A 53,907-nucleotide genomic window follows, 5' to 3' on the forward strand; every position below is an offset into this window, starting at 1 on the left:
GTCATGCACAGTACTCGGCCCTGCACAAATCAAGTTATTTATAACTCGATTCTTCAGACACCGAGTATTATTAAAACCTCGTACAACTCCTAGTAGAACGCATAGTGATTCTGAAATGGAGTTTAATACAACTCGGCTCTGAGGAGACCGAGTATTATTTACTTCACCTAACTGGTCGTTAGGACAGTTGATTATACTCGCCATTGATAAAGGCGAGTTCTATTGTGTTACTCGATATTTTGATAATCGAGTACTTTAGATATTACACTTTATATTAAATGACAGCTTCCTCTCTTTCTGGTTGGGGGTATTGGCAGGGGAAAACATTCAGACAGGGAGAAGAGAAGCCTCCTTCGCTTCTAGAGGTAACATGCCCACCTTTTTTTGTTGTTGTCATTAAATAAATTACTACTGTACAGACCAAATGCTGATTATGCAACTGTTTGTCAGATCTTTGAATAAGAAACGTCAACATTGCTGCAGTCCACTGGCACCTGTTGGTAAAGCAACATGGTACATATTTATCTAATACCTCAGTTTTGAAACTTGGTAAGTTCTAACCCTAGCACAACTAATACGGTTTTAACAGACAGTGTTGTTGTACGAACTCTTTTAGGGTGGCGGATACTATGTTGTTTCCGTTGGTCGTGCTCATGGCATATATGACAATTGGGCAGAGGCAAGTAGACAAGTTCATAGATTCGCGAATGCCGAACACAAGTCATACAAAGATCAACGGGAAGCAGAATCTGCATACATAGAGTTCATGCAACGTAATGGTAGGAACGTGCAGTATGGTGCTTCCCAATCATAGACATCTCCTACCATGTCGCCATCAAGCCCAGGGGGGCGTCTCAAAACGAAGGAACCAGCTATTGCGATGGAGACGTTAGGAATAGATTGTTGAGCTATCAGTTAAACGTTGCCATTAAGGAGCGTGACCACGCAAGGAGGATTGCAACCTTGAGTACTAACATGCTAAGTGAAGTGGTAGCCCATGTTATGGGGGATGAGGAAGTTCATGATTCGACACGACAAGGAAGCACAAAATGAAGGTGAAACTATGGCTCTTGCTTATGGCATTTATGAATCTAGTAATACTAATGACATGTGTTTTTATGACCCCTATGCCTCAAGTTTGCAGTACAGATGGGCTAAAGTGTTGTTGAATAGCTTTTTTGTTTCCTTTTTAAACGTTAATTTGGAATCTGTCTTAGCCTGTTGGCCTGTAATTTCTTGTATTGTTGTTAAGATTGGCTAGGTTGTTTTGGTAACTGTACTTGGCTTTGGATAGCCAATAAGTATTTTCTCTATATATTTTTTGCGTAGGTAAAAAAAAAAAAAACACTTGTGATGAAGAAGTTGCGAATATAACGAGCAATAGGTTGGTTGTCGTAACGCTAATGTAATATACCCCGTGTCAGCAGCAATATATTTTGCAGCATGACATTGAGCCATCTTGGAACATAGAGTCCAGATATGCACACCACCTAGCAATGAAACATGTATGGGCATTTGCCAAACTGTTTCATTACGTAATATGCAGTTATAAGACCTTAACATATAGAAATGTACATTTCCAAATAAATTTAAAGATACTTGGGAAGAAATAGACCATTTCATTCCTTACTTCGACAAAATTGATCATTTGACTTAGCGTCTACTCCAAGTATGTTGTATTTAGTAGCTTTAATCCCTCTTTAAGTGCCTAATGAAGGAACTCAATTAATTTTCTTTCTTGTTGAAAATAGTATAACAAAGTAATGAAAAAGGAATGTACTATTTGCTAAGTTGCTAATAAAATTATATAAGAAATTCTAAAATCTAAAACGAAAAGGAAAAAGGGGGAAAAAATTACTCAAAAAATAAGGTATATATATAGCCATGAATATCAATCCACCTGAATTGTGATTCTCACTTATTTGAATGCAAAAACATTGCTCCAATATCAGAAGACCTTATTCGTGCAAATCTTCTACAAAATACACAAAACCAATAGAGAAAATCAACATGCCACAATTTGTTGATAGAATTATATAAGAAATTGTAAAATCTAAAAGAAAAATAAAAAAATAAAAGGAAGTAAACAAAAAAACTTAACATTTAAAAAGAACATGAGAGGGAGAGAGGGATGCGTTGCATATAAATGGGATAAACCAACAATTGTAAGAAATCCTTGCCATTAAATTTCCACCTACACACCACCAAATTGAAACAAATAAATAAATCACAACCTATGAAAACCACAACACATAAAACGAAAATGTCAATAACAGAATACAGAACAACAGATTAGAGTACCCACCTTTTTTTGTTTTTTTTTTTCAGCGATGGCCTTCTTTGCAAGTTTCTCTACCAATTTTTTATTTTTTTTGGTTTGATACCAAACATCTGGGGTTCTTAACGTAGCAAATAATATATATATATATATATATATATATTTTTTTTTTAATTTGAATTTGCAGATGAGGCATGAGGATAAGGATAGACAGAGTCAAATAATATTGTGACTGGTACACTCTAATTGTTTCATGATAATGGGGAGTTAAATTTTATTTTCTCTTTTTTATATGAGGAGAGTTTAAACTTGTACGTAGGTAAAAGAGTGGATGAATTTTTTGAAGTTTCTTTTATTTTTTTTATTTTTATGGATTTTTTTTTGTTATTTTTTGTTATTATTATTTTTTTTTTTTTGTAATTGTTCAAAAGATAATTGTTGTGATAATTGGATTGAGATAAGAATTGTGCTACCATTGACTCTCTTTTTTTTAAATAAAGGTAATTGATTTTTTTTTTCAATAACGGCAAATGTGTGTGTTCTTTTGGGTTTTTTTTTATTTTTATTTTTTATAAGTGAATAAAGTAATTCGAATACCATCAGGAGAATAATCCTATTTTGTAAGCAATGTTTTAGTGCAAGTTAGACATGTATTTTGACCTGACTATCCTTCATTCAATAGTCACTACTTAAATATAGATGTTAAGGACATTTTTGAACTAAAAAATGGAAAATCCAAACAAGGGAAACCCCTTAAATAATAGCATACATAATCTTAAAAAACCTCGGGTTGAGTATAAAATGATAAAAACTCAACTAAATACTAAATTTTATAATATTTTATTTTTTGAGATTGCCCCTAACGTTCAGGGAAAGAGCTAAACAAGTAATGAAAATTATGAAATACCCTTAATTTAATAAACTTATCTTTATCTGTAATTCATAAGAAATGGTTTAAACTCTTAAATTGATAAAAATTGAAAACAAACAATCTAATGAGAAAAGTGAAATTGTATAAAAAAAACTTATGTACCACGTTTATATTTTGAAAAAACAATAAATAAATAAAAACTATCTCGGCCGGTTCACTATTTTTTCAAATTCAAAACATAATAATAATAAAAAAAAAATACACTTAACACGTTTGAATTCCACTCCCACATTGTCATATATTATTCCTCTCTCTTTTTTTTTTTTTTTTTTTCTTTTTTTTTTTTGTCATTTGATAGTGCAATATAGATAAAAATAACCTATTAACAACTTGTTTGATTATGACCCGAACAACCTGTTTAAGTAATTCCAGTGTACTTAACTCGAATAACCTGTTATGTTGCCCATATATCTACATTCAGAATTCAACCATAAATCAAGTAAAAAAAATCAAAATAACAACAAAAGCAAATACTTTGGCAATTCCTCCAAAATTAAACTAGTAGTCCAAAATGTTCCACACTCCATACTATAAAATTCAATACCATGTCAAAGTTCCATAATAAATAACCGAGTAATAAATTAGATGTCATTTTCAGTTCCATATCAAAAACTAAAACACAACGGATTAAGGTAATAAAAAACCAAAATGATTACATGGCATATCAAATTATCCTTCATGGCAAAATCCAAGTGCCATATCAAAAAGTAGAAGACATCACTGATTAAGAGACTGGATTAGAAAAGGGTTCCATTGAAGAGCTGTCTTCCTTGTGCTCATCGTTATTGATATCCTTGCGCATTTTATCTTCACTGAGCTCTTCCAATTGTGATTGTGCAAGGTCTACATCAAATAAATTTAATGAAACATTAAAAACTTATCTTGCATTATAAATCAGAAATTCAAAATTTGTGGGTAATCAAGCAATTGAAGCAATGAATCAATTAAACAAATAAGTCATTTGCATAGTAGTAAGAACAAAAATTACTGGTAACTTTTTTGTAGTGTCTACTGTGTACCAAGTTTGCCAACAAAATCTATAAATGATTCTATTTTGAATATGCATGAATATAATTTGTATTACATCGGTCAACCATACCATCATGCATAATTTTTTAGAATTTATTCCGTTTAAATTCTCACCAAGATTGTGCACATTCTATATGTTCTAGTTTGATAACTCAAATCCTCTGTCCATATAGCAACTTTAATGCCATTTCAACTTTTCTCTACACCTTTTCATGATTAATATTTAAAATAAACATTTTTTTATTTTATGGGAAATCCAAAACCTTTTTGACATATATATTATTTTCTTTTTAAAAAATCATAAACTTATAACTCATTCAGCCAACATATAAATAAAAAATGCATTACCTATATCTATATCTGCCCCTGTAGAAACAAGAATGCTCAATGGCACTTCAAATTTCTTTCGACATAACTCCAAATGGCGCTTCAAATTATACCCAGCATATGCTCCGACAGCAATATATTCCTTTCCACACTGCTTACAATGAAGGTTGTTCTTCATCTTTTGTCGGAAGCATCTGAAAGTAACGCCAACATCTCATGACTTTCCATCTAGACCAATTTAAAGAAAAATTATTGATAAGAAATTTAGTAATTCTAAGAAAAATTAAGGAATGACAAATGAATTTAAAATCAACAAAAGGAACAAACAAATCTACTATTTGTACTAAACAGTCAACATTAAAGTGAGTATGGATCTGAAATTATTTTATCTTAAGATGTCAGAAACAGGAAAAACTTGAGAGGAACTTAGGAGTAGTTAAAAGTCTTATAAGTGTAAGCCCAAGCTCAATCGAAAATGAGCACTCTAATTAATAAGTCATTTGTTATTTTAGTAACAATGTTTCTTTTATGATAATTTATTTAAATATTTACAAGTGACAAAAATTGCATCTAATTAAACTTCCATCTTTTATCAAACAAAAAAAAAAAATTAAAATCAACATCATAGTGATTAACAACACAAACGAACGGATCTACAATTATTTTGTTTGAAGATGACAGATACAAAGAAATTTGAAAAGAAATCATAGCGCAAGACCCAATTATTTTAAAATCAACATAAAAAATAAACGAAAAAGTCTGCTATAACTACTAAACAATCGACATGATGATAATGATTAACACAGTAAACGAAATCTACAATTTAATGAATCAATTTCATTACTAACTAAACAAAACAAAAATTATGATGGACATATATACCTTGCTGGACTAGATTCGGTGGTTGAAAGCTGAAGAAAAATAACAGAGGGCAGCCACAGCTTTGAGGAGAAGATAAATTAGAGGGGTCGCCTAGGGATTTGAGGGGAAGAGCGAGTACAAGGTTGAGAGACATGTTTAGGCTAGGGTTTTGATTTTATAGTGTAGAATCAATCTATAGTGTAGTGTACATGAAAGAGGGGTAGTTGGAGTTTTGAGGAGAAGAAGAAGAAGAGACACAGAGAGAGTAATAGTTGACGATGGAAACTAAGAGACAGTCTTAAGATTGAGAATTTCAGAGAGGCATGAGGCTAGGTTCTGTTTTGAGGGGAAGATGTATCATTAGTAATACTCACAATCTCTAAAGCTGAGTTTTATAAATGCTGACCGATCACATACCAATCGCACACCAATCGTTTTGTACAAAGAAGTTTGGGTTGACTCATGCAATTTTTGCGATGGGTCGAACCCAGGACCGACTGATCGAATATTCTTCATCTATTCTTGACTATTCTGATATTGAGTTTTAAATTAGTACTCGCTTACATTGAGACCGAGTACTACTTGGTCGTGGTTGTGAGAAGCAACACACAGTACTCGGTTATCCTATAATCGAGTAACAATACTCGCTACCTAGATAGCCGAGTTCAATCTAGTAATAGTCGAAATCACTAAAGCCGAGTTCTATAAAAGCTGACCGATCACATACCAATCGTACACCAATCGTTTTGTACAGAGAAGTTTGGGTCCTTATGCAGTTTTTGCGATGGGTCGAACCTAGGACCGACTGATCGAAATATTCTTCATCTATACTCGACTATTCTGATACCGAGTTTTAAATTAGTACTCGCTTACACTAAGACCGAGTAGTACTTGGTCATGGTTGTGAGAAGCAACAGACAGTACTCGATTATCCTATAATCGAGTAACAATATAGGACCGATCCAACATCAATCGAATACCAATCGTCGTTTACAGAGAAGTTTTCCTGTACTCTTTTTTGATTTTTCGCCCATCAATACTCGACTACTGTGGTGTCGAGTTTTATAATTGAACAACTGAAGCAATTTCTGGTAATTTATTCACAGCCCTTTAGAGAACATTAATGCGAGTGTTGATAGACCAAATGCAATCCACCAACTTTCTGCCGTATTTCTACAATTTTCGTTTTTTCTTATTTTCTTAATTGAATATCTTTATTCAATAGTCACTTTATTTTATTCATTGAATATTAAATTTACAACTACAAAGGAAATGGAGGGGATTCCATTTGAATTCCTATCTAAATTCATAGTAATAGAGCCGCTTAGATATTACATATATAACTAATTAATATCTAATATTACATATACATGTGTTTCTTGGATAATGTAAATCAACCATTCATATCTTAATTTAATCAGATTATAGAATCATTCTTCGAAACATTCACAATAGTTGTCTTATACTAATTAGAGTACATACATCTAGTTTGGCCCCCCCTAACCAATCCTTTTTTTTTTTTTTTTAATGTAATTTAGTTTTTTGTAAATCTTCATTTTTTCTTTTTGTACTAGCCCACGCAGGTACGATCAATCTACATGGACAAATTCGTTAGTTCGAATCGTTGCATCGAAATAGAAGTATTTGATTGATCTAAGTTCAAGTAATTTATTATTTATTAAAATTATCCTTTGGTCAACCGTTTAATTGGATGAAATCAACTTGAATGGGAATTTTTCTATATAACAATAGCATCTTTTGTAGGAGATAGCACACCATAATACTATAAGTATTACAATCCTAATTATTATTCAGATTATGATTACTAATATGTAATAATATTGAATATTGGAATTAAATGAACAAAACAATATAAAGATAGTATTCATTAGGGGGGGGGGGGGATAAATAGACCGAACTAGAATTTTAGGAAAAATATCTTCTCGATCTCTTTCCTTTTTTTTACTTCCCCTTTTGTTTGTTGCAATTCCCCAAGACCACTAATATCTTTTTTTTTAGTATTACTTCTATACTTTATATAGTTTATATTTATATGATTTATCTATTTATTTTTATATATTATGCTCATTAAGCAGATTATCTCGATACGCACATATATTGCGTAAGGCTTAAACTAAAAAAATAAATCACGCAAACTAGTCAATGATGACCCTCCATGGATTCGCCTATATAAGCCACAACTAAAGTTGCAAAAATAAGAGCTTGAATACTGCTTGTAAATAATCCAAGTTGACAGTTTTTAGACCCCTTAAACAATTGATTAAACCTAGGTAATTATCCAAGTTGTTACTTAGTCCAATTAAACAAGTCTAGGTTATCACAATAATAAAGATCAAATCATGCAAAGCAGCGGAAAATAAATAACACAAGATATGATCACCCAGGAAACCAAACCAGTAAAAACCTGGGGAGGATTTGACCTAGCTATCCTCAAGATAAACTTGAATCCACTATCTTGAAAGAATCGAAGTTCATACAAAAGGACTAACAAGCACCCCCGCTTGACTTCCTAATGCTACCAACTAGTAGAACTTACTGACACGACCACATGCAAGCTCCGAATCCACGGACTCCTTCTTTCTTGGATTCCCACCAACTACAAGCACTCCCGCTTGTGTATTCTTTAAACTTTAATGGCAGCAACTGAATTGATCATCAAGGTGTAGAAAATATCTCCTCCTTTAAAACCCTAAGTTTGTGTAAAGGAAAGCTCCTCTAGATCTCACAAGAGATTTACACAAACCGTAATATGAGCAACACTAAAACGTGGCTAGGGTTTGCCTTTTATACTTAGGACAAATAAGAAACCCTAAAAACGTTTTAAAACAAATAGGGCTGAGTTGGACGAATCTGCAAAAAAGCAATCTGCCCGAGCTTTGATCGGTCAAGCCTAAGCTTCGATCGATCGAGCCAGGCCGAAAGCCACAGTGCTTCCTACTTTAAACTCGATTCCAACTTTACATTGACATACAACTTTAAGCTAGCTTTAAACACTTCTAAACACATTGTTTTGATCATGGTTTGCCAACAATTCAAATTAGAGTTCTAAATACATAAAATCCTAAACTTTAGAACCTAACACAAGTAACATGAAGGGTATAGGAACTACTGAAGGTACTAAAGAAACAAGAACAAGAACTACTAATTCATCAGCTAAAGTTGCATTCATCTTGAACAAATCTTTAGCTAAATTTACACTAGAGTATTTTGCTTATAAAAGAGAGCCACATAAAAGGAAAATTTCAACAAATCTAATGTATAAATTAAACTTCTTTAGTTGTGGGATTTCCATCCATCATCACTATATTGCATTTGTCTAAAGCTGCCTTTGTTCAAATATGCAGATACATAGATACAAAAATCTAGAAATGAACTTTTCCATTGCACATGAAAATATCCACCCTTTGCAATTATAATTGGTACCTAACTTGAAGCTTACTCAAATATTCATATAGGACCTAAGATGCTTAAGTAGCTTCATTAGTTACAAAATATGTTTAAAAAGATTCAACATATCCAAAAAATCAGCTGTTACATATATGCCCTCCAAAAATCTGCTGTCATATATGCTCTCCAAATTGTCATCTATGCTCTCCAAAAATCTGTCAGTCTTTTATGTCCAAAAAATGTTGTCAAAGTTTTGTCCGCTAGCTGTTACATCAACAATAAGACGTCGTCCAACTACTGTGCAAAAAACAAAGAAAACAACCAATATGGTGGTTTCCTAACTTTATCAATATTAGGATCTACTGAAGCCTGCAAAATATGCCACCAAATATGAATCAATAAATGAAAAACAAAAACCAAAAACTAAATGAAAATATAAGTTTAAATTATAGAAAAATTCTTAACGTCTACGCACACCTGACTCATGCCATATATCCCAACATGATCTTGTCCAAGCAAAAATCCACAATCACAAGATTCCTACACTATTTCCTTGGGTATGGAAGAAATCCCTGTCCATTATAGAATTCTTGGGTATGGGGACATAGCTGATGGCCAATCATGGTATTTTTATTAATAAATTTCTTTACTTTATAGGTGCTCATTCGTATGGGTTTTGGTTCAATTCATTGAGGGTTTAGTGTTTAGGTAGATTGTGGAAGGATTCAGTTTATGTTTCCGCTTACTCGTACGCAATCCTACATCAAGTCTTTTCCTCTTCCCTAAAGCAAGGAAGTTATTTATGGTCTGACTCAAGAACAATTTCTATACACAAAATGGTTCACCTGCATGCATCTCATCCTCACTCAAAATGCTCTTGTCCCCTAAAATCATTCAAATGACGTTCCCCTCATGAATCTAAAACCACAGACAATACCATTTCGGATTGACCCAATCAACAAAAAGAAATGGCTTCTCTTTGTACTAGGTATGCTGGTCCAGCAACATATGCATGGTCTGAAATTTAACAAGTTGCTGTCTCTAACATGCTATGTCCAAGCTGAAACATAACAATTGTGTTGTGTTTGTGTCCAAATATCATAGATCTAATTTGATGTGCAGGGCTGATTTTAATAATAATAATGTGATGTGCAGGGCACCTTTTTTCCATCACTTTCTTGCAAATCAAACAAAGCTTAAAGCAAGGAAGGAAATTTATAAACAGAAACAGAATTAAGCAAATTCAATTTCCAAGCCATGCTAGACTTATGTATATCTAGACAGAGGAGATTCATAATTCAGTTGCTTAAAAGTAACATCTTCCTTTTATAGCCAAGATAAATCCCAACTGTCTAATAATGAGGACATTTATTTTCTCTCTCTTTTTTTTTTTTTTTTTTTGGTTGTGAATTGTAATTATCGAAAAATGAACCTCAAAAACTAAAATAAATGAAAAAGTCCAGATATTGGGCAAGGTTTTACCCCCATATTCTCCACATCATCAACGGCTCAATGATCTTTTCATTTCCTCACAACTGCCTACGCTGATCTCGTCTTACCTGAAATTCAAAGGGATCACACATTACTTGAATGCACACATTCCCTATGCTTAATTTAATTATCAGAAAATGTTTGATCTGAGTATGATCATCACTGAAAGCACACAACATCATATGCAAATCCTGTGACATTCTATTAAGGTAAATGATAAATGGTTTACATAGCATGGAGGTAGTAGCCTAAATAAGAAAATCTAATGCAAACTGAGCACATGATTGTTAATCTGAACATTCTAATGAACATATAGCAGTTAAGAAAGATGCCTTCCTAGCTGTGCAAATAATTACTTTATCATTGTGAAGATAGAAGACTAGGACATATAATGACATAGGAATAATTCCTTTACGAGTTTTATATATCTTTTATAATTATACGCAGTCTATGGATTTCAAAAATGTTTCCATAAATCATGTTATTTATCGTCACTGGTCCCACAACCAAGGGGATGTATGTCAGTGCAGAGTGATCTTCGTAACCCATGTATCGGCGCTATATTCTTACTTTGTATTTGTTCGATCTGTGCAGCCGATTTGTTAGGGTTAGGAAGTGAAGGGTCCTGGGTGGGCTCAGCTTAAACTACAGGTGGGGTCGGTCGGCCAGGTGTGGGTACAAATATACAGCCACTGTCGTGGGCAGAGCCGCCAAACAATGGGGGAGACAGCCGAGTGGGTGGTGGGGATCGAGGGCTAGCTTGGGCACATGATGTGTGTTCTACACTATTGTCATGGCCAGGGGGGTGGGATGGCTGGGCAGCAGCGTCAGACGTGCATCGTGATGACCCGATACCATCCATGTACATGCCCCAGTCGCCCTCCAACGCCTCATCATCTGTACAAAAACAGTTGTATTTATTAAGATGACAACAAGGGATTGAGTCAGAAAATGTCTTACTATTTGCAGCCTAGATATGATTCAATGGCATTTGACCCTTTACAAGGGATTTAATTTGGGGAATGAAACCCCTCATTTACACACTCACATGCACAAAATGTCGTCCGAATTGCAGCCTAATGGTTGCTTTCTTTTCGGTCCGGTGTTCTTACTCTTTATTCTGATTGAATGCTTTTCCATTTGCAATGGAAGTATCATATTTTGCCCCAAGCAAGAAAAAAATGTCTACTATTTGCTATCTTTTTTTTTTTTATATATATATACAATAATTATTTCAACTTTAACAATAACATTTAAGAAAATTCTTGATGTTTTAGTATGGAGAAAATTTTCTGACCGAGAGTGGAGAAAGATTACTTGCACTATCAATTAATGCATTATTCATAAAAATCTCTCTCTCACTTTTTTTGTTTTTTTGTTTTTTTTTTTTCTTTATTTCAACACTTTGTATTCATTCAACTAAAAATGGAAGACAAGAAAGTCCAAAAACAAAGGTAGAGCAGAGTTGAAAACACATAGCAACTACAAAGCTGATACAATAACAATAAAACATTGTTTTTAACACAAGATTCAAAATGTAAAGTGTAAGCAAGGGCCAAATGAATACAGTGTAAACCCTATTGTAAAGTGTAAACCCTACATGACAAGGGCCAAATGCGTAAGCAATCGCTTGACCCGCACCTAGTGCATGTTGTTCATAGAATCCAATAACTATTGTCAAGTGTAAACCCTTCCCAATAAAACTAATACTTAGGCCACCTAGACTACCCCATATAAACCTTGTTTTGTTGGTAAAATCTAATAAAACTTTGTTTTTAATTCATTATTGGCATATTAAATTAACTATAATAATAAAATTTATAAAACAAAACCTTTGAATTACAAAGTCCAGCTTTGTTTACTTGTTTATACTCTATCATTGTTATTATTACTATTTTTTAAACTCTAATTTTATGAACCTCATAGTGTGATCACAACTTTGAATTTCCTCATATAATGCTAATTTTATGTTCATGGTCGTGTAGCAATATTTTAAAAAGGAATTACATTGGCATCCATAGTGGTTTGTGCTTTATACGATGAAAAAATGAATAGACTTACTTTTTTTTTTTCATACATAAGCAAAATATATTAGCATTGATGTGTATATGTTAAAAGTGGATAATAGTATTGTGATTGTAGTTTATAAGGAATGAATGAAACAAGTTTGCATGTCTTACATTTCAATACATATATATTTCGCTTGGAAGAAAAAAGTGCTTATTCCCATTGGTTAATATTTAAAGTGCTTAGTCTTAATATTTAAATTTTGGCAGAACATTGTAACTAACTAATTATACCATAATTATGAGAAGGAAGTGAAAATTAACCCTAAAAACTAGTTACCAAACAATATATACTTCGCTACTATAATATGTCCTCTAAATAAATTACAACTGAAAGTAATAGAAGTTAAAGTCAGTAAGAATTGAAGGTATTAGAGTTGGAAGTTACCCAAGTCATCGTCATCCTCGTGACCACCTCCACGACCTCCACTATATCCATAACCTCCACTGCATCCACGCCCTCCAGACCCACGACCTCCCCTACCACGGCCTGTGGCCTATGTGCTCGCCTCAGTCGCCGTGGCACGTGCATTCTCCAATGCCGCTCGGCTCATCTCTCCGACAAGATCCAACGTCCTCTTCAGGTGGTTGTACACTTGGGAGTTTGGTTCGCATTGCAATAGTAATTCCACATTAGACTCAACCTGCGAAATAAAGGAGTCCCGTTAAAACTTCTTTGGTTAGTTTTGTGTTGTGCAACACTAGGCCTTTAAGGGCAAATCGAGTTCTAATTTTTGACTATATCTCATGTTGAGCTTATTCATATATATATATATATGAACATTGAAATGGTACACCAGTACATATTGCTTGTGACAGATGCATATCTAGTGGGAAGAAATGAAATGTTCTCTAAAATGAATATCAAAATATTGATCCAATGGCTCCATCAAACTTAAATTTTCATAATGCATGCAGCAACACACATATATTGTCAATCCATAAAAGAAGCATCGAATTGTTGCCTTACCAGCATTTCCCAATACGCTAAGTCACATGTAATGTACCGTCTGGTCATCCTTCGGTACGACTCCATGTAAGCAGCAAGGTATGTTTTGTCCCCATCCAATGCCGATGCGTCGGCAATATGTTCCTCTCTATGGGCCCATCGGTCAATGTAGACAACATGCTCTTGCACCCAATCCTTATCTAGTTTACCTTGGAGGAAGATTTTGTGGAGATGAACGGACGTCTCCACAATATCCGGTGGCACTTGCTTCATCCCGAACTGACGAAAGACACGTTCGGGATGATGATCCTCTCCTATCCAAAAATAGATCAATGGCACAGTGGCCCTCCATATATGTTGGCCAGCAATGCAATATGGGGGCAACAACTCTAGGACATCCCTGTACGGCTCCTAGACAACCTGCAGAAATGGTCAACAAAAAAACATGTCAAATATGTACTTATTTGTGTCAATCCTCAATGTGAGCACACATGTATAAGACCATTGAAGAACCACTTCACTAAAAATCCTAAGACATTCTTGACCTATTTCCCCCTCTTATTAGATTTGACATGGTAAGATGCACTCGAACACTACTGGTTGCACTAGCTGAAACTAAGGAAGAAAATTTAAGCAGACATAACTAAATCTATGTTGAATCAAATTAGTGTAAAATTACTAATGAAGGTACTTTATAGTGACCGCCCACCTTTTTCTGAAATTCGTAGCTAATTCCTTGTATATCTATGGTCTAATCGACCAAAGTTACATTATTAACTATACACATGCAGTAGTTGACAACCCTAGAAAGTGAAAACCAAAAATATGGAGAATTATATCCTTGTGACATGAAGCGGTAGAATGCCTGGTGTGCCCGTATACTCAACAATGATGCACGATACGCAGCTATTACATGTGTCGCATGCTCTGTTGTGCTCTTCGGCCCCTTCCATCTAGTAAACATATAATTTCAGACAATGCTCATTAGTTAATATCAAATAACAATGATGCTACGAAAATAAATGCGTACCAAAAATGAAGCCATTAATTAGCTTTCGTATTTTCGGTGATATGAAAATACTTATTAGAAATAAGTAAGGAAATACATAAAACCTTTGCAAGGCTTAAAATTTAAATGGATCTGTAGTTACAATTGATGAAGTGTTGCAAACAAATATTTTCTAGTTGGCAGGTACAATTCTCTCCTCATTTTATGCCTTTAGAACTGAAGAGATTAATTTCCATATGATAGGGGGGAAAAAGTGAATTACAATGTTGTCATAAACATGAAAATGATATTGGAGCTATCTGGCCTGGTGTACCATGGTCTACTGCACTACATGTGAGTCAATCGCACACAAAGGACATTAAGAGCATTGTAGTTTAGACGTTTTCTCCGAAGGTTATTTCATTGGTTTCATCCCCACTTGTTACTATTAAAAAAAGAAATAAAAACGAAGTCTAGACTGTGAATTTTTGAGCATATGAATATGCCTTCGGAAAATATATGCATATTGAATGTGTTGATGGCTACAACCCCATCCCCTATCTCAAATTCTACACTTACATCGCATACATAGACAACTGATCTTCCCACCCTAATGCTCTCAGTTTCTAGCCTTTTTTAGTTCCTCAAATTCCTTTCTAAGCTTAGTTACCTAGGCCTTTGCACAGCCACAGCATTAAATTCTCCAAAATATAGTTTTGTCTTAGAAAACACAAAACTTGAAATTCAGAGGCCTAAATGTCTCAAAAGTTTTGAAAAACAAATAGGATGAAAAGGGATTCCATAGAATAGTGACAATCATAACATAGTCCTCCTCTTGTGACAGTAAAATTGATTTCTTTCAATAAAATTCCAAATTTCTGTGTCTCAGCAACCAAACAGAGCATGAAGATTAATCAATAAAAATTCAAACAATACAAAAGAAGCTACCTTTACTACTTGTATGGTTTTTACATCACATCAAAGAATCATTCAGAGAGAGAAAGATGAAAGTTCTGATAATAAAAATCAGATGAAACAGAGAGTTTTTTTTACCTTTCTAAATAGCAGAGAGACTGATCTTAGTCTATGTTTTCTCGGAGAGTGTGGAAAATAAATCATTGAGATCATATTTTTTTCCTTGTTGAAAAAAATTACCAGTTTACATACACTACCAAATGAAATTATTACAGAGACTTTTTCATGAGTTAGCCAAAATTCAAAAACAAACATCTTCAATATCAATATTATACTTAAATACGATTAGATTATATACTTTTACCAATATTTTGTACAACCTATTTTTATAAATTGTGGCCGAGTACATATTAAGTACTGAATGACGTGTGTGACTATGATTCCCACTGCACTAATAGATGCAACTAAGTGTTATGTACTAGCATTATCTATTAAAAAAAAGTATATTGTAGTTGTAATTTTCTTCTGCACTCATAACAGTGTATATTGGCATGCTATATCTTGTTAAGTAATCCATTAAATTAATGTCAATTGGACTTTTGGTTTGAAACAGGGTTTACTTCTCGACAGCAGTGTCCTTAGTGAATGTATTACAAGTGGCATAAACTATAGACACATGCACGGTGAATGACAAATGGCATGACAATTGTATCAAACTAATCAAATAACATACCGACTGGCAAGGGGACCTGCCTCCACTAGCGGTAGTGGCGACCTCATAACAGGGCATATCAGTGGGAACCTCGAATATGCCCACAGCTGCACCAACATCACTGCTCCTCCAATCTGCATCACCTTCGTCTCTGATGCCTTGCATAAGTGCCTGTACAGCCAGGCTAATGCTCCACTACCCCAACTGTACCTCTTTGCGTTGTTGATTGGGTTTAGGAACTGTAGAGGCATCACCAACACCCGATCTGCCGACTTGTCAATAAACAAAATCTTCCCCAACCGTTCGAGTATGCGATATCATGCATGTTGCTGCACTACCTCATCAGTAGCATCCGCAGCTAGGGGACCACTAAATTGTGCATCCAGCCAGGTGAATCTTAGCCTCATCCCAGCAAGGATAGAGGTGTTTTCATGGGGATGTGGTATCGGGTCTGGTGGACGATGACCCAATAATTGAAGACATAACGTAGGCCAATCCATCTTGATAGCCCCAGTCATTGGCAACCCATGAACATGAACCCCTAGCATCACCTCAATATCTTGTAAGGTGATGCCCATCTCTCCATGCGGTAGGTGGAATGTGTGCGTCTCTGGACGCCAACGCTCAACCAGTGCTGTGATCAACGCATGATCCACTTCCAAGTTTGGAACCTTGAATAACCCTTCAAAACCCACGCTAGTTATGTAGTGAGCAATCCGTGGGTCAAGCCCATGCTAGGGTAACTTGCAACTTCAGCGTTTGCACTTTAGCACACCTGGCACTACCTGCACACGAAAGAGCATTGTCTTAGGATAGTGCACACGAAATAACTATAAGAATGCTACATAATAATAATATGCAAGAAACAGTAGGCTAACTAGTTAGTTATGCACATTTTGCAATACGTTAGTTACAATATTAACTACTTATTCACTCTACCTCAATAGCAGATAGGATCAATTCAAGATCAATAACATCGTTTAAAATTAGCAATAAGGTGATGGGCATCATGTTTTGAAATGAATGAACAAAGTGCCTCACTATGTCAAATGGAGTAGGGAATTAGGAATCAAAGTCGTCAGTTGTCTTATGTGTAGCCACGCGTAATTGTGTGCGCATGTTTGGAAAAACGAATGGCAGCAGATTCATTTTTTAATTGATTACTATAGCTTCTAAATGAGATCTACTGTCTTTGAATGTTTCTGCTCCATACAATTTTCTTGATTATTTATGCTTCATACCATTTTCTCTTTGGATTAAATACAATTCTGCCTAAACCAAAAGATTCTACCATGTCCAACGTCTATTTGCAAATAATCAAAGAACCCTACAAAAAAAAAAATAAATGATTTCGACATGTCCAAAGTTCAGTACAACTATGTACCTGACCAGCTGGCGTCTCCCAAAGCACCGTGGATCGATGAACTGGCTGCTGCGTCAACTATGTACCAATTGTCGGTCCAGGATCCACATTTCCCACTTGCTGCATATCTGACACGCATGCAATCATGTTAGACACGTAGGTCTATGTTTAATAGTGAAGAAAAGCTTGGCTTTTGCAAGTAAATACAAGCAAGTAATTGAATGTTCTATAACAAACTCACAAAAACAAATATAGAGAGAAACAGAGTGAAAGAGAGATTTGATAGAAAATTGAAAACATATAATTGCTCAACTGAATTATACATCATGCATCTATATACACTGATTTTCAATCCATTTAATCATATCAAGGAAGAGTTAAAGTAAAACACTAAAATATAAACAACCTAACGTTCATGGCTGCAAGGCATAAACAAAAAAGATACATAGTTGCAAATTGTATAAGCAACCTAACCAACCAACCAAGGTGAGAATCAATGTCTAAATCAAACAAAGTAAACCAAAAAATGAACACAGCAAAATACAAACCAAACAATCAATTAAGCACCACAAAAAACACCATTCTAAAACACTAAAACATAGCTCTAAAATTAAAAGGTACCGAATTACCAATTACCCCTAAACAAGCCCTCCCACCCATCAGTAGTAGAATTTCCCTTCTTTAAACAAAGTGTAAAGTTCTTTCCTTTTGCTTTTGCTTGTTCCCGTACTTGACATCACACTCTAAAAGAAATTTTATTTAATAAAGCAAGAAGTGAAAAGGGTTCATTGTAACTTAGTGGCTAGTGAGTTGTGTTTTCAACAAAAAAAGGGGGAGACAAACATGGAAGTAGGTAAAGGTTCCATTAGAGACTCTAGTGCAATGGACATCTCACTCACAAGCATAGCTTTGGAGGCAACTAATAATAGTCAAATTAATATTGAGCTTAATTAAATGGATTAAACAACTGTGAGACCTATACCATCAAATGATGGTGTGTGCATAGTTATGTGTCAAATGAACACTGAATTGGTGACCATAACAGTCCAAGAGCTTTGCTTTCTTCTTTTTTGGGTTTTTTTTCTTCATTTGTTTTTATGAAGTCGATTTTTTTTTTTCTTAGAAGTCAATTATATTTTTATTGGTCAAGTCCTGGTCGTAAATTAGGTTATTAGTAATTCATTTCTTTTCTTCGAATCAAGCAGATTTTTTAAAATCAATAGTTGGCTTTCCTAAGTCAACTAGAAATAGGGTCAAGGTAGTTAAAGGTGAAAGGCAACCTTAAGGTGCCAAGGCCTTATATGGCTCGACGCCCTAAGGTGTGAGGTGACAAGGCCTTTGGTGCAGCCAAGGCCAGCCCATTCTAGAAGACCTGGAATTTAACAAATTGTCTTTATTCTAGGAGAACTTAATTAAAAGCAATTCAATAGGGAAAAAAAAAAAACAAACAATCAAATAAGAATCAAGTCAATTCAACTTTAGATCGACCAACGAAGGTCCCAAGATAACTCTTCATCATCTGAAATTCCCAAATTAAAAGGTCTTTAAAGAAAACTGCAATCAAATAAGAGTAAATTCAAGTTTAGACTAAGGAAGGTCCCAATAGAACTCTTCATCATCTGAAACATCCCAGATTAAAAAACTCTTTAAAGGAAACCGCCAGTTACATTCCCATCACTAACTCGTAGGTTTTTAATTTTTTATCATTTTTCATCTTTGTTTCTTTATTGCAATTTTCCATCTGCATCAAAAGCCTAGGTGGCAATTCATATTCCATTCTTTTCCATTAATTAAATTACATATCAAATCCCATTCAAAAGCCTACACTTTATACCCACAAAAATTAATTCCGACACACAGAAATCAATACCTCCACCAATACCCTTGGGAAATAAGTATAGTAGGCCAACCACCAAAAAATAAATAAATAAACAAAGCCCTAGGTCCGTCAGAAGCACCCTAGAAGCACCACAACCTGAAAACAGTTGGCTTTTCAGAGGATGTACTATTTCCATTCCCAAAAGCCACCACAAATCTCAATGCTCCCTAACCTAACCCAACCTATTATGAAAGGATTGGGTGACCCTAAAAGGCCACTAAGGCCACTAAGTTCCCTTTTCAACCCCAAATGTAATAGATGATAATAATAATAATTCAAAGTACTTAGTCAACAAACATAACCCACAAAAGGCTGCTAATATGGCACAAGACAAAAGCTTGAACGGGCTTTAATACCAAATTTGATGTAGGCTTTTTAGGAATTTCAACACTAAACTAGATTCTTGATAACATATTGAATGTGTTGATGGCTGTTTGGTATTTAAAAAATAAAAAGAACATCAAATAAAGAAAGATAAAACACTGGGCAATCACACCTAGGCTTTCCTAAGCACTCACATTTAGGTACGAGATAGCAATTGCGATTGAAAAAAGTTGGAATGTTCATTATATTGGCTATTTCTAAATCCTTTCTTAGAAAGACTAGGAATACTAATAACAAAAAAAAAAAAAAACAAAACAAAAAAAAACAAAAAAAAAGTACTTTAAGAACTTCTAAGACAATTCTAGTCTCTTAAGACAATCAATTATGCATTTGTACACAAAATGTAAGTGACTTTCAACTGATGTGGTAAGTAAGTTTATATGTTACCATATGATATTACAAGGATAATGACATGAAACCAACAAAAAAAAAACAAAACAAAACTTAGATGTTGAATAAAAACAATATGACATAGTTAGAGCCCTAAGCAGAGTAAATGGCAGCAAAGGTTTTAGGATGTCCATGGTCTGTGTGTAGATATATGCGTGCATATCCATTATACACACATTATATCTATTATAATAATAACTAAATAGAGTGGAAGCTTGTAAAACCAATAGCTTCTCAATTCAAGATCATTCAGCATTGAATTAAAAAGAAATTTTCCCTAATTCAAAATCATGACATAACTTGTGACATAATTTCTGGAAAAAATAGTGATTGATTTGATACACTTTCAAACTAAATGAATTACAAAGCAATTTCCCCTAACAATGAACACCGTTGTCATGCTAACTGTATTTTACATGAATTTCTGCCCTAGATGTGCATCAAAACCCACTTTAAAACCAAACCCACTTCAAAACCAAACCCAACAAAGCTAAAACAAAAACAATAATTATGAATAGAGATAGAGAAAAATCTAACAGAGAAAAACTTAAGAAGCCACACTCAAATCAGATTACATGCAAAGGGAAAAAATTAAAATTTGAACTCAGCATTTACAAATTACCTTAATGTGAGATTGAAAAAGTGTGGGTTTGGGTGTGGGTTTGGATTCAGCTTCGGAAAGGGTCTACTGAACGGTTTGGTTTGGGTGCGGGTAGAAATAGGAGAACTTGAAGATGCGTTAAACTTGGGAATGGTCTACTGAACGGACTGACGGTGGCTACTGATCGGATTGAGGAAGGGAGAGAAACTGTTGAGGAAGGAAGACAAACAGTTTTAGAGACGTTACATTCAAAAACTCCTACTTATTCTGCATATAACTCGGTTTCCACATTGACGAGTTACAAACAGTAACGCAGGAATATTTTATTGCCCAAAAGCCAAGCTGGAACACCAGCGTGGCAAGAACCTGCCCAGAACTCGGTTTCTTAATAGTCGAGTTATTTAAGTAACTCGATTATCGTATAATCGAGTATCGAAACAGGGGCACGCCCCTATATAGTTTCGAAACAGGGGCATAATGCCAAATATTTTGCCCAAAAAGGGCAAAAGGCTAGATCCCCTTAGATTAATTATACAAATTTATTATAGGATGATAGTGGGAGTAAATAAATAAGTAGTGGGCTGCATTTATAGGGCTGGAATTTATAGGGCTGAAAATTGTAAAAACCATTTTAAAATTGAAGGGAAAGTTATATTTTTTTTTTAAATAAAATGACGTGGCAGCTGATGTGGCGTAACGTGAGAGTAGCAGCATTAAACGCTACGCTTCAGCTTTTAGTAATATATAGATTGCTAGATTTGAAGTGCTCCAAATGTTTGGTACCGTCAAATTGAGCTGGTGGCTTTTTCAATTGCAATCCTCACTCTTGGATTCCAAATTTTAATTTACTGTAATTTGTATCTATTAAGTGAAGTAACTTACACTTGGTCCAACTGCTTAGTTGGATTAAGCTGAAAATATATAAGAAGTCTCTCACACTCTAATGCTTTTTTATTTTGTCTCGAATAAATTTATTTGGTATCACCATTTAAATTTAGACAAGTGCAGTAATTGAGCAACTTGTATACCGATCCAATTGCTTGGTTATTTCAGATTAAGCTACAAAACACATACACACACACATGCAGTTTTCTACTATAACCTTTCTTGTTATGAACTTCATTTGTTAGTTTGAGATCAAATGCTTTATTTGGATGGCTACATTTCAAATTCAGAGTAAACCACAATACAAATGGTCCTTTAGGTTCATTGTGTCAGCTTAAACTGAATTTAATCCTAATTCATCAGGAGTGTGTATATTGAGTTGGGTTTCCTCTAGTTCTATATTGTATGGTTTTTGGATGGAGAATACAAATGCATGAAAATAAAGATATCATGACATGGTTTTTAAGTTAGCTATTGACCTGGTTGGTTCCAAGTTGGTCGTGTTTGAGAGCATAAGCTTGATCCAGCCTCTTAAATTCTAATCTTTTTTTTTTTTTTTTTCTTGAGAAAATTCTTAAATGTAACTGATTAGGCTGTATTGGTTACCCAAAAATGAACTGTCTGGCAAAATGTTCTGTTTGCTTCTAATTTAGACATTCTGTATAAGATGGTCAACATTATAGTTTTGTTTATGTCAAAAAGGCAATGGAATTTGTTCATGTCAAGACGGCAACAAGAGAGAGGGGATGTGCTGCCATAGATGGCAAAAGAGAAGTTATAACAGTGCTTTCTTTTTATAAAGGTAGTCATAGCTAAGGTTTAGTGGTTAAGAGTCAAAGCAAAAATATGAAAAAGAAGCATCAAGGCTTGGTTTGTGTATCTTTAAATAGTGGTATCAATTTAGCATATACAATACATGGTTCTAGTTCGTAGTGCTGAAAGAGAAGATTATGAGCCTTGGGGACTTTTGCTTTATTTCTTATCAATCTTTAGCATATACAATAGTGGTATCAACTATATGCTTTATTTCTTATCAATCTTTACTAGGTGACTTTTGCTTTGACAAGTTTTAAGCTTTGTTTATTGAATAATATATCTACTTGTTCCCTTTCCATAATGTAATCTCTGCTTGCTTTGCAATAATTGTGATAATTTCCTAACACTGTTGTCTTCAAGGTTGTCTATATGGGTTGCTCTAGGCTTTGCAAATTGCTTCTTGACGACTCAGACGAGGATGAGATAATGAGGCGAGTTCTTAAAGGTTCAACATCAAAACGTAAACGTCGTCGGTATATCAAACGTGATCGTTTGGCAGGCCATAAAAGACTTTATCTCGACTACTTTGCGGACACACCAGTATATCCTCCTAATTTATTTTGGAGGAGATTTCGGATGAGTCGGTCTCTTTTTCTTCGTATTCAATCCACAGTGGAAACTTATGAACCTTACTTTATCTAAAAAAGAGATAATGCCCAAAGGCTCGGTTTATCTTCTCTTCAAAAGATAACATCTGCACTTAGGATGCTTGCGTATGGAGTGGCAGCTGATTTTATGGATGAGTATGTGCAGATTGGAGAATCCACTGCAATAGAAAGTATGAAAAAATTTGTTAAAGCGGTGGTTGATATTTTCTCCAAGGAATACTTGAGGTCCCCAAACAACGAAGACATTGCTAGACTTTTAGTCAATGGGGAAAGACGTGGATTTCTAGGGATGCTAGGGAGCATTGATTGCATGCATTGGAAATTGAAAAATTGTCCGATTGCATGGAAAGGTCAATACTCCGATCACATTCGTGAGCCAACCATTGTTTCGGAAGCAGTGGCATCATTTGATCTTTGGATATGGCATGCATTTTTTGGGTTACCTGGGTCAAATAATGACATTAATGTATTAGAACGGTCTCCTATATTTTCTGAGCTCGAACAAGGACGTGCTCCTGCAGTTAATTACTCAATCAATGGCCATGAGTATACAATGGGATACTACCTTGCCGATGGCATATATCCGAAGTGGTCAACATTTGTTAAAACAATTCCATCTCAATGAGGACATAAGAAAAAATTATTTGCAAAAGCTCAAGAGGTGAATAGAAAGGATGTAGAGCGTGCATTCGGAGTGCTCCAAGCAAGATTCACAATTGTGTACGAGCCTGCAAGATTTTTCTACAGTAAAACGCTCCAAGACATCATGAAAGCATGCGTAATTCTTCATAACATGATCATTTAGGATGAGCGAGATGTAAATGAAGCGGTGGAAGTAGTTTATGAGCAAATTGATGACAATCCTACTATACAACTGTCACGGGAGAACACAAATGAATTTACGGAGTTCATTGAAACCCATCAATGTATTCGAGACCATAAAATTCATTCCCAACTCCAATTAGACCTCATTAAACATTTATGGCAATTACAAGGGGAGTTGTAGGAACTTAAGTGTAAGAGTTATCCATGTGAGGTTTTACTGTAATTTGATATATGTACGAGTCTTCTAAAGATAACATTGGTAGTTATGTATGTGGATTGTATCTATATATATATATATATATATATATGTATATGGATTATAAAAGTTGGTAAGTTGAGTACATTGATATTTGGCAGGTTGCATGTATATATATGCATGTATGTGGAATTTAAAAATTGGCAAGTTGAATACATTGATATTTGGCAGGTAGTATGTATATATATGTATGTAGATTTTTTAAGTTGGCAGGTTGAATACATTGATATTTGGCAAGTTGCATTTATATGTATGTATGTGAATTTTTAAAGTTAGCAAGTTTGAGTAAATTGATATTTGGCAAGTTCTTTCTCAAAAAAAAAAAAAAAAAAAAAAAAAAAAAAAAAAAAAGGAAAATTGGCTGGTTCTATATATATGTGTGTGTGTGTGTGTGTATGTGGATCATTAAAATTGGTAGGTTGAATACATTAATATTTGACAGGATGCATCTACAAATACGTAAGTTGATTTTACCGTAATATTTGACAGTTTTGATGGAATATATATGTATGTGGATTTTTAAAGTTGGCGAATTTGAGTACATTGGTATTTGGCATGTTCTTTCTAAAAAAAAAAAAAAAAAGGCAGGTTGTTGAAATAGTTGGAAAGAAATTGAAAAACAAAATTGGCAAGTTGTTGAAATAGTTGGAAAGAAATTGAAAAGAAAAAAACTGGCTAGTTGTTGAGGATAACCGTTGGAATAGTTGAATTTGAAAAAGCTGGAATAGTTGAATTTGGAAAAAAAAAAATGACGGTTGGAAAAGTAATAATAAAGAAAGATTAAAAAAATATATATTTTAGTAAGATGGTAAAATAATAGAGTTTTGGGATGTTGGGTGTATTGTAAAATGGTATGGTATAAGCGAGATGTAAATGAAGTGGTGGAAGTAGCTTATGAGCAAATTGATGACAATCCTACTATACAACTGTCACGGGAGAACAAAAATGAATTTACGGAGTTCATTGAAACCCATCAATGTATTCGAGACCATAAAATTCATTCTCAACTCCAATTAGACCTCATTGAACATTTATGACAATTACAAGGGGAGTTGTAGGAACTTAAGTGTGTGAATTATGCATGTGGGGTTTTAATGTAATTTGATATATGTACGAGTCTTCTAAAGACAACATTGATAGTTATGTATGTGGATTGTATCTATATATATGTATGTGGATTGTAAAAGTTGGTAGGTTGAGTACATTGATATTTCGCTGGTTGCATGTATATATATGTATGTGGATTTTAAAAATTGGCAGGTTGAATACATTGATATTTGGCAGGTTATATGTCTATATATGTATGTAGATTTTTTAAGTTGGAAGATTGAGTACATTGATATTTGGCAGGTTGCATTTATATGTATGTATGTGAATTTTTAAAGTTAGCAAGTTTGCGTAAATTGATATTTGGCAAGTTCTTTCTCAAAAAAAAAAAAAAACGAAAAATTGGCAGGTTCTATATATGTGTGTGTGTGTGTGTGTGTGTGTGTGTGTGTGTGTGTGTATTTGTATGTGGATCATTAAAATTGGCAGGTTGAATGCATTAATATTTGACAGGATGCATCTAGAAATACGTATGTGGATTTTACATTAATATTTGACAGTTTTGATGGAATATATATGTTTGTGGATTTTTAAAGTTGGCAAATTTGAGTACATTGACATTTGGCAGGTTCTTTCTCAAAAAAAAAAAAAAAAAAAAAAAAATAGCAGGTTGTTCAAATAGTTGGAAAGAAATTGAAATGAAAAAAAAACTGGTAGGTTTGTTAAGGATGACCATTGGAATAGTTGAATTTGAAAAAGCTGGAATAGTTGAATTTGAAAAAAAAAAAATGGATAGTAGGAAAAGTAATAATAAAGAAAGAGTAAAAAAAATAATATTTTAATAAGATGGTAAAATAATAGAGTTTTGGGATGTCGGGTGTATTGTAAAATGGTATAATATAAGCGAGATGTAAATGAAGCAGTGGAAGTGGATTATGAGCAAATTGATGACAATCCTACTATAGAACTGTCACAGGAGAACATAAATGAATTTACGGAGTTCATTGAAACCCATCAATGTATTCGAGACCATAAAATTCATTCTCAACTCCAGTTAGACCTCATTGAACATTTATGACAATTACAAGGGGAGTTGTAGGAACTTAAGTGCGTGAGTTATGCATGTGGGGTTTTATTGTAATTTGATATATGTATGAGTCTTCTAAAGATAACATTGATAGTTATGTATGTGGATTGTATCTATATATATATATATATATATATATATATGTATGTGGATTATAAAAGTTGGTAGGTTGAGTACATTGATATTTGGCAGGTTGCATGTATATATATATGTATGTGGATTTTAAAAATTGGCAGGTTGAATACATTGATATTTTGCAGGTTGTATGTATATATATGTATGTAGATTTCTTAAGTTGAGAGGTTGAGTATATTGATATTGGGTTGGTTGCACTTATATGTATGCATGTGAATTTTTAAAGTTAGCAACTTTAAGTAAATTGATATTTGGCAAGTTCTTTCTCCAAAAAAAAAAAAAAAAAAAAAAAAAAAAAAACGAAAAATTGGCAGATTCTATTATATATATATGTGTGTGTGTGTGTGTGTGTGTGTGTGTGTGTGTGTATGTGTGTGGATCATTAAAATTGGCAGGTTGAATACATTAATATTTGACAGGATGCATCTATAAATACGTATGTGGATTTTACATTAATATTTGACAGTTTTGATGGAATATATATGTATGTGGATTTTTAAAGTTGGCAAATTTGAGTTCATTGGTATTTGGCAGGTTCTTTCTAAAAAAAAAAAAAAAATGGCAGGTTGTTGAAATAGTTGGAAAGAAATTGAAAAACAAAATTGGCAAGTTGTTGAAATAGTTGGAAAGAAATTGAAAAGAAAAAAACTGGCAAGTTGTTGAGGATGACTGTTGGAAAAGTTGAATTTGAAAAAGCAGGAATAGTTGAATTTGGAAAAAAGAATGACGGTTGGAAAAGTAATAATAAAGGAAGATTAAAAAAATATATTTTTTAATAAGATGGTAAAATAATAGAGTTTTGGGATGTTGGGTGTATTGTAAAATGATATGGTATGAGCGAGATGTAAATGAAGCGGTGGAAGTAGATTTTGTGCAAATTGATGACAATCCTACTATACAACTGTCTCGGGAGAACACAAATGAATTTACGGAGTTCATTGAAACCCATCAATGTATTCGAGATCATAAAATTCATTCTCAACTCCAATTAGACCTCATTGAACATTTATGGCAATTACAAGGGGAGTTGTAGGAACTTAAGTTTGTGAATTATGCATGTGGGGTTTTACTGTAATTTGATATATGTACGAGTCTTCTAAAGACAACATTGATAGTTATGTATGTGGATTGTATCTATATATATGTATGTGGATTGTAAAAGTTGGTAGGTTGAGTACATTGATATTTCGCTGATTGCATGTATATATATGTATGTGGATTTTAAAAATTGGCAGGTTGAATACATTGATATTTGGCAGGTTGTATGTCTATATATGTATGTAGATTTTTTAAGTTGGAAGGTTGAGTACATTGATATTTGGCAGGTTGCATTTATATGTATGTATGTGAATTTTTAAAGTTAGCAAGTTTGCGTAAATTGATATTTGGCAAGTTCTTTCTCAAAAAAATAAAAATAAAAAAAACGAAAAATTGGCAGGTTCTATATATGTGTGTGTGTGTGTGTGTGTGTGTGGATCATTAAAATTGGCAGGTTGAATACATTAATATTTGACAAGATGCATCTAGAAATACGTATGTGGATTTTACATTAATATTTGACAGTTTTGATGGAATATATATGTTTGTGGATTTTTAAAGTTGGCAAATTTGAGTACATTGATATTTGGCAGGTTCTTTCTAAAAAAAAAAAAAATAAATAAATAAAATAGCAGGTTGTTCAAATAGTTGGAAAGAAATTGAAATGAAAAAAAAACTGGTAGGTTGTTAAGGATGACCATTGGAATAGTTGAATTTGAAAAAGCTGGAATAGTTGAATTTGAAAAAAAAAATGGATATTAGGAAAAGTAATAATAAAGAAAGAGTAAAAAAAATAATATTTTAATAAAATGGTAAAATAATAGAGTTTTGGGATGTCGGGTGTATTGTAAAATGGTATGATATAAGCGAGATGTAAATGAAGCAGTGGAAGTGGATTATGAGCAAATTGATGACAATCCTACTATAGAACTGTCACAGGAGAACATAAATGAATTTACGGAGTTCATTGAAACCCATCAATGTATTCGAGACCATAAAATTCATTCTCAACTCCAGTTAGACCTCATTGAACATTTATGACAATTACAAGGGGAGTTGTAGGAACTTAAGTGCGTGAGTTATGCATGTGGGCTTTTATTGTAATTTGATATATGTATGAGTCTTCTAAAGATAACATTGATAGTTATGTATGTGGATTGTATCTATATATATATATATATATATATGTATGTGGATTATAAAAGTTGGTAGGTTGAGTACATTGATATTTGGCAGGTTGCATGTATATATATATGTATGTGGATTTTAAAAATTGGCAGGTTGAATACATTGATATTTGGCAGGTTGTATGTATATATATGTATGTAGATTTTTTAAGTTGGCAGGTTGAGTACATTGATATTTGGTAGGTTGCATTTATATGTATGTATGTGAATTTTTAAAGTTAGCAAGTTTGAGTAAATTGATATTTGGTAAGTTCTTTCTCAAAAAAAAAAAAAAAAAATGAAAAATTGGCAAGTTCTATATATGTGTGTGTGTGTGTATGTGGATCATTAAAATTGGCAAGTTGAATACATTAATATTTGACAGGATGCATCTATAAATACGTATGTGGATTTTACATTAATATTTGACTGTTTTGATGGAATATATATGTATGTGGATTTTTAAAGTTAGCAAATTTGAGTACATTGATATTTGGCAGGTTGTTTCTCAAAAAAAAAGAAAAAAAAAAGTCAGGTTGTTGAAATTGTTGGAAAGAAATTGAAGAAAAAAAAAAAAAAAAAACTGGCAAGTTGTTCAGGATGACCGTTGGAATAGTTGAATTTGAAAAAGCTGGAATAGTTGAATTTGAAAAAAAAAAAAAAATGACAGTTGGAAAAGTTATAATAAAAAAAGATTAAAAAAATAATATTTTAATAAGATGGTAAAATAGTAGAGGTTTGAGATGTTGGATGTATTGTAAAATAGTATGGTATAATTGATAAAGTAACTTTTTGAAATGGTAAAATAAGATAAGATATGAGATCTGGATTTGGATGCCCTAAGAGAGCAAAAGCAACTTGTTGTGGGAAAAGCCTTCTTTTCTTTTTTTTAATGTTTTTGTTTTTGTGTTTTTGTTTTTTATAATTTTAGAAATTGAGAATTTTTTAGTTCGTGCTTTGCACGTGGGGTCAAGTGGGAGTGGATTCACGTGTGGTGTCAGATGCGTGTGTCTCACTCCAATATATAAGGGGAATGTTTGTATGTAAGGTTGCTGTTATACCCACCGCAGGTTGAGGATATGGCTACCACTACTAGGAATTAGAATGAAAACATAATTATTGAAGTTCAAAATTAGGTGTGTCATGTGTTTGTGTATGAAACTATGAACAAGCTTGTTTTTATTGACTCTATTGAGTATATTGACTTATTTTTTTTTAATAATAAGTTGTATAAAAACTAGAGTTGTACTTGGAAGAAGTGATTTTTTTTTTTTTTTTTTTTTAAAATTAGGAAATCAAACTTGATATGGATAAGAACAAAATTATTTGAAAAAACAGATATTTTCTCTCTAATAAAATTTATTCCCTTGAGACCGTGGTTTTAAAAACCAATACGATCAAAGAACTGTTTTTGCTCCTGAATTTTTACTAATTTTGATTGATTTTAGGAGTTTTTACTAGACCTAATTAGTGTTCGGTTTCTGATTAAATTGGCCGATTCAATTCGATTTTTAAAATTATGCTCGAGACAAAATCATTATCTTGTGTCTCAACAAATTACTAGCATTTTTATTAATTTTTACTTGCAACTTTTTTTATTAACTCAATAGTCTAAAATAAAAATAAAACGATAAACCAATAGGGATGTTTATCCCACATCGATTGTATGTGCTAGAGTTTTTTTTTTTTTTTTTGAGAATCTATGTGTTAGTGTTTCAGTCCTTATAACCTCAGACTACTATTACAAATGTTATGTCCTTTTGTAGTGATACTCTGGTTATGTAATGTATTATAAGCCTGTTTAGAAAACTCTATATATTAATTTCGTGTTTATGTATTCTAATAAGTATTATTGTTCCCTAAAAAAAAAAAAAAAATACTTACGCTTTGTTTGTTTCAATAGAAAACTTTATGTGAAGATAGTTTTTTGCATTTCTCTATATTTGGTAACATATAAAAAAATAGGTTAAAGAAAACTATTTCCTAAATTCCCTTATATTGCTTGATATGAGATAGAGTTGTTTTCCGCATAAAATTTTATAGAAAACAACTCTTTCAAACGCGAAACTAAATAAGGAAAATAAATCTATTTTACCTGAAACTAAATAAGGGAAATCAAAGAGATAGTTTTCAAATTCATTTCAAGATCACTACTAAATATAGGAAACTGAGACAAATTTCTAGAAAATACTTTTTTTTTTTAAATGACTACTTTTTCAGAAAATATTAATGTTAGAACTAACAAAGTGTTAGCTCAAATGATTGATTTTTTGTTTTAAGGGAAGGGTTTCGAAATCTAGCATATCTTTCTCAAATAATAATAATCTAGCTGCATATGTAATAAGTGAGATGTCTAAAAGTGGCTCAACGAATTATTGATTTTTTTCCAACAGCTAATCATTTTGATACTAAAATGGTACTAACGCTACTAATTGATTTTCAAAAAATAAATACTAATAATAAAGCTCTGGTCAAAAGTGTCTTTAGAGCATTTATTAATAAATCATTTTTAAAAAGTTTTGACACTACTTTTTAAAAAAATATTAAAAACTATTAAAAAAATCAATTACTTTTTTTCCCGTTAAAATATTTATAAAAATATTTTCTAAACCAACTCTCTTTGCACATTTGTTAAATTTTTCATAATTGTATTATATTCATATGCTATACAATAAAAGTTGGATTAGTTGGACTTAGAAGTCGTGACTGCAACAAATTGCAGAAATTTTTAAAAATTTTTTATAAAAAAAAATTAATTTTTTTATGTTACGATCACCTTCTACTCCTCTAATTTCTTTCTAAGTTGATAAAAATCTTAGCAATAATAATAATCACTAGAAATATATATTTTTTTAAGAGTTCCAACTTATAGTGTCTACTTTTGATGATATTCTCTATTATTAGATCAAGACACTAATTAATTTTTAATGTAGGTAGAAATTAAACTCGATATATTTGTCTGTTTTGAGGAAATGAACATCATTTGACCGACTGCCAGTTCACGTGAAGGAGAAATTGTCAGCAGTTGAAAGGGTAGTTGGCGCCATGTCTACTGACTAGCTAATTCTTTAATGGTTTTGTCAATCCTTTCCCTTCAATCTATATATACCAATTCTCACTCCATGCCTTTTCACTTCCCAATACCTGAAACCACACACACAAAAATCCTGTCTTCAAGGATTCAAATCTTTGAAAACACTCTCCTAGATCCTCCTCCTAATGCTACAACTCAACTACCTGCTATAATATCAAATACCCTTTAACACCAAATGGCTTCTCTTTCTATATCACTGTCAACTGTTCTCATTTTCATCATCTGCACACTCACTCTCACTGCTCACTCTGTTCCTTTCATTGTCTTGCATGGTAATTAATTTAAACTCTTACTTATATAAATATAAATTATCAGTGAGTTAGTGGTGGAAGGTATGGACTGAGCTTATTCTTTATTTGATCTTTGATGTACTGGCTCCATTTTTTTTTTGGAGATAAAATATAAAATAGGAGTATTGGAGTTCCTGTCTCATCTATATATTACTAAAAGTTGGAACGTAGTGTTTAATGTTACTGTGCTCATATTGAGTCACATCAGCATCCACGTCATTATCCTTTTTCTTTTCAATTTTCCTATAATTGTTTTTTAACATTTACTTTTTTTTAATAATTGCACTTTCTCCAACCTTTCTCATGCCTTTACTTTTTCATCTCTCCACTAACCTCAACCTTAATATCACTTTTCATCTTTCTTTATTTTGTCTCTTCATTTTTCCCTCCCTTTTTATCTCCCCACTACCCTCAACCTTAATTTCACTATTCATCTTTTCATTCATTTTTGTTTATTTTGTCTCTTCATATTCACACCATCTTCTATAAATCTGTTATTCTCTCTTCCATTCTTTTGCATAGTTTTCCATCGAAAAAAGGTTGTTTCTCCCTCTCTCTCTCTCTCTCTCTCTCTCTCTCTCACACACACACAATAATTTTTGGATTTATTTATTTATTTATTTCTGCATCTCTGCTAAAGTTGATAAATTTTTGTGTTTGTTATAACTCTACGTTGGGTTAGTATGATTTAGTTTTGTGTTTTAAGTTTTATTTTATTTTATTTTTGTTAAATATTATACTATTGCATAATAAAAAAATTAATCTATATCTATATATTACTAAAAGCTGAATCATAGTGTTTAATGTTATTGTGCTCACGTTGAGCCACATTAACATCCACGTCATTATCCTTTTTCTTTTCAATTTTCCTATAATTGTTTTTTAACATTTTTTTTTTTTTTAATAATTTCACTTTCACCAACCTTTCTCACGCCTTTACCTTTTCATCTCCCCACTACCTTCAACCTTAATATCACTTTTCATCTTTCTTTATTTTGTCTCTTCATCTTTCCTTCCCTTACTTTTTCATCTCCCCACTACCCTTAACCTTAATGTCACTATTCATCTTTCCATTCATTTTCTTTTATTTTGTCTCTTCATATTCACACCATCTTCTATAAATTTGTTATTCTCTCTTCCATTTTTTGCATAGTTTTCCATTATAGAAAGGTTCTCTCTCTCTCTCTCTCTCTCTCTCAATTATTTTTGGAGATATTTTTTTTCTTGCATCTCTGCTTAAGTTGATAAATTTTTGTGTTTGTTATAACTCTACGTTAGGTTGGTACAATTTAGTTTTGTGTTTTAAGGGTTTTTTTTTTTTTTTTTTTTTTTTTGCTCTCTTTGATTGTTAAATATTATACTATTGCATTATAAAAATTTAAAAAGATAATATATAAGAATATAATATATATTATTCTATTACATAACATAATTTGGGTAATTTGGTATTTATTGTTATATATATATATATTATATTTTTACTTTTTTAATCTTTTCATCTTATTTTATTCAATATTTAAACTCAGTCACATCCTCTATATAATTAAATTATTTATATTTTTTTATTAAACATATAATATTTTATTTAAATTTAAATAAATTAAATTGTACTCACTTTTTTTAACATTTACACTTTCTCCAACCTTTCTCTTTCTCTTTACATTTTCATCTCCTCACCACCCTCTTTCTTAATATCACTCTTCATCTTTCCCTTTATTTTGTTTCTTCTTATCTTTTTAGTATAAATTTGGTATTCTCTTTTCCATTATATGCATAATTTTTCTTCACAAAAAAATTTATTTCTCTCTCAATTTTTGGTGATATATATATATATATATATATATAATTTGCATCTCTACTTTAGGTTGAGAAATTTTTGTATTTTTTAGAACTCTACTTTAGGTTGATCCAATTTAATTGTGTTTTAATTTTTTTTTTTTTTTTGGTTGTTAAGTTTTATCATATTGCATTGTAAAGAATTAAAGATAGTATATAAGAATGTAATATTTTAATATTACATAATATGATTTAAATAATTTGGTATTTATTTAGAGATAATTAATCTGGCGTTTATTGTTATATCTTTTATTTTTATTTTTTTCTTCTCATATTATTTTATTCAACATTATTGTTATTATTATTGTTGTTGAATTAATATATTAGATTGTGTATTTTTTTAAAGTCAATATATTAACTTAAAAGAAAATGAAAAACCAACTATTAACCAATAATAACTAAAACAATAATATTATCACGCGCAATGCGCAGGTTTACGACTAGTATATTTAAATGAGAATAAATTTTTAGGAAAGAAAAAAATTTAAACCTTGTGATGGGACTTAGAATATACCCTTACTTGGTATCAGTAACCAGCAATCAATATCTGGAAAACTTTATGGGATTTACTTTGTTGATTTCATATTGGTCACCTTGAGACTTAATCCTAACAAACGTATTTTCCTTCAAGTAAAGAAGTGTTTGGAAAAGCAGAAATATCATTTGACAAAGAAGAGTCTTTCAGAAATTGCTTGCAAGCAGTTAGGTAGCTATTTTATCCTATCAAGCTGTGACCGTGTTCTCAAACATGACACAGACTGAGTTAGTCCTAAATATGTGAGAGCTAGAGTTTGTCATGTTATGCCTTTAATGTTCACACAAACTATCAGTTCATTGCACTCTTAATCACAAAGTTTGAGCAATGCTGCACTCTCACATTGCGTGGGAGCTCTTTACACGTGCGCACGCACGCATGCACACACACTCATATATATATGGCAACTGTTATATTTCTTGCCTGTATGAGCTTCTTACATTAATGGATAAGTAAAGAAAGCTTTTCTGTAGAATTGTTGTTTCTAAAATATGTTTTGACTTCATCTTTCAGCTTCTCTATTGGCAACTAGAATATGTTGAGACTTTCCTCCAGGAGAATGATGTCTAGATATTGCAATATTTAGCATCCTTTAAGTGTTTGCTGCTATACTAACATTCTGTATGCATTTTGTGGCAGGCATTATAGATAAATGCAGCAGTGAAGTAGTCACAACATTCACTGAGAATTTAAGCAATTGGTCTGGATCTCAAGGATATTGCGTGTATGTTTTTCTTTTTATGAATATTTTATTCTCTATTTGGTAAAATATTAAACCCTAAACCTAACCTATAGGCCAGACATCCACACTACCTTTGTTTTCCTCGGGGGATTACCTCTAGGTGAAGAAAGCTACTTATCTCTGTGCACAAGGCCGTTAGATGACTCTATTTATCTAACTTTCTTTAAAAAAAATTCAAACTTGTTATATACTTTGTTAGAATTGTGTGGTTAAATGATTAAATTATCATATCCCAATAGTTTAAACTTTTAGAATAATCGATAATTTAACATAGTATCAGAGCAAGAAGTCTTGAGTTTGATTTCTGTCTCCTCCACTTTACCTCCCATTTAAATTCCTATGTGTTGAATCTCACCTATTAAAAAGTAGTTTCGGCCCACATGTGAGGGGGAGTGTTAGAATTGTGTAGTTAAATGATAAAATTTATCATATTCCAATAGCTTAAACTTTTGGGACAATCGGTAATTTAACATATCTTATACTTATGAACATAAAGCCATCAAGAAAGTGGAATTTAGTTTGACCTGTTGCCAAACTATGCTCAACTATTATTAGTGGAAAGCTAAATTATTTTACAACATATCACATGTCTGATGCTTTGAGATTGGATTTTCCTGCTGATTGGCTTTTTGGTACATGGCATCTGTAATCTAATCAGGCTCATATCCAGTGTATAACCAACATGAACAGTGTTAAGTAAATCCTAAATGTAATCAGATGTACTTTTTTTCCTGTAGAGAAATCGGAGATGGAGTAAGTGATTCCTGGACTATGCCCATGCTGGAACAGGTTCCAATCATACTAATATATGAGGAGTTCTTGTCATCCAGAATGTTCCATATTTAATCATGTGATAATCATTTTTTTATAATTCTTGTGCTTGCAGACTGCTATTGCTTGTGAGAAGGTGATGAAGTTGTTTGGTAATAGCTTTTTGTTTCCTCTTCTTGCAATGGAAGTGTAATTTGTTTCCCAACAAGATTTAGCTTCTATTTGCAGGTGAAGAACATAAGTGAACTAAGTGAGGGTTACAACATAGTTGGACTTTCTCAGGTAATTAACATAGGATTTCCTCTCATGTATTACTTTCGGTGTACTTCAACGGCACTCCCTGGGGACAAGTAAAAATGGAATTGAGACAAGCAAAAGCAAGAATCAATCATATGCTTGAAACTTTGAAAGTGGAGCAAAAGTCTTTTTCAGAAATACATCAAAAAGAGACTTGCTTGGGACAAAGTCCCTCTAATCCAGGGAGAATAAAGTGTAAAATTGATTTTAGGCTCCATTCCACAGTAGGTTATATATATTCAAATTGTTTGTTAATTTTATCAGCTTCCTAATTTGAGTGCACTGCTTAAAATGTTTGTAACATGTAAACAAGGGGATCATTGCAATGTGATACAAGAAAATGCTGTTATTGTAGTGTTTTTAGCTTTTCCTGATTATGAAAGGGGATACTTTTGGAAAGAATTTGCTGACTAAAGTGTTTTGATTAATGTGGATTCCTTCATGGTATTCTCTTGTTATAGATTCTCATTAGTTTTCAACAAACTTTTGTTTGATTTTTCTTTTTCTACATGTTTTTGTTTTGATATTCCCCAAGCTTTCCTATATTTTTCCATGACTGGTTTTAGTGCTACAATTTTTAAATACATGTCTAGATTCCTATTGGAACATTTGGATTGACATATGTTGATGTGATTCATCATTCAAAGTCGATGGAGAACCTGATGAGTTTTGGAGACATCCAATTAATGGGTGAACTCTCTGATAATAAAATTACAATTCAACATCTAGTGTCGATGTTGAATAGGTTGTAATACAAAAGGGGGATGCATAACGAGTGCCTAAAATAGTCCTTTCACCTAAGAATCAGCAGGTCAAAGTAAATTATCTGCATAAATAGCATTATATTACATAAAGGGAAATTTAAATGGCAAGACAAATTTACTCTTTTCTGTTCTAGATTCATGTAAAAAGGAAGATGTCACTTATATAGGGGTGAAGTATGGAACGTACTGCATGTAAAATTGTGAAGGTTTTCAAGACTGCATAATGTTGTAATTAGATGGCATTACATTTATCTCGATTTTCTTATCTTTTTCTTTCCCAATATTTAGACTTCTCTGATTATTTGTCTATGTTTTTACATATTAGTAACATATTACATGGTCATTTTTGTTACACAGGGTACTCTGATTGGTCGAGGGGTAGTTGAATTGTGTGATGGGGCCCCTCCTGTAAGAGCTAATCTGATAATAACTCTGATATTGCTTTTTTATGTTTTTCATTCCTGAATAGTGAACATATTGTTGAGGTACTCTTTCATCATCTTCAATATGATGATATTGATGTTTATCAAATGTCCACATGCACAAAGGCCTTGTAGATATATTGCTGAATTGGTATATCACATGCTATAGATGAAATGCCTTCTGGGTGATAAAAGAACTTCATCTTAGCAAAGTTAATTTTTACTCCAGGAAATTGCTTAAAGGCAGATCCTTTCTTTTGATTGCCACAGTGTTGATACATTTCCCTGCTAATTAATACTTGGCTTCTCAAAGATACCTGATACTGAGAAGACATTAACTTCTGATATCAGTGAAATGAATGTAGAGTAACTGTCTAGTTGAAAATTTTATTGGAGTCAAAATTCTCCTAGTAGCCTGAAAATCAGTCTAGGCACACAGCCTTGGTTATTGAACCTGGTCCAGGGGCCTTTGATCTATCCATTTCAAAGAGAATTCTTTATGCTTTCCTAAAAGACAATTTCTATTCGCATGTGCCATATAGTTTTCGAGAAATAGCTCATGAATCTAACATCCCTATTAGACACTTGTTTTGGGAATTCTATATAATTTGACAATATCATCAAAATAAAGCTTCACAACTTAGGTGGCGAGGTAAGGTTTTAGAGCATAGGATAAAATGGGCCATCTTAGAGAAGCACAACACTACCATGAGGATTGAATCATGCTTTTGAAAGGTACAGGGAGACTGAGCACAAAAGCAATACTCACATCTTGCTACTCCCTTGTGTGTGCTTGGGATTTCTTGGGTGATGCTGAAGAGTGAAGACGATGATTCGGATGTTGGAATGTTAGCAAGGAAAATTTTCATTGTCATAGGAACTTGAAGATTTGGAATGCTACTCCCTTTTGTGTGTTATGGACCGTTTCATGAGAGACGAATGATAGAAATTTTGATGGTGTTGAAAGGCCTATTTGTGTAATTAAATAATTTTTTCCCAGTCTTGATATGAGTGGTTGACTGTTTGAGGCAGCATCCTTTCATCTTCATTTTTAGACTTTTTAGGTCTTCTGAGCTTGGGATTTTAGTTCTTTAGGAGTAGGTCAATTCACATTTTGTGTATTGATCAACATCCTCTTTTCCATAACATTATTTTACTTATAAATCCTTCAAATATTTAATCATTCCCCCCATCATCTTCATTATTGTTTCTTCTCCTCTGTTTCTTTTTTCCTTCCACTATCTTTCTCTTACATTGTGCTGATTTATAGTTCTCTCAAACTTGATTTGTATGTTACTTATGTTTCATCTCTTTTTCTATATACAGGTTAAGAATTTCATATCTGTAGGTGGTGTTCATGCTGGAATTGCATCAATTCCATTTTGTGGAGTATGTGGTTCTTTCACTTCATGATCTGTATATTCTTTTTGTATTAGATTGGGAAAACACTTCTAAATAATTCTTTTGCGTTAACTATATGCATACGTTTTGGTGTGAATAGACTTGAAAATTATAATCATGTTGGACAGAACAATCTTTACTTAGGGAGATGTAAAAGATGTATTACCTTCCTGGTATTTTACACCAGTAAAATACTAAATTAACCCTTGGAATTGAAGGAAAATTGCAGTTGTACAAAACCTCCAGACTCTTTGAAAGGTCAGATTATATTTTGGGGGGAAAACAAGTTGCACAGTATCTACAAAAACTTACTATTGTTGACTAAAAAGATTAAAAATGCTGTTGCTGTTTTTTCAATGCTCTTTATATCTATAAATCAATTGTGGATACTGATGATACAGATCATTATAGATCATTGATATCAATGAAAAACACAATGGCCAATTTTCAACAATATTTCTCTCTTCTTATTAATTGACTTTCATTCCTTTCCTATGATTTTTCAATTCTAGTTGGATTTTCTAAAACTTCTCCATTGTATACCATATGTGAGAGATTTGAGTGATCTGGATATTGAATTATATCACTAATCAATGTCCTATGGCAACAAAATTTGGACTTGTTACAGTAGAAAGGTGCTGAGGAACCATTAACAATTAATAAACATGTTTTATGTAATTTCATTTCCTAATTGAATGTGTTAATTAATCGGTCTACATATGAATTGTACTGTAGCTTGATATGCCTTGGCTTTCATTCCTTTCCTATGATTTTTCAATTCTAGTTGGATTTTCTAAAACTTCTCTATTGTATACCATATGAGAGAGATTGAGTGATCTGGATATTGAAATATATCACTAATCAATGTCCTTTGGCAACAAAATTTGGACTTGTTACAGTAGAAAGGCGCTGAGGAACCATTACAATTATTAAACATGTTTTATGTAATTTCGTTTCCTACTTGAATGTGTTAATTGATATGCCTTGTTTTTGCAGTCCGAGAGGATTTGCGCTCTATTGGACCAATTAATCGAGTCAATGGTCTACACTGACTGGGTCCAGGTATGAAATTTTTTTTAAATAAAATTTATAATTTTTTATTGTGATTATTTTATTAAATGAGAAATGAAAAACTATATATATTAAATGAAGACAAACGTATAATTCAATGTTCGAAACAGTGGCCTTTTTATAAATCATCTTCCTCTTGATTATTGTGACATTTAAATTCATCCTTATGGACTACTTTGATTGATTTGTTTTCCATTTTTTTCTTGTTATTTTATCTCTGATGACATTTACGATTTGAATTTCTAATCATTGGTGGGACTGCAGGAACATTTGGCTCCAAGTAATTATATGAAAATCCCAATTGTGAGTATAACTTCAGTTTACCTTAAAGCTCTTTTAAATTGCAGGTTATCTTGCAAATAATTTCTCTTTTAATCTTCATGATAAACCAAACCCTCAGTGAAAGTTGGTGAACAGCTTTTATTCTTGATTAAGATTAGCTTCTTCCTACTTCTTAATATGGAATATGGGCCTGTGTTGTCTAGTCATTTTTTCTCTTGGGATGAAACCATTTGCTGATATGACTTTCAGCTATTTTAATTATATATATTTTCATTATTGCCACCTTCTCAATATTGCTTCAATGGAGTTTTTTTATTCTAAGAGCTAAACAAGATTATTTTTTCTTTCTTCAGGACATTAGCGCCTATTTAGAAGGATGCAAGTTTCTTCCAAAGCTTAACAACGAAATCAACGCTACAAGAAATTCCACCTATAAGGAAAGATTTGCTAGCTTACAGAATTTGGTACTTATTATGGTGAGTTGAAGAGTCATGAGCTGTATCTGTAATTTTTTCTAGTCCACTTAGAGATGATGCAAGTTGCAATTGTTCACACATGTTTGGTGATGCTCTTCTCTTTCTTTGCATGCATTATCAGTTTGAGCAGGATACTGTTTTGGTTCCTAAGGAGACCTCCTGGTTCGGGTATTACCCAGATGGGGCCTTTTATCCTGTTTTGCCTGCACAAGAGGTAATCCATTTTTCCATGTCATGATTTTACCTTCTTGTAAGAAATATTTCTTTCCTGTGCTTTGCTTCTGGGTAGGACTTTATTGGTCAAACATACTTCCTGGTCAATAAGTTTTTTTTTTTAATTTATTATTATTATTATTTTTAATATAGGATAATAAAAAGAGAAGTGCTACTTCTAATTTAAACCTATAATTGAAATTACTTTTTTACCAACTAATAACTGTCAGTAACAAGCTGTAACTTATGATTTGTTGTGAAAGTGTTGTTAAAATATTGTGGACAACATTTCTTTGATAAAAACGCTTATGCTTTTCAAACCAATATCAAGGAGAAGTCCATTTTCTCAATACAAAAGACACAATAACCAAGCCTTAATCCTTCTTTAAAAAAAATCCTAAAATTTGGAATTGGCTATGGATCCTCAACAAACTAGTTAGAATCAGTCAATCGCATGTATTCTATTTTGCCATTTTATTCTATATAAAGTCTTACTCTTTGCAAGAGTAACACATATGCAATCTTTACACAATTGAAGAATCTTCAAATTGTTCAAAAATAACTCATTAGTTGCTTGTATCTCCACCATATATTAATTAATGATTGCTTTTAATTTTTTTAGCATATTTTATTCCCTGCAGACTCTACTCTATACTGAAGACTGGATTGGTTTGAAAATCCTGGATGAAGCTGGTAAAGTTAAATTCATAAACGTTTCTGGGGGCCATTTGGAGATTTCTACAAGTGATATGAAAACGTATATAGTGCCTTACTTGGAGGATGAAACATCAAGACAGGTGGTGATAACAGAAACTTCACCATTTAACTGGCTCTCATCAATCTGGCATTTCTTTTTGGAACTGATTGGGTTCTCTAAGGATCAACCATTGCTGCGCATGGTGGATTAATTGAGTGCTGTCTTCACATGCGTATATTTATTATGAGTAAATTACACTTTTGACCATTTATGTTTGGGGGTTTTCATTTAGTCCCTCATGTTTGAACATTTTCATTTTTTACTCTCCAATTTGATAACAATTTTAAAGTAGTCCTCCCGTCTATCTCCGTTAGGGATGTGACTGTTATGTGACAATTAAGTTTAAGGCGATGTAATTTTTCTATTTAAAACTATGTTTTGGATCTTGCTCAATCTATGTTAGCAATTAAAAAACAAAGAAAAATTCATATATAAAATTATGTTTTTTTTCCTCTTACCCAACTCCTTAGGTTGTGATGCATGATGAGATTTTGTGGGGGGGTGGGGTTGGTGGGGGAGGTTAGGAGATAGAATTTTTTTTTTTTTTTTTTAACCATATGTGTTTGGTAAAGAGGCTGAAAAAGTTGAAGGAAAGATAATTAATTTACCGTTATGCCCTTATTACTATTAGGGGGATGGAAAAGTTGGGTTAATGATGATATTTTACCTACTTCAAGTTTTTTCTCCATTTTGGAGAAAGATTTGTGGCCTAAAGAGAAAAACTATCCCCGCCCCATTTTCCTTCCAGCCAATACCAAACATAAGAAAATGACATTTTCTCTCTTCATTTTCCTCCCCTATTTTCCTCCCTCCCTAAAACACCTCTACCCAAACACGATGTGAGGTCTCACACTAAATTTGATAGTGGTTGCCTAGGAATGGTCATTTCATCAATTTTCATCCAATGTCTAATTTAGGATGATCAAGGACTTGTTTGATAATGATTTGAGTTGAGGGTTGTGATGTGAGCTAGTTCAGGAGTTTGAAAAATGAGTAGCAAGTTCTAACTTTGCGCGTGGGTCTTGGGTGCTTTTTATGGGTGGCTAGTGGCTTGAGGTATTGATGATTAATGAGGCTTTGATTTTAGAGTGGACGAGTCATGGGGATTTGATTCTAGATTTTCCAATGGTAGCAGGGGCATGAGCCTTCTAAAAAAAATCATTTGTTTAATTTGATTGCTTATGGATGTTTGAGAATGATTATACAAAATCTATTTTGAAGTGGGTATTTGGTTGATTTGATAGTTTGGGTATGTTGATGAAGGCTAGAAAGTTGGGTTTCTAAAGTAGGGTGCTTGGCTTAAGTCCAATGTTCCAGTGCATTGGACTTGTTGTGATGGTGACACGTGTCAACTTTTAGCCATTTGTCATCACTGCAATGGATCTTATGTACTGGATCCCGCTCTAATAGCTTTGAATAAATGAGATATATGCATTAAGATACCAAAGGCTTCTTAGACCCAGGCTTTTCCTTTCAAGGGAATATGTGGTTGGAGAGAGAGAAAAGAAGAAGAACCAGGGGGGGTATAAATGGTTTGGGCAGCCAGCCTGCATATTTACTTAGATAAATAGGAGGATGAAATTGAAAATGATATCAAATTTGAGAGAAAAAAAAATGAAAATTTTCAATATGAGAACTAAAATGAAAGCATCCCTGAACATATTGTGTCAAATTTGTAATTTAATCTTCAAATTTTTTGTCTTCAAGGGAAAAGGAGAGAGCCAAAAAAAAAAAAAAAATGCTGTAAAATGTTTCCAACACTTAGTAAGTTGTATCATAATTCATAATTGTTTGCTGATATCATCATTCAATTGGACTTGTCATGTCTGTAACATGAAAGATTCTTCTCTAGTTGTATTGCATTATTGGAGTATATTGTGCACGGTTAAAACAATGGAATTTTTTACCATGATTAATGGGTTCTTGTAATCAAGACAAAATGATATTAATATATATATATATATATATATAAAAGTAGCCATATAACTGAATTTTAAGGGAGAAACCTAATTAACAGCACCTAAGTTATTGTACCAAAGTTTTGTCTATAAATATATATATATATATATAATTGTAGACATCAAAATTTTATGATGCATTCACAACCGTCTAATTGATCTTGATCAAATATTTATAATCAAATTAATTTTCAATTGATGATGTGTCAACGGTGGACAATCAACAAATAAAATTAAGCCACAGGTCAAGCCTTTGAGTCACCACCACTCACAAAAAAATGACACGTGTCCAAGTCACATGATAGCATCAAATGAAAATAGCCATGTGGCAACGTCAAAAGAAAAGACTCACACGAAATGTTCTAATTAAATGCAAGACCAAAATTAAATTAAAAAATTGAATTTAAATTCAAAATTTGTAATTAAATCTTAATAAATGCTGACAGAAAAAATCTCAAATTAAGGATTATTGAGTTTTCTATAAATAGAGGCTTTTTGTATGAGAAAAAGGCATACAGAAATTTGGAGAGAAAAACCCTACTGACATTCTATCAAAATAGAGAGTCATCTCTAAGTCCAAAAAAGCACCCTTGCTCCCTCAAAAATCAAGCTCATTCCTACTTCTTCAAATCAAAGTAGGGATTTTTCTTCAATTTAAATCGAGATCAAGCCAACGGCCCTCAACTTCAAATTAGAACTCAAATACATCCAATCACACATCCAACTTGGCGACATCAAAGTATGATTCAAGATCAAGCTTCATAGCCCTTCAAATCGGAAAGTTCTTTGGAGATAGAATCAGGGGAGTTTTATTGTATTTTTTCATTATAAAGAGTCATACAAAAGATTGTACTCACATATATACAAATCAATATAAATTGATAATTTGATACACTATTTTGTGACCATGTGATTTATCTTTTACGAAAATTGTGTGTACAATAATCCAAAAGGATAAAGTATGTCAATAATGTTTCAGTGAAAAGTTACAAATTTTCTAGCAAGATTATTGAAGTGTAGTCTATTAGTGCAACTAACCACGGAATAAAGCATACCTTACAAACCTTTTTTTCCGAATGGAAGTACAAAGGGAAACTCTATTTTGCAACATCACCTATTGTGTAACACCCCATAACTTTGATACCTATTTAATTATTATGTGTAAATTATAAAGGAGGCCTACAATCAAATGGATTAAATTGATTTGGGCCTAAGATATTAAAAAATAAGATAAATACTATGGGATATGAAGCCCAAGTGAGGTGGAATAAGTAAATATATGGGCCTTGAAAACCTTATCCTTCTTCCTCTTTAGTCACACGTGTATTTTACTGATGGGGGCTTCCTGTTTGCTTCAGCCGACTATTAAACTTTGCCTTTCTTGATTGTGGCGTTGAGTTGGAGTTTTTAGGTATGATTTTCTCATGCTCTAGATTTAAGAAATTTGAATAGTCAATAGCTAGTAATTGTTATGAACCCAGACTATCATTATAGGAATAGAAAAGAGCTCCTATAATTGTATTATATTAGATAAAGAATGGTCAATATGTTAGGAAGCTTTGAATTTGTGCCTAATGGAGTAATAGGCTTGGACTTATCAATTAAAGTTGTCACCATGTGAAAGGGAAAAAGGGTTGCTTTATGGTTTATATATAATTGTTTATAGTCTCACTCTTTTCACCATCATTGTCATTGTCCAAATAATTGTCCAGTAGTGTCCTTATGCTATACGACATCAAGGGAGTTTTGGGTCATTGGGTGAATGAAGTATAATACGTGGCTGCTACTATTTCACTAATAGATATAAATGTTGGTGTACACACAATTTTCGTAAAAGATAAATCACACGATCACGAAATAGTGTAACAAATTATCAATTTGTATTGATTTGTATATATGTGAGTACAATCCTCTGTATAAATTTTTACAATAAAAGAGTACAATAAATTCCTCTGATTCGATCTCCAAGAAACGTTATGATCCGAAGGGGCTATGAAGCTTGGTCTTGAATCGTGATGTGATGTCTCCAAGTTGAATGAATAGTCGAACGTGCTTGATTTGATGTGAGGGCTGTTGGCTTGATCTCGAACTAGGTTAAAGGAGAATCCCCACTTTGATTTGAAGAAGTAGGAATAAGTCTTGATGAACAATGGAATTCTTGTGAACTTTAGAGATGACTCTCTATTTTGGCAAAGTGTCGGTAGTGTTTTATCTCTAAGTGTTCTCTTTTTCTCATATGAGAAGCCTCTATTTATAGGCAACTCAATGGTATTTAATTTGGAATTTTCCTTCAGCATTTATTGAGAGTTGAATTATATATGAATTTAATTTGGTATTTCATTTATAAGAACTTTCCATATAGATCTTTTCTTCTAATGCTGCCATATGGCTTTCTTCATTTGATGTTGCCATGTGACTTGATTTCATTTACTGATCGTCCACGTCATCATTTAGAGATTAATTTGATCACAAATATTTTATCATGAACAATCGGACGGTTGTGAATTCATTATAAAATTTTGATGTCTACAAATGCCCCCACTTCAAGATTCGGCTTTGCTCCCAATTGTCGTGCAAGGAAGACGAGGCTTAAAGTATCCTTTAATTTTTTTTATTTTTTTATTTTTTTTTTATTTTTTTTTTAAATAATGGACTTGGCCTTACTGGTACACAAGGCTTTCATCCAAGCGCAATTTGGGCTTCTTTCATCCAGTGCTGTATATTACAACTTTGCCATCCAAGGTATCTTTTCATTGCTTTACCATATGGAAGACACACCCCTTTTTTTTGAATACTGGGGCTTCACTTTCACGGGCCTGATCACACACAAAAGACTTCTCCTTGCAAGCCCACCTTAGTTTTGTTAGGTAGGTCAGTGCCACAATTGTCTTGCTTGGCAAGCATTTATTTATTTATTTTTCTTTAGCCGCACTCTTGCGAATCACTAGGGCTTCTTGTGAGTACCACCTCTATAAAAGGGAGCGATGTTTTATGGGTTAGAGGCAATTGAGCACCATTTTTTTTTCTTGAGTTATATTCTTTTTTCTTCAGCCGTAGCAGGCATTCTTCCCCTTTTTCCATTCTTTTTTGTGCTTGTCTTTGTATTTTCTTTATTATTATTATTTTGTGTTGAACGACTTGATTTACTCTGTGCAGGTCATAGAAGTTGCACTGCGTGAGCCGAGCATCAATTTCAAGCGAGTTAGCCTCCTGTCCTTCTTGTCTCGGCGTCCGACGGATTTGAGCAACAGCGGTCTTCTTGTCACCTCCGAGTTGTAAGCTTCATCAGTGCATCCATTCCACTGCCCCTAGCTTGTCTCGCGACCATTGGTGTGAGTGCTTCATTTACGCAACCTTCTCGCTGCCTTCGTCTTGCGGCCACTAGCGCGAGAGCTTCATCGGCACATCCTTCCATTAGCGCGAGAACTTCGTCGATGCATCCTTCTGACTGCCTTTGCCACTGCCTTCGTCCCACAATCATCAGTGCAAGAACTTCATCGGTGCATCCTTCCATCAGAGCCACTGCCTTCGTCCCACAATCATCAGTGCAAGAACTTCATCGGTGCATCCCTCCATCAGAGGGAGAGCATCGTTGGTGCAAGACCATTGGTGTGAGTGCTTCATCTACGCAACCTTCTTACTGCCTTCGTTCCGTGATCATCAGTGCAAGAGCTTTGTTCACGTATTCGTCGTCTCCACCTCGCAGCTGTTGGTGCCAAAGCATTGGCGGCTTCATCATTGATCAACCTTCTTGAGTTGGTGCTGAGTCCAGAGCTTTGTTCTGCCCTTCGTCTAAGCATCCAACGGATCACATTTACTGCCTTCGTTCCACAACCATAGGTGCGTAGCTCTGTTCGCGTACCCGTCGTCTCCACCTCACGGCTGTTGGCGCCGGAGCATTGAGAGAGCCACATATCGGATTCAAGCATCAATTTTTTTATCTCTTGAAGGCAATTCTGCAGTGAGATTTCTGCTTCATCTTTGGACTACGCTCCTCTTCTTTCAGCGTCTTGCAGATTCGAGCATTGGCGGTTTCATTCTGGACTTTGCGCTGCTGCCTTCCTCTTAGACTTTGTGCTGCTGCCTACATCTTCACGTGACAACCAAGGTGCACACTAAATACACGCCTAGAGCTTCAATGCCTCCATGCGGACACATGGTTTCCTTGTAGCCTTGAACTTCAATGCCACGCCTAATAACCAAAAGCTATAACATGGTTTTCCAAGTTTGGATAATGGACATGCAAGCCTCTACGTGTCCTTCTCTTCACATGCATGTTAATGCAAGCCTCTACGTGTCCATCATATGGTTATTTCAACACCTACACACGATGTTTGCATGTTAATGTCGAATGAGTTTGAATCTGAATACCACATACCCCTTCTTTCTAATAAGCCGTGCTTCTTCTTATTATTATTTATTTATTTTTATAAATTTATTAGTAAAGAGCATTTGAATGAAAAAGGTATTCATCCTTTCCTTTGGTTTGCTGTCAGGTGTGTCAGGTGATTTAGGCTTGCCAACCCTTTGCTCAACTTTGTGACTCTCCTACGTTTGTTCAAGTCGTGACCTCTACAAGCTTCTTCTTCACCAAGTGGCTGCCATCAAGTGTGCTTCATCATGGTCATCTTTTACGACTCATTGAGGACTCTCAATGATCAATCTGTCACTCTCTTGCGCTCTTCGAATGAACCCCTGGAGAAAGGCGTCGTCTTGAAAGTCCATCCACTTGGTAGCAGCATACCTTCATCTTCGTCTACTACCATTCCTCGTCCTCCAAGTCTATCTCAATGGTGGGTCGAGGCATCTCACGAACTACACGACCCGACTAGAAAGGGTTCGCATGTCGTTTCGAGGACGTTTACTTTGGCCTCCAACCTTCACTCAGCCGCGGACCGTGTCGATCCATTTCCTCTCCTTGGCTGTTGGATAAGTGCGGGAGAAGTGCAATGGGCCCTACCTTCTTCCAAGACCCCTCCACTCCAATATAGGGGTGAGTTTTTTTACCTCTCTAAATATTGGGAGTGGCTAGAAGACATATTGAGCCACAATACTAAAGTCTTGAGTGATGCCAACCTTTACGAGCCTCTGCTTGCATCATTATTCACATATGATCGGAACGCCCATGTCCTGCAAGCCTTCCTAGAATGTTGGTGTGCGGCTACAAACACGTTACACACGTCTGTAGGAGAGGTCTCCATTAGCTTATGGGACCTACATTCGATCGGTGGGCTTCCCGTGTACGGCTCATTCTACGAAGAGGTCATTCCAAATTCGAAAGACATATCATCGCTTCCCTCATGCTGTCGTCATCTATTTGCTGCCTTTCATCATCTGAGTCTTGAGTTGGGTGGTTCGCACTTGGTCACTACGGCCGCATGGGTGAAGTTTTGGTTCTGTGGTGAGTCTAAATATCAGAAGCCGCTGACTAGAAGGTCAATACAGAGGAAAGCAAGAGGCAAGCAATCTCGTAACCCCTCTGGTAAAATCGATGCCCCTAGAATTCTGACTAAAGAAGATGAGGCTCCCTTCAATGTGCTCAAAGTGGAGAGAAGGCTTATAGAAGAGACTTGGTTAGCTGCTTTGATCTCATGTTGGCTGTGTGAGTTCGCTCTTCCCAACGAGGCACCAAACTTATTCAGGTTTGGTGTTTTCAAGAGCGCAAGTGTGATGGCTCGTGGTAAGAGATATTGTCTTGCAGTCCCAGTCCTAGCCAACATTTATCAGGGCTTGAATGAAATTGTGTCTTCTAAGACTCCAAGTAAATGTGATGCTACTTTTCCTGCACACTACTTGAATGCTTGGTTGGCCGAATACTTCGACACTCACTTTGAACTTGAAGGGTCTTGCTCCAAGGTTGTTTCGCGCATGTTTAGATACTCCGGAGAAGGTGCAGCCAAGCATTATGACGAGGTTACGACCCGTAAGCTATTTCATGCCGTTAGTAGCTTCAAGTTTCACCGTATGGGCCTTTTCAAAGGCCATCGAGAGATTTTGGTGGATGATGACAAGCTACCTAGCTCTTATGCAGATTACTTCATTAGCCAACGCTCCAGCTACTTGGCCTCTCGTCGTGGAACTGTATGTATAATTGAACCATATAGCCCTCATCGCTTTGGTCGGCACTTCGGTTTCAATCAACACATCCCTGGGGAGCTTAATGAGGACTTTTGCACCGTCACCTTAGAGCAAGTGGTATGCTTCTGGCGCCAATGTCTTCGTCTTGCTACCAATTCAAAGTTCTTGATCCCTGCCTACCCATCTGAGCACGGGGCTTCGTGCACGAAGAACTATATGAATTGGTGGGCTAGAAGATTTGATGGTGTCTTTTCTAGTAAGACTGAGCAACCAATTGGGAATGTTAACCCAAGTAAGATAAGACTCAAAATAAAACAGCCCAATGAAGTAGTTGAGCTCGTGAAGCGCTGAAGCGATGGGAAGCCCTCTTTTAGGATTTCAGAGGCTACCGATGAGTCTTTAGAAGGAGTGTGTGTGGACAAGGCACATTCTCCTAAGCGTGGGCCTTCTTGCATAGTCTCAATACTCAAGACGTGGAGGTGACCAAGGGTAGGGATGCGTCAGATTCTGAGCAGAATAGTGGCAACTCAGATTCTCATTGGAGACGTAAAAGGTAGAGAGATAATCCCAGCAAGAACTTGGATCATGAGTGGGTCACCCAAGTGACTAACTGTGGTGTCGATATGGATTCGCTTCCTGATCCTTCAGGTGGCAGTGCACAAGTGAGTCTTAATTCTCTTTTTGATGATTTTGATCTTGAACCCATTAAAGACCTTTGTTTCCTTCAAGATGACCTTGAAGCTATTTCTGGTATCCAAGAACTTTTTGAGAATGACAATCTTGGTATTCTTCCAATGCAGGATGACAATTATCCTTCGAAAAGAGCAGGAGAGAAGTGTACACCAGTTGCCACTAGCCCTTCTATGAGCGAGTTTTCCATTCAAGGTCCGACAACTTTTGATTTGGTTACTAAGGCAATTGACCCATCATGTTTGGGGAAGACTAACGCCACTCCTTCTTTTGACCCTATTCACATGCCTTCAAGAGACGTGACTCGAAATAAATCCATTATGTGTAGTTCGAGCATCCCGACCACTTCAACTGTCACAAAGTTTGAACTCGATGATTTGATTTTGAAGGCTGATTGACAGCGTGCAAAAACATTAGGAAGGGACCTAATTGAGAAGGTTGTCAAAACCCCTTTTACTTTGATGACTTCACTCAGGGATGGAGTCGAGAAGATTCTCCAAGTTATCGTACAAATAAAAGTTGTGGATGCAATGCCTTTGAGAGAGTGTATTTCGAAATATATGGATGATGCAAACCGATATTCTTCCCTCTATCATGCTCTTTCACAAGGCATCACGCTTGAAGACAAGGAACAGAGCTCACCGACCCTCGGCATCGTCTCACTCTTGCCCTCGACTCGGAAGCCATTAAGATCAATCAAAAAGTTGCAATCAAGGTGAACTTAGACAAGGCCTTAGCTAGAGAGGTTGAATTGAAGAAGGAGCTTGAGTTGCTTTCAATGCAAAAGGCAGAGTTTACAGCGTCGAGCACCCGTTGTGATTCAGAGCTAGCCCAACAACAAGTGATCATTTCTCAAATCAAGGGGGAGGTTTCCAAGATTGAGGCTACTCCAACTTTAGAAGCTTCTGTTGATGCAAAACTTAGAGGGCTACAAGAGTTACTAGAGACTAGTAAAGAGGAGTTAAGGCATTTAGATTGGATAGGTTAATCTTCATTTTTTTTTTCATTGATGTAGTCATTACAATGTAACGACACCTATCTCTTTATTAATAAAAATTCATTTATCTCTAGATCAATGTTTGCTTCTTCCTTGCTCCTTTTTTATTTTATTTTATTTTTATTTTTTATTTTAAGTACATATGTGACTGAACTTAATAACGAATATCAAGCTGCCTACGTACCCAAAAGGGATCAAGTCATAATGTAGTTCAAAGGAATTATTATATTTTTTCTTTTTTAAGTACATATGTGACTGAACTTAGTAACGAATACCAAGCTGCCTACGTACCCAAAAGGGATCAAGTCATAACGTACTTCAAAGGACTTTTTTTTTTTCCCCTTAACTTTTGCCTAGGCCGCCTCTTTCAAGGTTTTCAACCTAGTGGGATTTTTTTTTCCCTTTTTTTTTTTATTCGTCCCTAACTTTTGCCTAGTCACCTCTTTGAGTTTTCAACTAGCGTGATTTTTCCTTTTTTTTTTTTTTTTTTTTTGTCCCTACTTTGCCTAGTCGCCTCTATTCAAGGTTTTCAACCTAAGCGGGATTTTTTTTCTTCTTTTTTTTGTTTTTTTTTTTTTTTTTCAATAGGCAGTTTAAGCTCTTACCGAGGAGCAACTTCAAAACTTCATGCATAGTATCGCTTCAGGAACTTTGCATTTATGGGACCTACCCTCAGGCCATCTCTGTCGACTATCTTGTAAGCACCATTAGTGTAGATCTTCTGCACGACATAGGGCCATCCCATTTTGATGTGAACTTGTTCCCAGTCTTGTGAGAGATGTTGATGGGTCTTCGCATTGCAAGTACTAGGTCCCCTACTTGGAAAGATCGAGGTCGGACTCTCTTGTTGAACACTCGCGAAAGCCGCGCTTGGTAGCATTCAAGACGTTGTTGAGCTTCCAATCTCTTTTCATCAAGTGCTTCCAACTCTTCGAGTCTTAATCACACATTTTCTTCATTTGTGAGCCCTTCTTGGATGGCGATTTGAAGTGATGGAATTTGTCGCTCCAAAGGTAGGACTGCTTCGACACCATATACTAACGAATATGGAGTGGCTTGCATGGGTGTCCTATATGTTGTTCAGTATGCCCATAAAGCTTCTCCAATATTTTCATGCCAATCCCTCTTTGAGTGCTCTACTACCTTTTTCAACAAATTGCAAAGCGTCTTGTTGAAAGCCTCAGCAAGACCATTGGCCTGCGCGTTATACATGGATAACTTGTATTGCTTGAACTCGAACTTCTCGCATAGTTGGGTCACCAAACTATTGTAGAATGGCTTACCGTTATTCGTGATGACATAGCGAGGGACACCATACCGATAGATCAAGTGAGTCCGAATGAAGTTCACAACATTTTCCTTTTTTACTTCCCTAAGGGGTATGGCTTCTGCCCATTTAGAAAAGTAGTCGGTCGCAGCTAGTATGTATAGGTGACCCCCTAATGACTTAGGCAATGGCCCTACAACATCGAGTCCCCATGCATCAAAAGGCCAGGATGCGACCGTAGGGTGCAGGGGCTCCGGTGGCTGATGGATGTAATTCACATGGAGCTGGCATGATTCACATGTCTTTGCATAGTCCATACAATCTTTGACCATAGTGGGCCAATAATAACCCATTCGCTTTATCCGATGATACAGTTTGGGGCCAGACTAATGGGCACCACACACTCTCGAATGAGCTTCTTCCATGGCTTGATCACCTTCTTCCTTGCCAAGACATCGTAAGAATAGACCGTCAAAAGATCTCCTGTACAATGTGCCCTTGTAGTGTATAAACAAGGCGCCCTTCACCGTACCTCAGTCTTGTGGCAGGGATCTTTAGGTAGCTTACCATGTTCCAAGTAATCAATCCGGGGTTGGTGCCAATCCTCATCCTCCACTATAGATATTGATATGGCATTTGTTGCACTCACGTATTCTTCCGTGTAAGAGAGCACCCAACGGTTGTAAACATGGACATTTGCCTTTTCACCCTCCGACAGAGCCAACGTGGTGGCTAGGTTGGCTAGAGCATCTGCCATCCTATTCTCGTTTCTGAGGATATGCTCCAGGGAAACTTTGTCGAGCTTCTCAATTAGTCGTGTAGCCATCTGGAAGTAAGGAATCAACCTTTCATGTTTAACTTCATAGTGTGTCAAAAGTTGGTTGATTACTAACTTGGAATCGCCGTAGACTTCTAAGTATGAGATCTTCATATCAAGGGCCATTTGGAGGCCGGTAATAAGGGCTTGATACTCAGCAACGTTGTTTGAACATGATTCACTAAGCACAAAGGCGAATGGTAACACTTGTTTCTGTGGCGACACGAAAACAACTCTAGCATCGGATTCTTCTCGCTGTGCAGCCCCATTGAAGAACATCATCCAAGGTGGGTAGACTTCAGTGTACAATTCATCTTCATCTAGAAAGTCATCTGAGAGCTCCTAATCGGCAGGAATAGGATGATCAGCGAGAAAATTTGCTAGTGCTTGCCCCTTGATGGCTTTTTGGGGCACATACGTGATTTCAAACTCTTGAAAGGCCACAGCCCATTTTGCCAACTAACCAGACATGATTGCCCTAGACAAGACGTATTTTACTGAATCTATCTTTGCAACCAAGTGTATTACGTGTGCTTGCATGTAATGCCTTAATTTTTGAATGGAGAAGAAAAGCGCAAGACACATCTTCTCTATTGGAGAATACCTCAATTCTACCCCAGTTAGCTTTCGACTAAGGTAATACAATGCTTTCTCTTTCTCTTCTTCATTTTTCTGAGCTAAGAGGGCCCCAAGTGATTGTTCTTGTGCAGTAAT

General features: G+C 34.4%; 1 protein-coding gene and 1 pseudogene across 1 annotated transcript; both read left to right on the forward strand.

Moving 5' to 3' along the window:
• The first annotated feature begins 22,642 nt into the window (after positions 1-22,642).
• Positions 22,643-23,887, forward strand: LOC115985022 (annotated as a pseudogene).
• Positions 23,888-31,704: 7,817 nt separating this feature from the next.
• On the forward strand, positions 31,705-41,781 carry LOC115986644 (palmitoyl-protein thioesterase 1-like). Its single transcript, XM_031109865.1, has 12 exons — positions 31,705-31,801; positions 34,830-34,914; positions 35,670-35,721; positions 35,819-35,839; positions 35,932-35,985; positions 37,122-37,172; positions 38,513-38,575; positions 39,584-39,649; positions 39,923-39,961; positions 40,294-40,416; positions 40,538-40,630; positions 41,271-41,781. Exons 1-12 carry the CDS (start codon positions 31,705-31,707, stop codon positions 41,535-41,537), a joined length of 1,011 nt encoding a protein of 336 aa, XP_030965725.1. The 3' UTR covers positions 41,538-41,781.
• The last annotated feature ends 12,126 nt before the right edge of the window (positions 41,782-53,907 follow it).

The sequence above is a fragment of the Quercus lobata genome, chromosome 4 (assembly GCF_001633185.2).
Source record: "Quercus lobata isolate SW786 chromosome 4, ValleyOak3.0 Primary Assembly, whole genome shotgun sequence".
In the NCBI taxonomy this organism is placed as follows: Eukaryota; Viridiplantae; Streptophyta; class Magnoliopsida; order Fagales; family Fagaceae; genus Quercus; species Quercus lobata.

Coding starts and splice junctions, on each gene's coding strand:
- LOC115986644 (XM_031109865.1), top strand. CDS start 31,705: ATGGCTTCTCTTTCTATATCACTGTCAACTGTTCTCATTTTCATCATC. Junction 34,915..35,669: donor GGATCTCAAGGATATTGCGT/GTATGTTTTTCT, acceptor TTTTTCCTGTAG/AGAAATCGGAGATGGAGTAA. Junction 35,722..35,818: donor CTATGCCCATGCTGGAACAG/GTTCCAATCATA, acceptor TTGTGCTTGCAG/ACTGCTATTGCTTGTGAGAA.